The sequence below is a fragment of the Oncorhynchus tshawytscha genome, linkage group LG13 (genome assembly GCF_018296145.1).
Source record: "Oncorhynchus tshawytscha isolate Ot180627B linkage group LG13, Otsh_v2.0, whole genome shotgun sequence".
In the NCBI taxonomy this organism is placed as follows: domain Eukaryota; kingdom Metazoa; phylum Chordata; class Actinopteri; order Salmoniformes; family Salmonidae; genus Oncorhynchus; species Oncorhynchus tshawytscha.
In genome coordinates, this window is record NC_056441.1 from 60846073 (window position 1) to 60918161 (window position 72089).

Consider the following 72089-nt stretch of genomic DNA (forward strand, 5'->3'; position numbering starts at 1 on the left):
GCGATAATTATCTCTGCTTCTCTCGTGTTTCTTGGCGAGTAGACCACGTGCATTTTGTTGTTTGCCGCGTGTTCCGGTTAAAACATCGTCAAAAACGCCGAAAAGGGTTTGAACATAATAGGTTATAAGTAGAACCTTTCTCTTGCCAAGGGAATCCTATGTGCTGCATTGTCAGGCACAAAGGAGGGTTTAGCTTTCATGAGAGGCTAAAGCTAACCAGGGAAAATAGCCATTTTCCTTTCCTTGTGCCACGTTGAAATTTCTCCGCCTTGCGGAACAGAAGTCCCACCCTGAGTAGTTCCGTTTGATTTCAGCGTGTGAAATAATTGACCGCTGACGTGTGCCCTACTATATTCGTTCATGAAGAATTATTCAGGTAACACTCAAGTCATTACTTATGATATTCAAACGGATATCAATGTCTTATCCAATTGAACTAATAAATCTAAATCTGGCAATTTACATTCTGAATTAGATATTTTAAATAATATCCAAATTGATGAGTTTTCTAAATAAGACATTGTAAACTTTTTCCAAACTAACCTAGATGAAGCAACATCTCAGGTTAATTAAAGTTTAATTCCAAAATAGCCTATACAGGTCTGATTTATTATTAAATAGTTTAATCATTAAAATTAGTTTTTTTGCAAAACCATTCAGTAATCCAGTATTGACAGAAGTCCCGCCCCAGCGGGAATCCCATGTGGCTTCGTCCTTAGGGAGAAGTGTACCACAGTGTTGAATGTTCCCAACATTTGATCTACTGTTTACACTTATGATATCCAATCAATGGAGATTGTATGGATTATCGTCTCATTTAATAAGTTAAATTGTTGAACATAACTTAATATTCTTCCAATCAAATGAGACACTTTTAAACTTCTAATATTAACCTCTTTCAGCTAGGGGGCACTATTTTCATGTTTGGAAAAATAACGTTCCCTGTGTAAACGGCCTATTTCTCAGGCCCATATGCTAGAATATGCATATAATTGACAGATTAGGATAGAAAAGTTTCCAAAACTGTCAAAATATTGTCTGTGAGTATAACAGAACTGATATTGCAGGCGAAACCTGAGGAAAATCAAACCTGGAAGTGGCTTCTATTTTTGAAAGCTCCATGTTCCATAGCCTGCCTTCGCTCCATTTAAAGGGATATTAACCAGATTCCTTTTCCTATCCAAGTGTTTGTGTAAGTTTATCGATCGCATGACAAAACATTAAGTACACTTACTATCAGGTAGCTTGGTCACGGAAATCAGAAAAGCAATCAAATTAATCGTTTACCTTTGATCTTCGGCTCTTTTCACTCACGAGACTCCCAGTTACACAACAAATGTTCCTTTTGTTCCATAAAGATTATTTTTATATCCAAAATATCGTTTGTTTGGCGCATTATGTTCAGAAATCCATAGGAAAGAGCGGTCACGACAAAGCAGACAAATTCCAAATAATATCCATATTGTCTACAGAAACATGTCAAACGTTTTTTATAATCAATCCTCAGGTTGTTTTTAAAATATATAATCGATAATATATCAACCGCAAATGTCTTTCACAGTAGGAGAGGGAAAAGCAATACCTCTCCAAACTCTGTTGCGCGAGCAAATCTCATGTGACCACTTGACACGATGTTATCGTTCTGGCTCATTTTTCAAAATAAAAGCCTGAAACTATTGTCTGAAGACTGTTGCACCTTGAGGAAACGATAGGAAAAGGAATCTGGTTGATATCCCTTTAAATTGAACAATGGGAGGCTATGGAACATGGATTTTTCAAAATAGAAATTTTCTCAGGGTTTCGCCTGCAATATCAGTTCTGTTATACTCACAGACAATATTTTGACAGTTTTGGAAACTTTTCTATCCTAATCTGTCAATTATATGCATATTCTAGCATCTGGTCCTGAGAAATAGGCCGTTTACTTTGGGAACGTTATTTTTCCAAACATAAAAATAGTGCCCCCTAGCTTCAAGAGGTTAACTTGTCATGCGCTAATTGATTCGAGTGCGACAATATCACTCATCTCTCAAACATTGTTTGATGATCTAAAAAGGGGTTTGAAGCCAAATAAACGTTGGTTAAAAGTGGAACGATGCGAAACTACACTTTGAGTGACCCCTTGGACTACCTCACCTCTCACATTGAGAGTCATGCTGAAACTACACTTCAAGGACGTATCGCTCGTCCCCCCCTGTGTATGTTATCAGCCTCAACTGTACCCCTGCTACTGGGCCTAGACTTTGATGGATTGGAAAACCAACCAGGTATGGTCACAGGCTACAGTGCCTTCTCCAGTGACCACACTGTCTTCCCCTAACACTAGCTGCAACAGTCATTCACGAGGGGTATCTGTCAAAAGTACCCCTTTGGAAAAAGACCTTTAGAAACCTCTTGGGGCAGAATCCGATCCAAGGAGATATTACGATATCTCGACACATTCCATCAGCCAATCTGATTGACCATTCTTGTCATGATTTCGAGCCAGCTGTCTCTGTGAATGAGCAACTTCCTTCCTCCTTGCAGTCGTGCAATACGGTAGTTGAGATGAACTTCTCTTGCCCTTCGGACACTTCCGCAAACACTGTGGCCGTCTCAGCAAGAAAAACATTGATGCGCAGAGTATACTCTGCTTCCGATGATACACCTTCCGCTTTGTGGGGGACTTGTCAACCCTTACAATGACACTAATGGCGTCAGTCCAGCAACTGACCCGATGACTCCCACTGGTGAAACACTTTGCGATATCACAGACCGATATCCTTGTCTCAGTTTGCAGGTACTGAAGAGGGTGCCACACGCGGACGTGGTGGTGACTGACAGCCCTCGACAGCCAATGAGGGTGTTGAAGCACAAACACCAGGAGATTTGGTTGAAAGGTTACAGCCACTCTCATAATAACGCGGCCACTGACAACTCGTACATAGGGTCTGAACTTTTCGTTTGCTCCTCGGATACCAACACCACCCGCTGGTGGGGGGGGTCCCGAGACACAAAGGGGGGGAATAGTAGCCCAGACCCATGATGAGCCTTATCGAGGCCGGTGGGGGGGGGTCGAGACTACAGACAACACCGTACGAGGCCACCAGATCATAAATCAAATCTAGTTGTAAACTCCCCTTTAAGATCAGTGAGGAGCAGACAGGCCCCTAGACGGGGATTATCTTAGAACACATCTAAGATAGTACTGAGGTGTACCACACTGGTCGGAAAGGAAGTCCAGTGGACTTGTCCACCTCCAAAACAAATGGCAACAATAATTATTCCTTGCCATGTGTAGTAGTCACTACATGACAACTAGTAAAATGCTCTAATCATGTATTCCTGTAGGATAACATTTCAGAATAAATCGGTAGGACAACTGGACCCCTTGAGTACCAGTACCACAGTCAGTCCAGCAACACTCAGTAAGACTATTAGTAACCTCACAAGTTAAATTGCTATTGATAATAGCAACATAGGAGTCATTCAGAGTGCAGCACGGGGAAGGGAATCTCCATTGCACTCTTCCAATGGAAGACGCCACTAATAAATAGAACCCTCCGTTCAGGAGAAAAGTTATTAGAAGTCATGAACCACGATCACACCACGTACGACTGGTCTAATACTTAGATTACTTCCGTCATGAGGTTAGCACCTCCATGGATAACATAGCTATGAAGTATACTTCTTCATACCTACCGCCACTACAACAGTGGAAGACAGTGACTGGTAGTAAAACCACTACAGACTACCTCGACACCAATTCTGACTGACCTCCAGGCATTGACCTGAAAATTTCCTGACTACGTCAGACTTACACAACAGGGAGTCAACAGAAATAAAGGTATAATCGGACAAAACTGTTGCAATGTAAAATGGCGCCCTATTTCTTGATACCTTTCGGAGGCGGCGCAACTTTTGTTTTGAAGTGTAGGGGGAGGACTTAACCTCGCAGGGGGTCTGGGGGCCCTCCCTAAATTTTCTGGTGCATCTAATGCCAATTTCCTGCATTTCTACTAGTGCTGTACAACAACAACAAAAATCTTGGTCGACCAAGAGTAGTCTTTTCTTTCGACCAATCAATCTGTCTGTAACGGTTTTCTTCCGCTGAAGGAGAGGAGAACCAAAATGTAGCGTGGTTAGTGTTCAACATCTTTAATAAATATCATACACGAGAACACTACAAAATAGCAAAAGTGAAAACCGAAACAGTCCTATCTGGTGCAATGACACAAAGACAGAAGACAATCACCCACAAAATACCCAAAAGAACATGGCTGCCTAAATATGGTTCTCAATCAGAGACAACGATAAACACCTGCCTCTAATTGAGAAGCAATCTAGGCAACCATAGACTTACATAAACACCTAGACTAGAAAAATACCCCATAAACATACAAAATCCCTAGACCAGACAAAACACACAAATCCCCATGTCACACCTTGATCTAACCAAAATAATAAAGAAAACAAAGATAACTAAGGCCAAGGCGTGACACTGTCAATATTTTTTTTCCATATATAGAAACATCTAACATGCCTATTTGTCTTACTATTTCTACCAACATGCAAGACAGTTGTGATTTTCATAGGCACATATCGTGGAACACTAATTTAATTTATAACAGTCTTTGTATCTCAAAATCATTGTCTGTGGTTAATCTACGTTCTAAAATATTACTCTAAATGAAAATGATACTAATCTAAAAGTTATTCACACTGCCAACTATGTCAAAAAAGCCTACATAAAGCCAACACATAAAAACATTGCAGCCTGCAGAAGGAAAAATATCCTGATAAATATAAATACCCTATAAATCACATTGGCTACGCATGACCTGTCTGCAATGAACTCTAAACATTGTATCAACTATCAACTGGGTCAGGTATTTTATGACGTTTCCACTGGATCAGAGCATTACATTTTTCCCTTTCATGCTGAGTGGTTATCGAAAGGGAGAGAGATGGAAATATTTGTCATGAATGTCGTCTTGAAAATGACCGGACCAAGGTGCAGCGTGGTGAGCATACATTTTCTCTTTATTTCAAATGTCGCCAACAAAATAATAATTTTAATTAATTAATTACAATTTTGCAGATTAACACTGGAGTGATAAATGATCAGATGGTCATGTACAGGTAGAGATACTGGTGTGCAAAAGAGCAGAAAAGTAAATAAATATAAACAGTATGGGGATGAGGTAGGTAAATTTGGTGGGTTATTTACCGATAGACTATGTACAGCTGCAGTGATCGGTTAGCTGCTCAGATAGCAGATGTTTGAAGTTGGTGAGGGAGATAAAAGTCTCCAACTTCAGCGATTTTTGCAATTTGTTCCAGTCACAGGCAGCAGAGAACTGAAACGAAAGGCGGCCAAATGAGGTGTTGGCTTTAGGGAAGATCAGTGAGATACACCTGCTGGAGCGCGTGCTACGGGTGGGTGTTGCCATCATGACCAGTGAACTGAGATAAGGTGGAGCTTTACCTAGCATGGACTTGTAGATGACCTGGAGCCAGTGGGTCTGGCGACGAATATGTAGGGGCCAGCCGACTAGAGCATACAGGTCGCAGTGGTGGGTGGTATAAGGTGCTTTAGTAACAAAACGGATGGCACTGTGATAAACTGCATCCAGTTTGCTGAGTAGAGTATTGGAAGCTATTTTGTAGATGACATCGCCGAAGTCGAGGATCGGTAGGATAGTCAGCGTGAGTGAAGGAGGCTTTGTTGCGAAATAGAAAGCCGACTCTAGATTTGATTTTAGATTGGAGATGTTTGATATGAGTCTGGAAGGAGAGTTTAAAGTCTAGCCAGAGTCTAGCTAGGTACTTATAGATGTCCACATATTCTAGGTTCGGAACCATCCAGGGTGGTGATGCTAGTCGGGCGTGCGGGTGCAGGCAGCGAACGGTTGAAAAGCATGCATTTGGTTTTACTAGCGTTTAAGAAAAGTTGGAGGCCACGGAAGGAGGGTTGTATGGCATTGAAGCTCGTTTGGAGGTTAGATAGCACAGTGTCCAAGGAAGGGCCGGAAGTATACAGAATGGTGTCGTCTGCGTAGAGGTGGATCAGGGAATCGCCCGCAGCAAGAGCAACATCATTGATATAGTCCCCCATAGAGACTGCCAGAGGACCGGACAACATGCCCTCCGATTTGACACACTGAACTCTGTCTGCAAAGTAGTTGGTGAACCAGGCAAGGCAGACATTAGAAAAACCGAGGCTACTGAGTCTGCCGATAAGAATATGGTGATTGACAGAGTCGAAAGCCTTGGCCAGGTCGATGAAGACGGCTGCACAGTACTGTCTTTTATCGATGGCGGTTATGATATCGTTTAGTACCTTGAGCGTGGCTGAGATGCACCCGTGACCGGCTCAGAAACCAGATTGCACAGCGGAGAAGGTACGGTGGGATTCGAGATGGTCAGTGACCTGTTTGTTGACTTGGCTTTCGAAGACCTTAGATAGGCAGGGCAGGATGGATATAGGTCTGTAACAGTTTAGGTCCAGGGTGTCTCCCCCCTTGAAGAGGGGGATGACTGCGGCAGCTTTCCAATCCATGGGGATCTCAGATGATATGAAAGAGAGGTTGAACAGGCTGGTAATAGGGGTTGTGACAATGGCGGCGGATAGTTTCAGAAATAGTAAATGACCATTGTTATTAAATGTGGCACACATGTCTGTGTGAACTTAATCCTTCCCTTAGCTGACTTTACACAATTCCTTACAATCTAACAGTAAGAAAGTACAATGAAAAGTATAAAACATGAACCAATATTATACATTTGTTCAAAATCGGATTGATTGTAATGGGTAAACATGCATGTTTCATTAAAGACGGAATGTCACAGAAGATTTTATCAATGCGAGATCCACACAAAGGAATTCTGACAGCTGAACTTAGTGATATGAGTCCTGCAAATAAAGGATAACATCAAGACAATAAGAGTAACTTTCTAACAGTTAAAGATGTCACAATGGTATGATATAGTAGTGGTCTGCATATTGCCACATACCTGTCGTAAGACATCACTGTTAAAGTAGACATTTCACACAGGACAAATGTGTATATTACATAGGTTTGAGTGAAACATCCACCATAAGATATCACCTGAACATCTGACTGAAGGTCCAGTAAGAACTTGGGGTAGAAACCAGCAGTTCCATACAATCCATTGACACATAAACTACACAGAAAGATATACATGGGCTCATGGAGACCTTTCTCCTGAATGATTGTTATGATCAGAGTCAGATTCACAGTGATGATGAGAAGGTATGTGATAAGAGACAAGATAAAATAAACAGATGTGTTGTTAAATGTCTCTTGTAAGCCAAAGAGATAAAAGAACTTGACTTGGGTTGAGTTCTCCATAGCTTTTGTTACTTTTCTTCCTCTGGTCAATGCAGCAATTCTTAGTCCTTACAAGCATTGAGTGTGTATGGAGGTGAATGAATTCAAGAGTGAATAATTTGATTCTGTGTAGGCTCAGAAACTTGTGTCCATGTGTCTTCTTGCTTGACAGAGGGATACTGCTTCAATAACTTGTCCTGGTAGCCTCTAAATATATCATAGTGTATGATCACATGGGATTGTAGTTTCAGTGTCAACATGTAACCACTCCATAGAGATGGATCTACATTGAGTTTATGACAAGCAACTAATTGGATTATATTTACTCCATTTATGTATTAACCCAGCAAACAGAGGCTGTCCTAAGGACATTAGGTCCATTTCAGGCAGTGTTTACCAAACTCTGTCCTGGGGACCCCAAGGGGTGCACAAGCATTTTTTTGCCCAGCACTACATAGCTGATTCAAAACATCAAAGATTGATGATTAGTTGATTATTTGAATCAGCTGTGTAGTGCTAAGGAAAAGAACAAAACATTCACCCCTTGGGGTCACCAGGTCAACGTTCGGGAAATGCTGCTTTAAGGGTTTCAGCGAGACATTATCCCACTGATGTTCTGAGGACATTGAAGGAACATTAAAACATGACATTAACCTCGGGACCATAAGAGGGTGTTCAGTACAGATACCGGTTTGGTTGCAGTATAACGTTATGATAAGATATACTGAACAAAAATGTAAACGTAACATGCATCAATTTAAAATATTTGTTCTAGTTACAGTTCATATAAGGAAATCAATCAATTGAAATAAATGAATTATGCTCTAATCTATGGATTTCACAGAACTGGGAATACAGATATGCATCTGTTGGTCACAGATACAGTACCTTTAAAAAGGTAGGGGTGTGGATCAGAAAACCAGTCAGTATTTGGTGTGACTTCTATTTGCCTCATCCAGGGTCGACATATCTCCTTTGCACAGAGTTGATCAGGCTGTTGATTGTGGAATATTTTCCCACTCTTCTTCAATGGCTGTGCAAAGTTGCTGGAGATTAGCTGGAAGTTGGTACAGACTGTCGCACCGATCAATCCAGATCATCCCAAACAAGCCTGATGAGTATGCAGACCATGGGAGAACTTGGACATTTTCAGCTTCCAGTAACGGTGTCCAGGTCCTTGCAACATGAGGCTGTGCATTATTATGCTCAAACCTGAGGTGATGGCGGCAGATGAATGGCACGACAATTGACCTCAGGGTCTCGTTACAGCATCTCTGTGCATTCAATTTACCATCAATAAAATGCAATTGTGTTCATTGTCCATAGCTTATGACTGCCCATACCATAACCCCCCCACCACCACCGCGTTGACAACGTTAACATCCGCAAACCACTCTTCCACACGATGCCATACACGTGGTCTGCAGATGTGAGGTCGGTTGGACATACGCTACCGTTCAAAGAAAAGGCCATATCTCAGACAGGCCAATGAAAAGAAAAGATTAAGATGGGCAAAAGAACACAGACACTGGACAGAGGAACTCTGCCTAGAAGGCCAGCATCCCGGAGTCGCCTCTTCACTGTTGACGTTGAGACTGTTGTTTGGTGGGTACTATTTAATGAAGCTGCCAGCTGAGGACTTGTGAGACATCTGTTTCTCAAATTAGACACTCTAATGTACTTGTCCTCTTGCTCAGTTCTGCACCGTGGCCTCCCACTCCTCTTTCTATTCTAGTTAGAGACAGTATGCACTGTTCTGTGAAGGGAGTATTACACAGCGTTGTACGAGATCTTCAGTTTCTTGGCAATTTCTCGCATGGAATAGCCTTAATTTCTCAGAACAAGAATAGACTGACGAGTGTCAGAAGAAAGTTCTTTGTTTCTGGCCATTTGAGCCTGTAATCGAACCGACAAATGCTGATGCTCCAGATTCTCAACTAGTCTAAAGAAGGCCAGTTTTATTGCCTCTCTAATCAGAACAACAGTTTTCAAAAAGAAGACGCATGTTTTTTTGTTTGCATTTGTCACGATCCTCTTCCTGTAAATGACTGGACCAAAGCGCAGCGTGGTACGTGTTTATGATATTTTATTAAACACTTGAACAAAAATAACAAAGAGGAAAACGAACAGTTCTGTAAGGAAACTAAACCATACAGAAAACAACTACCCACAAAAACCAAAAGAGACAACAACAGACAGCTGTCCCTGATTGAGAATCATACCCGGCCAAAGCAAAGAAATACAAAAACATAGAAAAAAAGAACATAGAATACCCACCCAAATCACACCCTGACCAAACCAAAATAGAGAAATAAAAAGCTCTAAGGTCAGGGCATGACAGTACCCCCCCCCCCCAAAAAGGTGCGGACACTGGCCGCAAAACCTGAACTTATAGGGGAGGGCCTGGGTGGGCATTTCTCCGTGGTGGCGGCTCTGGTGAGGGACTTAGACGACACTCCACCTCTGGCTTGGCCCACTTAGGTGGCGCCTCTAGAGCAGGGACCCTCGCCGCTGACCCCGGACTGGGGACCCTCGTAGAGAGCCCCGGACTGGAGGACGTCGCTGGAAGCTCCGGACCGAAGGGCGCCTCTGAAAGCTCCGGACCGAAGGGCGCCTCTGGACGCTCCGGACCAAAGGGCGCCTCTGGACGCTCCGGACCGAAGGGCGCCTCTGGACGACGCTCCGGACCGAAGGGCGCCTCTGGACGCTCCGGACCAAAGGGCGCCTCTGGACGCTCCGGACTGAAGGGCGCCTCTGGAGGGAGGAGACACAGAGACAGCCTGGTACGTGGGGCTGCCATAGAGTCCACCAGCTGGGGAGACCTACAGGAGGCCTGGTGCGTGGAGGAGGCACCGGATGAACCGGGCTGTGAACCGGGCTGTGGGGGAGCACTGGAGCTCTGGTGCACAGCCTTGGCACCACTCCTCCAGGCTGAATGCCCACTTTAGCCCGGCCCCTCCAGAGTGCAGGCACAGGTCGAACCGGGCTGTGGGGGAGCACTGGAGATCTGGTGCTTAACACTCGCACCTCTCCCGTAGGCTCAATGCCCACATTCGCCCGGCACGGGCAGAGCGCAGGCATAGGGCGAACTGAACCCTCCCAGCTCCCCAGAGACACAGTATGCAGAGCCGGCGCAGGATACTCTGGACCGAAACGGCGCACCGGAGACCAAACGCGCTGAGCTGGCACAATCCGCCCTGGCTGGATGCCCACTCTCGCATGGCACTTGCGGGGGGCTGGCATATAGCGCTCTGGAGACAACGTGCACTTCACCGCATAACACGGTGCCTGACTAGCACCACGTTGCTTCCGGTAAGCACGGGGAGTTGGCTAACAACTACCCACAAAAACCACGTGGGCAAAAGCTACCTAAATATGGTTCCCAATCAGAAACAACGATAGACAGCTGTCCCTGATTGAGAACCATACCCGGCCAAAACAAAGAAATAAAAAAACTGAAAAAATCACACCCTGACCAAACCAAAATAGAGACATAAAAAGCTCTAAGGCCAGGGAGTGACAGTATTATCTTTTAACAGATCTAATGTGTTATATTCTCCTACATTAATTTCACATTTCCAAAAAGTTCAAAGTGTTTTCTTTCAAATGGTATCTATAATATTCATATCCTTGCTTCTGGTACTGAGCTATAGACAGTTAGATTTGGATCATTTTAGGTCGAAAATTGAAAAAAGGTTCCGATCCTTAAACACTTTCTGTTTGGTCTCTTTACAACACTTTAAAAAATGTATAGAATTCTTACATATGAGTATATGTTAGGAAATATAGTACAAGCCAAAGAAATCACAGTTAAAACAAGACCCCATGTTATATTTTCGTGTAATATTTGAACAGGCAAGCTTGACTACCGATTTGTTGTCACAATACACTCTGTCTATAACATTACCACAAAATTGCAGTTGCAAACTCAGGGAGATATGGATGACGTCCATGCGAAGTTAGTTACCAGTTACAGCTTCCCCCCGATTACTGTATTAACCCCTCGTTCCATGTGTCTGTCTCTCCTCACGCCGGTGGTGGCTGGCCCGCTCCAAGAGTCTGAGGTGTGAGAGGTTCCTCCACCCCCTCTGGACATCGAGAGGGATCCGGCGTACTCTGTTCGCTCCATACTGGATTCGAGGTGTCGGGTGAGGGGCCTTCAGTACCTCATGGACTGGTACGGTCCGGAGGAGAGATGCTGGGTCCCGGTGGTACTGGACCCTTCTATGCTGCGGGAGTTCCACCGTCTTCGTCCGGATCGCCCTGCACCTCGCCCTCCGGGTCGTCCCCGAGGCCGGTGTTGGAGCGCTGCTGGAGCCGCGTGTCAAGGGGAGGGGGGGGTGTGTACTGTCACGACTTCCGAAGTCGGTCCCTCTCCTTGTTCGGGCGGCGTTCGGCAGTCGATGTCACCGGTCTCCTAACCTAGGTTTGCTTGTTTTGTTTATTCATGTTCATGTTACCGTGGTTGTGCTTTGTGCTGCCTCGCCTGTGCCTTTGGGCCAGGGTGTATATTAAAGTTCTCCTGTTATCACCCATCTCTGCTCTCCTGTGCCTGACTTCCCGGCAACCAGTCACTCACCCCGTTACACCCCACGAGTGTCAGTGGACTCGTCTGAAGTCGGTACAATCGATGTGCCAACTTCTGTTTTAGCGTCACCGGAACTGGGTTTAAAAAATGAATGGAAGCGGTTTTGTGCCTACCCCCAAAAAGGGGTTAAATATGTTATAAAAAAGTTTTTTTCTGAGCTTTCTTATATCTCCTAGATATAGGACAGACACTTCAAAATCTTATTCCTTATGACATATTTTTAGACTCTCTTTTTTCCATTTATGAATGTGTTTCTATGGGATTTGGGTACTAAAGGCCAAATTCAATATTTTATCAAATCATTCTTTTATATGTTTTTTTGATACCTAAAGGGGTAATAACATTCAAAATCAAATAGCTAAATGATCCATGGTATGACCATCTTAAAGCAACTCCATATGTCAGCTCATGAATTCAAGAAGTTTTGAACCACCAAGACAATTCATAAGTTAAACGCCTGGCCAAACTGAGCAATCGTGGGATGGTCACGCTGACAGAGCTCCAGAGTTCCACTGTGGAGTTGGGAGAAACTTACAGAAGGACAACCATCTCTGCAGCACTCCACCAATCAGGCCTTTATGGTAGAGTGGCCAGTCGGAAGCCACTCCTCAGTACAAGGCACATGACAGCCTGCTTCGAGTTTGCCAAAACGCACCTAAAGGACACAGACCAAGAGAAACAAGATTCTCTGGTCTGATGAAACCAGGATTTAATTATTTGACCTGAATGCTAAGCGCATGTTTGGAGAAAACCTGGCACCATCCCTATGGTGAAGCGTGGTGGTGGCAACATCCTGCTGTAGGGATGTTTTTCACTGGCAGGGACTGGGAGAATAGTTAGGATCGAGGGAAAGATGAACGGAGCAAAGTACAGAGAGATCCATAATAAAAACCTGCTCCAGAGTGCTCAGGACCTCAGACTGGGGCAAAGGTTCACCTTCCAACAGGACAATGACCCTAAGCACACAGCCAAGACAACGCAGGAGTCGCTTTGGGACAAGTCTCTGAATGTCCTTGAGTGACACAGCCAGAGCCCCGACTTTAACCCGATTGAACATCTCTGGAGGGACCTGAAAATAGCAGTGGCATCATAAGAAGATTCGAGGCTGTAATCGCTGCTTCAACAAAGTGCTTCAACAATGTACTGAGTAAAGGGTCTGAATACCTATGTAAATGTGATATCTGTTTTTTTTATATACAGTATATGCAAAAAATCTAAGAACCTGTTTTTGCTTTGTCATTATGGGGTATTGTGTGTAGATTGATGAGGGAAAAAACAATTTAATTTTAGAATAAGGCTGTATTGTAACAACATTTGAAAAAAAGTCAAGGGGGCTGAATAATTACAGAAAGCACTGTATGTCCTGAATAGAAAAGCATAATGTTTGGGGCCAATTCAACACACTGACTACTATGGTGTCAAATCAGATTCAAAGTACAACGGGTGTGAGATGGTGTGCACAAGCAAGATGAAACATCATTGTGTGAGCAAACACTTGAGTTGAGAGAGGATGAAGCCAGTCCAGTGCTCACAAATTAAACTTGAGAGCTTGTGAGTGTGACTTTAATGCTTCGATCACACCGACAGGCACTGCAACTGCCTCTGCAATGCAATGCTGCAAGGCAAATGCAGCATTGCATTGAAAATTAATTTAATTCTGGTGTACCAAAATGCAATGACGCAGTTGGTGTGATCAAAGCCTAAGCGAGCACAACAGAATAACCGTATTCAGTAAAAATAAATTGAGAGCAGAGAATTTTGTGGGCTGGAAGAAATACTTACTACATGTCAGGACTCAGAAATTATGCACTCTCACAAATATGCTGCGTCTCACAAAATGATATCTTTTCTCCCACAAATTTTCCACCTTACTATAATTTTATAACGGGGAAATTCTAGTCAATGAACATAACCTATAGCAGTTTACTGAAACGCAATTGGTCAGGTTATTTGGACCAATCACGGCTTGACTGCTCTCAAACTGGATTTTTGACCAGAGAGAAGAAAGGGGAACGTGAAAGGTGAACGATGGAGGAGAGGTAAGTTCAATAGTTTTTCAATAGAGCAACTAGCTGACCAACTAGCTAGCTCATCAACTATGATTTCAATATTATCTTCTGTTATTAAAGCAGGTTATTGATGAGGAAAGCTAGGTTAATGTCAGCTAGCTAGGATGCTAACGTTAGCTAGCTAGCTTGCTAACATTTAACCATAAGGGTTTAACCAAAGCCAGGGTGGTTTCGTTTTCAATACTGTCTTTGGTTAAACTAAGAGCCAAGGAGCGGTTTAGTAGAGGAGGAGGACTTGGAAGACTAGTATGACTGCGTGGCAGAAGAGGGGGGAGAGGCAGGATGAGAACAGACAGGGAAGTCCATCACTGGGGAAGAGGTCAGTGATTAAGAAGAGGGGACCAAGAGAGGTCAGGCTCCGAACCAAATAATTACCAATATTGTAAACCGCTAAGCACATACTTTGAGATACAATCTGATTGAAATAACGATTTTGATAACTTTTACTGTGTCAGTTTTTGTGCAGTTAAAATAAACGAGTACTATCTTAAACCTTTTCTCTATCTCCATCCATTTTACCATGCAAGTCCACTGTCACGAATACGTGGTGGTGAAGTTGTTCTCTGATCAGCAGTCAGAGACATGATATACAGGAGTACATTCTGTTCCAAGTAAATTACCTTGGCTCTCCTCTTTGCAAAGCACTTCTTGCAGGTAACCATGACATCACCCCGTAACTAAATCCTTAGTTGTACTGAGAGTTCCTCTAATTTCTTTGACGCTATATAAAGGCATCGTGCAAAGGACATTTGTCACGAAGAGAAGATGATGACCAGCTGCTTTCTATTGGTTGGAAAGATAGTTCGAAACTGAATGAATTTGATAGTCATTGCTAAACAATATGAGTAGTGAAGCTAAAGGATGAAATTAAAACCTATTATAGGATAGCTCTCCACAAGGTGGGTTGGGCATGAAATGACAGCATTCTGTTCAATACTGAGCCATGCTGACTGACAAGTGGCGTGGATTGGTACAGGGCAATTCCCCCTGATAACAGAGTGATGCTGAGACTCATATTTTTACTTTAAAATATACTGAACAAAAATATAAATGTAACATGTAATGAGTTGGTCCCATGTTTCATGAGCTGAAATAAAATATCCTAGAAATATTCCATACAAATTTTGTGGCCAAATTTGTTTACATCCCTGTTAGTGAGCATTTCTCACTTGCCAACATAATCCATCCACCTGACAGGTGTGGCATATCAAGGAACTGATCATTATGCAGGTGCACCTTGTGCTGGGAACAATAAAAGACCACTCTAAAATGTGCAGTGTTATCACAAGTTATTAACCAACACAACAACATTTGGGATTTGTGTAAACACATGCATTACTAACAGAATGTATTTGTTTACAGTATTAAGACTATATTTCAAGTGGGAATAATATACTGTATATTGAAAGAGTAGCTTTCCATGTTGTTGTTCTTCTTTAGAAAGTTCTTAACTGCATAAAGAGTCACAGATTTGTTCTATCAATTTCACCCTATAAACTTTATAGTGCACTACTTTGGCTCTGGTCAAAAGTAGTGAACTATACTGGGAATAGGGTGCCGTTTGGGATGCCTTCAAGTGTTTTCCTGCTCCAATTACTCTATTCTTGTAATATTTGTAAATCACAGAAGATGCCAATAGGCAGGGGCACAACTTTCACTGGGGATGGTGGGGCTGTTTATTTTTTTATTTTACCTTTATTTTACTAAAAAGGTAAGTCAGTTAAGAACAAATTCTTATTTTCAATGATGGCTTAGGAACAGTGGGTTAACTGCCTGTTCAGGGGCAGAACGACAGATTTGCACCTTGTCAGCTCGGGGATTTGAACTTACAACCTTCTGGTTACTAGTCCAATGCTGTAACCACTAGGCTACCCTGCCACCCGGCAGGAATATTGTAAGACAAAAGGGGATTGAAATCTTGAAATATTGAAATCATTCAATTTCTTTTTGTCAAATAGTCACAAATATGTATATTTTCTTAATGGTACATGTGACACTGATATGCGCCTGTCTCATTGAGGAGGCCGCAGGGATGCCACGCAGGGATGCCAAGAATATGGGGGATTGTGGCTCAGACGCACAAGGCACGTCTCTCTCCAGAATGCGCTCTCTCCCGCCATTTCCTGGCTGTTTATTGTTTCATAACTTCATTGTGTGCATTGGTTGGCTTTGTCTATCAATTCCCCATCACAAATATCACCAGTAGTTGCCTACATTTACTGTTAATTATCATAATTGCTAATCCGCAATGTTTATATGGTTACAGTAATTTCTGTTAATGCTTTGAATATATTATTATTACAGTTATCTACTATTCTCAATGTCAGAGTGGACATGTGTTTTGCAGAACTCACAACCTATGATAAACTTGTGAGAACCAAGTTTTGGTTGATTTCATTGTCAATTTTTTTCATTGTTTTTTGTTTGAAACTCTCCTGTCAATGTTGAGTAAGGACGCGCACCAGTGTCTTTGTTGTCATTAATGTGTTTGACTGTTATTTTATCAAATCAATTAACTACGTTTAATTATTATGCTATTAAAATAACCATATAACAATTAATTAAGTAGTAATTTGGGGCACCATGGAAAAAAAATATTTAATGAGTTTTCCGAATTAACTCTTAAAGACCTCTTACATCAGTCACAGTCAATTAATTAATTCTTATTTACCTTCAGTGTCATTCTGAACGTCATTGACTTCAAATCTGCACGAACCCCAGCATGAACCCCGGCAGGTAGCCTAGTGGTTAGAGCGTTGGGCCAGTAACCGAAAGGTTGCTAGTTAGAATCCCAGAGCTAACAAGGTAAAAATTGGTCGTTCTGCCCCTGAACAAAGCAGTTAAACCACTGTTCCTAGGCCATCATTGTAAACACAAATGTGTTCTTAACTTCTTTGGGACTGGGGGGCAGTATAGAGTAGCTTGGATCAATAAGGTGCCCAGAGTAAACTGCCTGATACTCAGGCCCAGTTGCTAATATGTGCATACTAATAGTATATTTGGATAGGAAACACTCTGAAGTTTCAAAAACTGTTTGAATGATGTCTGTGAGTACAACATAACTCATATGGCAGACAATAACCTGAGAGAAAATCGAACCGGAAAGTGGGAAATCTGAGGTTTGTAGTTTTTCAACTCATTGCCTATCGAATACACAGTGTCTATGGGGTCATATTGTACTTCCTAAGGCTTCCACTAGATGTCAACAGTCTTTAGAACCTTGTTTGAGGATTCTACTGTGAAGTGGGGCCGAATGAGAGGGGATTGAGTCAGGGCTCTGGCATAGTGCCATGAGCTGACCACGCGCGTTCACGTGAGACTTAGCTTGCGTTCCATTGCAATTCTACAGACAAAGGAATTCTCCGGTTGGAACATTATTGAAGATTTATGATAAAAAACATCCTAAAGATTGATTCTATACTTCGTTTAACATGATCAAAAAGGAGGTATTTGGACATAAATGATGGACTTTATCGAACAAAGCAAACATTTATTGTGGAACTGGGATTCCTGGGAGTGCATTCTGATGAAGATCATCAAAGGTAAGTGAATATTTATAATGCTATTTCTGACTTCTGTGGACTGCACAACATGGTGGATATCTGTTTGGCTGTTTTGTTGTCTGAGTGCTGTACTCAGACTATAGCATGGTGTGCTTTTTCGGTAAAGCTTTTTTGAAATCTGACACAGCAGTTGCAATAAGGAGAAGTTTATCTAAAGTTCCATGCATAACACAAGTATATTTTAGCAATGTCTATTATGAATATTTCTGTAAATTAATGTGGCTCTCTGCAAAATCACTGGATGTTTTGGAACTACTTAACATAACACGCCAATGTAAACTCTGATTTTTGGAAATAAATATGAACTTTATCCAACAATTGTGTAACATGAAGTCCTATGAGTGTCATCTGATGAAGATCATCAAAGGTTAGTAGTTAATTTTATCTATATTTCTGCTTTTTGTGACTCCTCTCTTTGACTGGAAAAATGGCTGTGTTTTTCTGTGACTAGGTGCTTACCTAACACAATCATTTGGTGTGCTTTCGCCCTAAAGCCTTTTTGAAATCAGACACTGTGGCTGGATTAACGAGAAGTTAATCTTTAAAATGGTGTAAAATACTTGTACAGTATGCTTGAGGAATTCTGTGGTTTTGAATTTGGCGCCCTGCACTTTTCAATGCTACTTTCTAGTCATTAGAAAAGCCACATTAAACGAACCAGTCCACACTTCAAGAGTAGTCATGATAGAGTGGTATTGTAACAGCTTGCAACATACCTGTCATATGCCAGCTGGTGAATTCACAGAAAGCATAGGAGTAGATGACACATATCTGGGTCATACAGCCAATGTATGTTATAAAATCTCATTTTATTTGTCACATACACATGGTTAGCAGATGTTAATGCGAGTGTAGCGAAATGCTTGTGCTTCTAGTTCCGACAATGCAGTAATAACCAACGAGTAATCTAACCTAACAATTTCACAACAACTACGTTATACACACAACTGTAAAGGGATGAAGAATATGTACGTAAAGATATGAATTAGTGTTGGTACAGAACAGCAGAGGCAAGATGTAGTAGATGGAATCTAGTACAAATATAAACATATGAGATGACTAATGTAGGGTATGTAAACATGTAAAAGTGGCATTGTTTAAAGTGGCTAGTGATACATGTATTACATAAAGATTGCAAGATGCAGTAGATGGTATAGAGTACAATATATACACATGAGATGAGTAATGTAGGGTATGTAAACATTATATTAAGTGGCATTGTTTAAAGTGGCTAGTGATACATTTTTTACATACATTTTTGCATTTTTAAAGTGGCTGGAGTTGAGTCAGTATGTTGGTAACAGCCACTCAATGTTAGTGGTGGCTGTTTAACAGTCTGATGGCCTTGAGATAGAAGCTGTTTTTCAGTCTCTCCGTCCCTGCTTTGATGCACCTGTACTGTCTTCGCCTTCTGGATGATAGCGGGATGAACAGGCAGTGGCTCGGGTGGTTGTTGTCCTTGATGATCTTTATGGCCTTCCTGTGACATCGGGTGGTGTAGGTGTCCTGGAGGGCAGGTAGTTTGCCCCCAGGGATGCGTTGTTCAGACCTCACTACCCTCTGGAGAACCTTACGGTTGTGGGCGTAGCAGTTGCCGTACCAGGCGGTGATACAGCCCGACAGGATGCTCTCCATTGTGCACCTGTAAAAGTTTGAGAGTGTTTTTGGTAACAAGCCAAATTTCTTCAGCCTCCTGAGATTGAAGAGGAGCTGCTGCGCCTTCTTCACCACGCTGTCTGTGTGGGTGAACCAATTCAGTTTGTCTGTGATGTGTACGCCGAGGAACTTAAAACTTACTACCCTCTCCACTACTGTCCCGTCAATGTAGATAGGCGGGTGCTCCCTCTACTGTTTCCTGAAGTCCATAATCATCTCCTTTGTTTTGTTGACATTGAGTGTGAGTTTATTTTCCTGACACCACACTCCAAGGGCCCTCACCTCCTCCCTGTAAGCCGTCTCGTCGTTGTTGGTAATCAAGCGTACCACTGTCGTGTCGTCTGCAAATTTGATGATTGAGTTGGAGGCGTGCATGGCCATGCAGCCTTGAGTGAAGAGGGAGTACAGGAGAGGGCTCAGAATGCACCCTTGTGGGGCCCCAGTGTTGATGATCAGCGAGGTGGAGATGTTGTTACCTACCCTCACCACCTGGGGGCAGCCCGTCAGGAAGTCCAGTACCCAGTTGCACAGGGCGGGGTTGAGACCCAGGGTCTCGAGCTTGATGATGAGTTTGGAGGATACTATGGTGTTAAATGCTGAGCTGTAGTCGATGAACAGCATTCTCTCATAGGTATTCCTCTTGTCCAGATGGGTTAGGGCAGTGTGCAGTGTGCAGTGTGGTTGCGATTGCGTCATCTGTGGACCTTGTTGGGGCAGGGTCATCTGTGGACCCTGTTGGGGCAGTAATCAAATTGTATTGTCCTACAATGAATGCAGCCTCAGGATATGTGGTTTCCAGTTTACATAGAGTCAAATAAAGTTTGTTCAGGGCCATGGCTGTGATTATAATAGAAAATAATTATCTTGGTAGATAATGCGGTAGACATTTGATTGTGAGGAATATTAAGTCAGGTGAACAGAAGGACCTGAGTTCCTGTATGTTGTTATGATCACACCACGTCTTCTTACCAGAAAATTGCTTGTTTCTGTCAGCGCGATGAGTGAAGAAACCAGCTGGCTGTACCGACTCCGATTGCGTGTCTCGAGTGAGCCATGTTTCCGTGAAGCGAAGAACGTTACAGTCTCTTATGTCTCTCTGGAATGCTACCCTTGCTCGGATTTCATCAACCTTGTTGTCAAGAGACTGGACATTGGCGAGTAGTATGCTAGGGAGTGGTGCGTGATGTGCCCGTCTCTGGAGCCTGACCAGAAGACCGCTTCGTTTGCCCCTTTTACAGCGTCGTTGTTTTGTTTCGCTGGCTGGGATCCGATCCATTGTCCTGGGTGGGCAAAAAAACAGAGGATCCTCTTCGGGAAAGTCGTATTCCTGGTCATAATGATGGTGAGTTGATGTAATGTATGTAATAAAACCTAAGATTACCTGCGGTACCAATGTAAGAAATAACACGTAAAAAAACAAAATACTGCATAGTTTCCTAGGAACGCAAAGCGAGGCGGTGCCGGAAGATGGCTATTTGACTCTCACATGAGTCAAATAAAGGGTCATAAAGTATCTTCAGGTAGAAAGCTGAATCACCATAGATACCAATAATACACAGTTTACAGAGGAATAAATACATAGGTTCGTGCAGCATTTTCTACAGAAAAAAGGTAATGATCAGTAATAACCAACGAGTAATCTAACCTAACAATTTCACAACAACTACGTTATACACACAAGTGTAAAGGGATGAAGAATATGTACGTAAAGATATGAATTAGTGTTGGTACAGAACAGCATAGGCAAGATGTAGTAGATGGAATCTAGTACAAATATAAACATATGAGATGACTAATGTAGGGTATGTAAACATGTAAAAGTGGCATTGTTTAAAGTGGCTAGTGATACATGTATTACATAAAGATGGCAAGATGCAGTAGATGGTATAGAGTACAATATAAGAAATATAATGAACAGTTTTAGAATGACAGAAATGGTGAAGAGGTATAGGATAAGAGTCAATCCGATGTAGATATGTCACGTTCAGTCCATTGTGCACAAACACAATCTCCTAGGAGGACTTTAACACCATTTTCTTTGGCACCTTGCTACAGAATTTGGTAGAACTTGTTGAGAGCATGGCCATTTTCCTAATTGGACATTTGGACCACATGGGATAATTTTTCTTTGTCTTTAAAGGCTTTCAACAAAATGCTCAGATCACAGCCAATTTTAGCTCATATCTGAGCAATGTTTTTTTTACCACTGCTCAGCTCAAGCAGTCTTAAAGGGCTAGACTTTGGTAGTAGCTAGTTTTTGCATGAATGAATTCTTAAATAAAATGTTATGAAAAATATTTCAATTGCCAAATGTACTGTAAAATATTACCCAGAGTATATAAAAACGGGTCTTTGTACAAAGTACTATCTATCCCCCAGCAGACTGTTCACAGGCCTCATGGCAGATGACTTCTTGATTGGCACAACACATCCAGCCAGGGACATCATCCTCCCCAAAATGTTGAGGGGGCACTGATGAGCAAAATGTATATCTTTGAATGTACCCACAAGTGTCACGGAACTCGTCTGAAGTCGAAAACTCTGATGTGCCAACTTATTTCTGTACCGCCCGAACCGTTTGAGCTATCTACAAATACATTTAATACCCCACTATGGAAAGGGGAGACTCTCATGAACTCGATGGTGTTCTCTGTTTTGCTCAGTGTCACAGGACTCATCTGAAGGTAACCCATACAGACAAATTGAAGTACGGAGGTAGTTTTGTGCCAACAAAAATAAGGGGTTAAAATATGTGTCCAAAAAAACATAAATATTAGTTTAGCTTTCTTATATCACCTAGATATATACCTGACACTTCAAAACTTTATTCGTTATTCGTTATTTTGGGATTGTCTTTTTTGACATTTACGAATGTGTTATTAATTGCGTTTCGATAGGCTGCAGTAATAAAAGCCAAATTCAATAATTTGTCAATATTTATTTTTCATATACCTGAAGATCACCTGAAGTACACAGGCCTGACTAATATTAGGCTTAGGGATGACTGAAACACAATACCCTTATGCCTGCAACTTGACAGATGGCCACTTGTTTTAGTTTTGCTGGAAATTGCAATCATTACAAAGACAACTCATTTGGGATTTCAGTGTTTTGAAATGCACTCTATTTATATGGGAAGTTCTTCAAGGGAAGGTAAAACATTATATGTAATATTGTGTGTTTGAGATATAACAGTGCATACCACATAGAAACGCAGAGACATTGGGATGTTAAGTAACGACTTGGAGGCCTGTTCATTATCCTCATGCCTTAGGGTATGTAGAAGCTGGTCAATTGAGCAGGAAAACATGTGTACTGTATTTGTTTGGCCGTCAGTCTTCAGAAAACAGGTCATTAGTCCATTGTGTCTCTCAATTCCCTTGAAAAGCTTACAGCAACACCTACCTGTGAGATCAGAGAGAATGAAACAACAACAAAGCTAGGCCTTGGTTACTGTCTCTTGTCTCTTGTTAGGCCAATTGAAGGGTTAGTCCCAGGGAGGTTTACAGTGGCATTAGTCTTAATGGCCTCCCTTCAGACTGGTCTGATGTGAATGATGCAACAATATTGAACAGGGCCTAACAAGAAGTTGGCTGCACCGGAAAGATACTACAAACACATATTGTTGATCATACTATGTTGACCTGTGACCTGAGAGTGAAAATTATGATAGTCAAGAATATGTCAAATGGTGTTAGCTTCTCAAGCTTGATCTATCTGCTAGGAGAATAAAAATAGAGACAATTTCAACCAATGTGTTAAACTTTGGCTTGAACTGTGTGTCATCAAAAAGCTCTGTCACAAATACGCAATAGGGAAATTGGCATGTTCAGATATCTTGTACGTTAACATATACACCTCAACTATAAAGATTATTAGAATCTATTCTTACACAATAATCATTGCAGTTTGCCTAAATGTAACCAAATCTGGACAAACTGAAGCGATGACAACATGCTTCCCACATGTAGTAACTTTAAAAAATGTTATACTTGCTTGTTAATTTGAGCTGTTCCACAGCAGATTTGATATTGAGTCATATATCACACCAAATTGGGGTGAAACTATCTGTATTTCTTTATTATTTCACCTGCTGTAAATTCAATCAACTATGAAGATAGAACACAAAAGATTGTCATTGTAATACAGAACAAGATATTTGTATATTGTGGACGATACATTTTTTTATTTTACTAATTTTACAGTGGGAGAAAAACAATTGATTAAATATAGTATATATTCTGTTATTACATGTAAAACGTGTATTTTGATACATTTGTAGTTGATATGAAGTTCTACACTTAATCTTGAGAAAAATAAAGTGCTTCAACTAAAAGCTAGGAAAAGGTTCAGCAATCATTCTGTGAAGTGTTCTCAAGATTAACCATTGATGGATCAATTCCGTTTAACCTATACTGTATTATTTATATTACACAGTAGCTGTTTTTCACATGGTCAAATAAAATCACAGAATTGTTAACCTTGTCAATCACCTCCCCAGACATGTCAGTAATCTCCATTGACCAATAATTTGCCTAAGCACTTACCTAACCCCACACGGTAGGCTGAGAGTCACACCATGACAATTTAATTCTTTGTCATTGGAGTGAATACACTGCTGTATACTGGGTTTCGTCTTCCTTTAAAAGGTTAGGGATGTGACAGTACTTTAGTGTGGAATAGTCCACTGACACAGAACACACATTAGACCTATGTCTACACAACGGCAGTCTAGAGAAAGAAACCAGGTGATCTAGACTTACATCCTCTTTTAGACTTAAATCCTGTTTTCATTTTTTTATTATTCTATATGTACTATTAAGAAAATGGAGAACTCAATATAATTCACATCATTTATACTGGATATCGTGACATATAGTGTCTTAAACCTTTGTTTTCCGCATTCCGCATTTATGGTGTCTTAAAGTACTTGTTTTTCATTATATTAACGGTCCATCGTTTTTGCGAACACAGTGCTTATTGTGGTAATATGTATGGAGAGAAACCTTCATGAATCCATGTATCTGTTTCTGTGCAGTTTGTTTGTAAATGACTTGTATGGTACCACTGGTTTGTTTCCTGCTCTCATGACTAATTTGGTTTCAGATGACCATACAGTTTCCACTATATGCTGTTACCTACAGATATTTTGCATGTACACATATGAAACTATTGAATTCAGCAATTTAGCAACGATGTCCTATGACAGGTACCTTGCTACATGTTATCCACTACAGTATAACAACATAATGACACTCAACATGGTGTGTATTTTAATTTGTGTAAGATTGTTGTACTCTTTTGCTAAAAGCATCAAAACTCTGTCTTTAACCATTTGTTTGCGATTGTGTGTTAACGTCATAGACAAAAGTGTATTGTGACAACTACCTGGTCGTAAAACTTGCCTGTTCAGACACAACCGTTAATAACATCTATGGACTCTGTGGTATTGTTATGAGTGTCCCTGTAGCTTTAATTACTATTGTGTTCTCTTATATTAAGATTCTGACTATTTGTTTGAACTCTTCCATAGAGACCAGACAGAGTTTTCAGCACCTGTTCTCCTCATCTGGCCTCGCTGCTCAACTTCTCTTTCAGATGTTTCTGAACTCTGCTCCAGAGTAGAATTGATAGGAAAAATGAAAAATGAAAAATGTTCCAACTGTACACACTATTTTATTGGTGTATTATCTCATGTGCCAGCCACTTTTAAATCCTATTGTGTATGGAGTTAGGATGGCTAAAATCAGACAGGCTTGTAATAACATACTACCTGTAGGTCTGTACCCTAAAACATAAGCTAAACATTAATGTGACCTTTCCTGTCCTGATGGTTCGATTTTTGTTATGTTTACTTATAGGTGCAATAATGAATGGGGGTGAGGATGGTGAAATTCAGACTTGTAAAACATTTGCTGATTTGTATAATATTGTCATTGACCTTTTATTCACTTTCTGATCTCCATTGATTATCTGTCTCTCAAATAATTTACTTTAAAATGTCTACAAATGTCTACAATGTCTTCCTTGTCTACAAATCCCTGAATGGAATCGGACCCGCCTACCTGTAAGACCTACTCTTCCCCTATGAACCTCCATGTACCCTACATTTATGCCACGCCAAGCTGCTCCATGCCAGCAGGACCTGTATAAACACAATGGAGGGCCAATTATTTTGCTTCCTGACAATCTCAGGGATGCTCAGACTGTTGGGGCCTTTAAAGCAGGCCTTAAGACTCATCTCTATAAGCCTTTATCTTTCCTTCTAGACTTTGTTGCTTTCATGATTTGGTTATATATGTTTTTTACTCGTTTTTTTAGCTCATTTATTATTTTCTGCACTTTGAGATCACAATTTCACAATGAAAAGCACTTTATAAATGATTATTATTATTATTATTTTTGAAAGTTCATTAGTTTGAAATCCTTACTTAAATTGACAGTTTAGCCAGAGGGTGCTGTATCTATGTATGTAACAAATCTAGAAATGCTAAACTGTCTGGATCGATACACTGGATGTAAATGTGTAAAAGGTACCCTTACCTGGCACCCTTACATACTCTACATCGCTAATGGAAAATAAGCCCTGTAGGGTACATATAAGCCTGGGGATTGTTTGACATTTTTAGAGAGAAATCTAAGGAAATACAGATCACAAACTATATTCATCCTGAGATCTGGATGCATGTCATGTTTTCTGAGGGACAACTGTTCTATGTAACATGATATCTGTGTGCCAGCTATCTGACAGATGACCAGTTTTGGTATTCCTCAGAAATGTTGAGTCATACCAGAAAGGCAACTACCTGGAACACAAGAAGAACCTGTTGCCTAATTTGGAGCTCTTATTCTGTCCTAACAAACTCCAGATAATAATTTGAAAATAACAAATATAGTGCATATACTGTATTTAGTTTTATTGAGAAATCAGAGGACCAGATATACATTTACATTTTAATCATTTCGCAGACACTTGTATCCAGAGCGACTTACAGTTAGTGTATTCATCTTAAAATAGCTAGATGGGACAACCACATACCAATCTTGTTTTTCCAGGGTCACTGTGAGATATGTTTGACTGACAAAATAAAATAATACAGTAAGGTTAATGATGATGTATTGTATGTATAACACACATTGGTCATGTACTCCATCCACCCTGTAAAAAGATGAAGAAAGTTGTGTAGTTCTATCAATGAAAATGATGTGCAAAACACCAGTATCTATTTTTTAGTCCATATATCTTAACATTGGGAAAGCAGAAACCAATAACAAGAGTATAATAAACATGTTTATTGAGTCATTAGGTACCAGGTCATTAGTCCACTCTATCACCTCGTTCCCTGGGAACCAATTAATGCAGTTAGTAACCTGTAGAGACCTGAGGGGCTCAAGGAGAAGCACGGCCGGACTTGAATGTATACCAAATGGTACCCTATTCCCTATATTGATCAGAGCCCTCTGGTCGAAGGTGGTGCACTATATAGGGAATAGAGTACCATTTCGGACGCACTCCTTCTGTCATCGCCTCTGGGAGTGTAGGACCTGAAAGCGTACAGTAGGCCTAGGATAGCCTAGAGTGACAATAAGGTGACAATCGCTTTTTTAAATTTAACCTTTATTTAACTAGGAAAGTCAGTTGAGAAGAAATTCCTATTTACAATGACAGCCTACTTGTAACCCCCCCCAGCTTTACATGTAATCAATTTACTACTTTTCCTTTGCATGTAAGAAGTAATGTTGTAAGGAACTCAGTCGGGCTTTCAACTTGCTCTTGAAAGTTATAATAGTCGAATGCAAGGTGCAATGTCGATATTGGGTAGTGCAGTTTACCTGTTGTCATGTCAGTCATTGCAGACAGACTGCTGTTTATACTGTAACTTGTCAGAAATGTCCAGATCGACTGGCTCATGTCAGCAAAAAAAATGTTTAGCCCATTGATTTTGTTGTAATGTTTGAGTCACCAGATATCACATGAACACACATAAGTCATGTTCCCCAATGATGAAGGGGGCCCAAGTTAAAATGTTGGGATACCACCACTCTACTGTATAACAATATTATGAAACCTAAAACAATTAGTGGCTTAATTCTGCAGTCCTGGTTCTATTATTTTTTCATCAACGCCATCCCTATCTCCCTGAGTTTGTAACTGTAATTTTGTGGTAATGTTATAGACTGAGTGTATTGTGACAACTACTCGGTAGTCAAGCTTGCAAGTTCAAATATTACACGAAAATATCATATGGGGTCTTGTTGTAACTGTGCTTTCTTTGGCTTGTACTATATTTCCTAACATATACTCATATGTAAGAATTGTATAAATATGTTTGTCTTCAAAAGAGACTAAACAGAAAGTGTTTAACACTTGTATACCACATATTGCCGCTTTGCTGAAGGCGGATGATGTTGCAAAAAATACAGTTGAAGTCGGAAGTTTACATACACCTTAGCCAAATACATTTAAACTCAGTTTTTCACAATTCCTGACATTTAATCCAAATTAAAATTCCCTGTCTTATGTCAGTTAGGATCACCACTTGATTTTAAGAATGTGAAATGTCAGAATAATAGTAGAGAGAATTATTTATTTAAGCTTTTATTCCTTTCATCACATTCCCAGTGGGTCGGAAGTTTACATACACTCAATTAGTATTTGGTAGCATTGCCTTTTGTCACGCCCTGGTCTAAGTATTTTGTGTTTTTCTTCATGTATTGGGTCAGGCCAGGGTGTGGCATGGGGTTTTTGTATTGTAATGTGTTTTGTCTTGGGGTTTTGGTGTGTATGTATTGGGATTGTAGCTAGTGGGGTTATCTAGCAAAGTCTATGGCTGTCTGGAGTGGTTCTCAATCAGAGGCAGGTGTTTATCGTTGTCTCTGATTGGGAACCATATTTAGGCAGCCATATTCTTTGAGTTTGTCGTGGGTGATTGTCCTTAGTGTCATTGTTCCTATCTCTTTATTTATTTACACAAGTATAGGCTGTTTCGGTTTTCGTTACGTTCTTTGTTTTGTAGTGTTTTGTGTTTATTCGTGTTTCACGTTGTTCATTAAACATGGATCGCAAACTACACGCTGCATTTTGGTCCGACTATCCTTCACACCTAGAAAACCGTAACACCTTTAAATTGTTTAACTTGGGTCAAACATTTTGGGTAGCCTTCCACAAGCTTCCAACAATAAGTTGGGTGAATTTTGTCCCATTCCTCCTGACAGAGCTGGTGTAGATGAGTCAGGTTTGTAGGCCTCCTTGCTCACACACACTTTTTCAGTTCTGACCACAAATTTTCTATAGGATTGAGGTCAGGGCTTTGTGATGGCCACTCCAATACCTTGACTTTGTTGTCCTTAAGTCATTTTGCCACAACTTTGGAAGTATACTTGGGGCCATTGTCTATTTGGAAGACCCATTTGCAGCCAAGCTTTAACTTCCTGACTGATGTCTTGAGATGTTGCTTCAAAAAATCCACAAAATTGTCCTACTGTCCTACTACTTGAAGTGCACCAGTCCCTCCTGCAGCAAAGCACCCCCACAACATGATGCTGCCACCCCCATGCTTCATGGTTGGGATGGTGTTCTTCGGCTTGCAAGCCTCCCCGTTTTTCCTCCAAACATAATGATGGTCATTATGGCCAAAGAGTTCTATTTTTGTTTCAACAGACCAGAGGACATTTCTCCAAAAAGTACGATCTTTGTCCTCATGTGTAGTTGCAAACCGTAGTCTGGCTTTTTATGGCGGGTTTGGAGCACTGGCTTCTTCCTTGCTGAGCGGCCTTTCAGGTTATGTCGATTTTGGACTGTGGATAGATACTGTAATATTCATATGTTTAAACATACTGAATTGTAATTGGATGCATTTTACCACCGTATGATACTGTGTTATGATTGGTTAAGACCACTCAGAGGGTTAGGTCATGGTCAGTTGATCATGGTTGGAGATACGTGAACATGCCAGATCAAGCTAGTTTTAACAGTGACAGCACCAGTAGAGACAGACAATGTACTGGAAGAGTTTGCTGATGTTTTTACAGGAATAGGATTATTCCCAGGAGAATGTACCATTCACCTTGACCCAGACGCAACCCCTGTGGTCTACCCACAGAGAAAGACTCCCCTTGCTCTCCATGCCCGTCTGAAGAAAGAGTTGGAGAGCATGGAGCACTCTGACATAGTCCCCAAGGTTACAGAACCGACTGATTGGGTAAACGCGTTAGTGGTGGTGGAGAAACCACGCACAGGCAAGCTCAGAGTATGTCTCGACTCAAGAGACTTGAACAAGTCTATTAAACGCCCCCACTACCCTTTACTGACGCTAGATGGCATCCCACACAAGCTAGCGGGAGCACACTACTACAGTGCCATGGACGCTAGATCAGGCTACAGGGCTATCAAGCTCACAGAAGAGTCATCTAAGCTCACAACATTCAACACACCGTTTGGACGGTACAGCTTCCATTGCCTGCCTTTTGGGATTATCTCAGCCCAAGACGAGTTTCAGCGAAAGATCGACGAAGTGTACAAAGGCCTCGATTGAGTTGTGGCAATTGTGGACGACATCCTTGTCTATGGTCGAACCAAAGAGGAGCACGACTGAAACCTCCAGATGATGCGAAGGTCCCGCGAGAGAGGAGTCCGGCTCAACCCCGAGAAGAGCACAGTCGACGCTACAGAGGTCAGCTACTTCGGACATCTTCTCACAGCGGAATGTGCAAACAAATAGAGGACATTGTTGGTAAATGCGCCATCTGTCTTGAACGACGCCCCTCAAACACCAAAGAGCCAATGTTACCTCATTGTATCCCAGACCAAACCTGGCAGGTCGTGGCAACCGATCTCTTCACCTGGAACAACGAGGACTACATCGTAACAGTGGACTACTACAGCAGATACTTCGAACTCGACAAGCTTCACAGTGTCACACCCTGACCATAGTTTGCTTTGTATGTTTCTATGTTTTGTTTGGTCAGGGTGTGATCTGAGTGGGCATTCTATGTTGGTTGTCTAGTTTGTCTGTTTCCTGTCTTAGTGTTTTCTGCACCAGTTAGGACTGTTTCGGTTTATTGTTTTGTATTATGTTTCTTATTAAAAAACACGAACTATAACCACGCTGTGTTTTGGTCTGCCTCTCCTTCCCAGGAAGAAAGCCGTTACAGAACCACCCACCACAACAGGACCAAGCGGCGTGGTGACAGGCAGCGGCAGCGGGAGCAGTGCAAGGAGGACTGGACATGGGAGGACGTTTTGGACGGCAAGGTTTGCTACACATGGGAGGAGATCCTGGCGGGAAAGGATCGCCTCCCATGGGAACAGGTGGAGGCAGCTAGGAGAGCAGAGGCAGCCGGAGAGAAGAACCGGCGAGACGAGGGAACACGACTGGCAAGGAAGCCCGAGAGTCAGCCCCAAAAATTTCTTGGGGGGGCACACAGGAAGTGTGGCTAAGCCAGGTAGGAGACCTGCGCCAACATCCTGTGCTTACCGGAGGGTGAGAGAGACCGGGCAGGCACCGTGTTATGCTGTGGAGCGCACGGTGTCTCCAGTTCAGGTGCATAGCCTGGTGCGGTACATACCAGCTCCGCGTATCGGCCGGGCTAGAGTGGGCATCGAGCCAGGTGCCATGAAGCCAGCTCTACGCATCTGTTCTCCTTGGGCCGGCATACATGGCACCAGCCTTACGCATGGTGTCCCCGGTTCGCCTGCATAGCCCAGTGCGGGCTATTCCACCTCGCCGTACTGGCAGGGCGACCGGGAGTATTCAACCAGGTAAGGTTGGGCAGGCTCGGTGCTTAAGAGCTCCAGTGCGCCTGCATGGTCCGGTCTATCCAGTACCACCTCCACGCACCAGCCCTCCGGTAGCAGCGCCCCGCACCAGGCTTCCTGTGCGTGTCTTCGGCCCAGTACCACCAGCGCCGGCACCACGCACCAGGCCTACAGTGCGCCTCGCCTGTCCAGCGCTGCTAGAGCCTTCCTCCTCTCCAGCGCCTACAGGTGTTCCCGTCTGTCCAGAGCTGCTAGAGTCTCCCGTCTGTCATGAGCTGCCAGAGTCTCCCGTCTGTCATGAGCTGCCAGAGTCTCCCGTCTGTCATGAGCTGCCAGAGTCTCCCGTCTGTCATGAGCCGCCAGAGTCTCCCGTCTGTCATGAGCCGCCAGAGTCTCCCGTCTGTCATGAGCCGCCAGAGTCTCCCGTCTGTCATGAGCCGCCAGAGTCTCCCGTCTGTCATGAGCCGCCAGAGTCTCCCGTCTGTCATGAGCCGCCAGAGTCTCCAGTCAGCATGGAGCCGCCAGAGTCTCCAGTCAGCATGGAGCCGCCAGAGTCTCCAGTCAGCATGGAGCCGCCAGAGTCTCCAGTCAGCATGGAGCCGCCAGAGTCGCCAGTCAGCATGGAGCCGCCAGAGTCGCCAGTCAGCATGGAGCCGCCAGAGTCGCCAGTCAGCATGGAGCCGCCAGAGTCGCCAGTCAGCATGGAGCCGCCAGAGTCGCCAGTCAGCATGGAGCCGCCAGAGTCGCCAGTCAGCATGGAGCCGCCAGAGTCGCCAGTCAGCATGGAGCCGCCAGAGTCGCCAGTCAGCCAGGATCTTCCGGAGCCGCCAGTCAGCCAGGGCGGTACTGTCCCACCCTGACCATAGTTTGCTTTGTATGTTTCTATGTTTTGTTTGGTCAGGGTGTGATCTGAGTGGGCATTCTATGTTGGATGTCTAGTTTGTCTGTTTCCTGTCTTAGTGTTTTCTGCACCAGTTAGGACTGTTTCGTTTTATGGTTTTGTATTGTGTTCATGTTTAGTTTTCTTATTAAAAAACATGAACAATAACCACGCTGCGTTTTGGTCCGCCTCTCCTTCCCAGGAAGAAAGCCGTTACACACAGTACCACATCTGCAGCTGTGATACACAAGCTGAAAGCAGCCTTTGCCAGGCATGGCATTGTAGAAATTGTAATACCTGACAAGGGGCCCTGTTACAAATTAAATGAGTTTGAATCCTTCATAAAAGCGTGGGAGTTCACACATGTCACCACAAGCCCACATTATGCTCAAAGTAATGGCCTTGCTGAAAAATCTGTGCAGATTGCTAAATCACTCATGGACAAAGCAAAAGCAGACAGAGACCCCTACCTCAGTCTCCTTGAATACAGCAATACTCCAGTTGACAACTTCAAATCACCAGCCCAGCTGTTGATGAGCCGCAGACTTCGCTCAATCCTTCCCAGCACCAACCAGCAGTTGTAACCGGAGGTCGTCAGCTACAAGGAAATGCATGAAAAACGTGCACAGAGACAACAACAACAAAAGCGATACTACGACAGGTCTGCTAGACCACTGCCACCACTGAGTGACGGAGAGTCAGAATCCAGGAGCATGGCTGACACTGAACGTTCATATCACGTCCGCTCCGCAGAAGGAGTGGTGCACCGCCGCAATCGTCGTCACCTACTGAACACAAAAGAACAACACACTGAGGAGATGAACTGTTCCCCTGAAAGAGAACGTGATGGACTAAACACATACACAGCACAACATACTTACCTGCAACACCACAAGAACTGTTGACTGACACAGAAGCATGCTCAGCATCATATCGCACAAGGTCAGGAAGAGAGGTCAAGCCCAGAGCTGTCCTAGACCTCTGAAATGTCAAAGGATGTAGGCGGATTGCTGCCCTAAAAGAGTTCCAGACTGTAAACTTGTTATTGAAAGTTCACTTGAAATGCTTTTGTATTGTATTTGTTTGAAATGTTAAGATGTCATTTCTACAGTGAAAGCTGAGTTGCTGAGAATCCCTTGTTCGAAAAGTAACAATATGTTGGATCATTGTTTCAGAGTCTGTTGATTCAGTTGAATGCAATATAAATGGTTACTTACCTTGAGTTCAAACTACAGAGCATGTACTCAAAAGAAACACTTAGAATATGTAAAACATATTTATTTTGTTTTAAAAGAAGGGGGATGTAATATGTGTGTAAACATACTGAATTGTAATTGGATGCATTTTACCTCCGTATCATACTGTCCTATGATTGGTTAAGACCACCCAGAGGGTTAGGTCATGGTCAGTTGATCATGGTTGGAGATACGTGAACATGCCAGTTGTAGCTAGCTAATAAATACCTACGTTAAGAAATATCCTGTAGTACTGCATTTTATTATTTTGTACAAAGCTTGCAAAACAAGACAGATATTTTTGTACCTGTTTCCTCAAGCATCTTCACAAGGTCCTTTGCTGTTGTTCTGGGATTGATTTTCACTTTTCGCACCAAAGTACGTTCATCTCTACGAGACAGAATGCGTCTTCTTCCTGAGCGGTAAGACGGCTGTATGGTTCCATGGTGTTTATACTTGCGTACTTATTGTTTGTACAATTGTGGTTTAAGGCTGTGCCACCAGAGAGCAGAGCAGCTGGCCGCGACCGGGAGGTCCATGGGGCGACGCACAATTGGCCCAGAGTCGTCCGGTTTAGGGAGGGTTTGGCCGATAGGGATGTCCTTGTCTCATCGCGCACTAGCGACTCCTGGGTGTACGGTGTTTCCTCCGACACATTGGTGCGGCTGTCTCCCGGGTTGGATGCGTGCTGTGTTAAGAAGCAGTGCGGCTTGGTTGGGTTGTGTTTCGGAGGATGCATGGCTCTCGACCTTCGTCTCTCCCGCGCCCGTACGAGAGTTGTAGCGATGAGACAAGACAGTAACTACTAACAATTGGATACCATGAAATTGGGGAGAAAAAAGGGGGTAAAAATTTTTTTTTAATAAAAATACAAATAGTACCAGCAAAACACTAGTCTCAAAGTAAACAGTGAAGAGGCGACTCTGGGATGCTGGCCTTCTAGGTAGAGTTGCAAAGAAAAAAACATGATCCATTCACAGCTCTTTGTCCTTTGGCAATGTGAAGGACACACCCCACACACAAAGTGCTTTTACCATATAATGTTTTAAATGTATATATTTGGCATACTGTTCATGATTATATTGTGCATGTTCATTTATACAGTAATTATTATTTAAACATGTCCTCACCTGGGATTTGAACCTCTTCATTCATGGCATTACAACATTCCTGCTATGCCACCTTGTCTATGTCAATGACTGATTTTGCTTGTATTCCTTACTTGCAGCTCTGTTAAAAATACACTCATAAAAAAATATTAGACCTGTATTGATTCAGAAGTATGATTAAACCCGAATAATATGCCCCACCAACATTAGACAACTATACTGAAAACCCAAACTCAAATAGTTGAAATAAGAAAATGAAATCAATGATGTGGGACTTTCCACAGACTTTGTGGCACAGCAGAAAGATCAGTGTACCCCAAATTCAGGGATTGGGAATTCAAATCCCAGGTGGGGTCATAATGAAAAGTCAGTACGAAGTAATCATGTCAAATGTAGTCATAGTGTCACTGATTAAATATTTGTACATTATTTTAGCTGAACAGCGTACCACTTACCTTTAAACCCCAATACCATTTAATTATTTTACTTATAATGTTTTGGTACACTTGGGACCATCTACTGGCAAAAACCTCCACGGGATCACATTTCACAACATCCCAAGAACGTCCTAAAAGCGTCCCCGGGACAAATTGGGAACTAGACAAATCGTACAGGAGTCCAGGACAAATCGTCCTGACCACTTTAGACGACAATTTTGTGACATTCCAGAGATGTCCTGGCGATATATTTTTGTTTGCAGGGACGTTCCCTTGGGACCATCACGTAACGTCCTAATGACTATTAAAATGAAAGTCCTGAGGATGTCCTAAGAAAGTCCTGATATGGTCCTCAGTGACGTCCTAGTAACTTAGCAAGAACTAGAAAAAGGTCCCCCAGAGAAAGTTCCCTTCATGCAACATACTGAAGACTAGTAAAATTAAGTCTAGAGAATGTCCTAAAAAGTACCTGACATGGTCCAGATATGGTCCTCGGTGACGTCCTAGTAACTAACAGGGAACTAAAGGTAACCCAGAAAACATCCATTGGGACCTTCCCGTAACATCCTAATGACTAGTAAAATAAAATTATTAAGAATGTCCTAAAATGGTCTTGACATGGTTCTCGGTGACATCCTAGTAACTTACAGGGAACTAGACAAAGGTTCCCCAGAGAAAGTTCCCTTGGGACAATCTCGTGATGTCCTGAAGATTAGTAAAATGAAGTCCTGACAACGTCCTAAAAAGTACCATCAAAGTCTCCTTTTGGTCAATGAATGTCTCATGGATAACGTCCAACAAAAATAGGATCCTTTTCATAATGTTGACTAATGGACATCAAAATAAACTGAACAAACATATAAACGCAACATGTAAATTGTTGGAAATTAAAGGTCCCAATAATTTTCCATATGCACAAAAAAGTACATTTTTCTCAAATTTGTTCAACAAATTTGTTTACATCCCTGTTAGTTAGCATTTTGTCATTTACCTGTCTAATCCATCCACCTGACAGGTGTGGCATATCAAGAAGATAGCATAATAATAATTATACATGTGCATCTTGTGCTGGGGACAATAAAAGGCCACCATAAAATGTAAAGTTTTGTCACACAACAAAATGCCATAGACCGCTCAAGTTTTGTGGGAGGTGGTAATTTGCATGCTTACTGCAGGAATGTCCACCAGTACTGTTGCCAGAGAATTGAATGTTAATTTCTGTACCATAAGCAGCCTCCAACATTGTTTTAGAAAATGTGGATGATGGTCCATCCGACCTCACATCTGCAGACCACTTGTATGGCGTCGTGTGGGCGAGCGGTTTGCTGATGTCAATGTTGTGAACATAGTTGTGGTGTTTTGGTATGTGCAGGCATAAGCTATGAACAACAAACACAATTACATTTTATTAATGGAAATTTGAATGCCCAGAGATGCTGTGATGAGATCCTGAAGCTCATTATCGTGCCATTCATCCGCTGCCATCACATCATGTTTTAGCATGATAATGCATGGCCCCATGTTGCAAGGATCTGGACACAATTTCTGGAAACTGAAAATGTCCCAGTTCTTCCATGGTCTGCATACTCACCAGTCATGTCACCCATTGAGCATGTTTGGGATCATCTGGATAGACTTGTATGACAGAGTGTTCCAGTTCCTGCCAATATCCAGCAACTTTGCACAGCCGTTGAAGAGGAGTGGGACAACATTCCACATTCCACAATGAACAGCCTGATCAACTCTATGTGAAGGAGATGTGTCACGCTGGATGAGGCAAATGGTGGTCACACCAGATACTGACTTGTTTTCTGATCCACACCCCTACCTTTTTTAAAGGTACTGTATATGTGACCAACAGATGCATATCTGTATTCTCAGTCATGTGAAATCCACATATTTTGGCCTAATGAATTGATTTCAAATGACTGATTTACATTTTTGTTCAGTATGCCTTATCATAACGTTATACTGCAACCAAACCGGTATCTGTACTGAACACCCTCTTATGGTCCCGAGGTTAATGTCATGTTTTAATGTTCCTACAATGTTCTCATAATATCAGTGGGATAACATATCACTGAAACCCTTAATAAAGCAGCAATTCCCAAACTTTGACTTGGGGAACCAAACGGGTTTTGGGTTTTGTCCTAGCAAACCACAGCTGATTCAGCTTTGATTATTTGAATCAGCTATGTTTGTTTTGTAATTTTTTATTTCATCTTTATTAAAATAGGCAAGTCCAGTGCTAGGTCAAAAACATTCACGTGCACCCCTTGTGCTCCCCAGGATAGGAGTTTGGAAAACGCTGCCTTAAAGGGACCGAATAGAGTAAATAGAATCCAATCAGTTGCTTGTCATAAACTCAATATAGATCTCTATGGAGGGGTTACATGTTGACACTGAAACTACAATCCCATGTGAGCATATGATATATTTAGAGGCTAGTAGGGCAGGTTATTGGAGCAGTAATCCCTCTGTCAAGCAAGAAGACATTTCATGGACACAAGTTTCTTTATTTTTTTCACTCCTCAGAAATCTGATAATGTACAGATATTATAAGGAACTTTTTCATTTTTATAATGATAAGAGTTGAGGGAGAATTTGAATTTGTTTTGTTAAAACTATTGTGTTTAGTCTGAGCCGACACAGAATCAAATTATTCACACTTGCATTCATTCACATCCATACACGCTCAAGCCCTGCAAGAACTAAGACTTTTTGCATTGACCAGAGGAAGAAAATTAACAAAAGCTATGGAGAACTCAACCCAAGTCAAGTTATTTTATCTCTTTGGCTTACAAGAGACATTTAACAACAAATCGGTCTATTTTATCTTGTCTCTTATCACATACCTTCTCATCATCACTGTGAATCTGACTCTGATCATAACAATCATTCAGGAGAAAGGTCTCCATGAGCCCATGTATATCTTTCTGTGTAGTTTATGTGTCAATGGATTGTATGGAACTGCTGGTTTCTACCCCAAGTTGTTACTGGACCTTCAGTCAGATGTTCAGGTGATATCTTATGGTGGATGTTTCACTCAAGCCTATGTAATATACACATCTGTCCTGTGTGAAATTTCTACTCTAACAGTGATGTCTTACGACAGGTATGTGGCAATATGCAGACCACTACTATATCATACCATTGTGACATCTTTAACTGTTAGAAAGTTACTCTTATTTTCTTGGTGTTATCCTTTATTTGCAGGACTCATATCCCTAATTTCAGCTGTCAGAATTCCTTTGTGTGGGTCTCGCATTGATAAAATCTTCTGTGACATTCCGTCTATGTTGAAACATGCATGTTTACCCATTACAATCAATCCGATTTTGAACAAGTGTATAATAGTGGTTAATTTTTTACAGATACTTTTCATTGTATTTTCTTACTGTCAGATTGTAAGGAATTGTGTAAAGTCAGCTAAGGGAAGGATTAAGTTCACACAGACATGTGTGCCACATTTAATAACAATGGTTATTTTCGTCACAGTGACCCTGTTTGACACATTGCAAGGGTGGAATAGTAATGTAAATATTACACTAAATATGCGTAATGCAATGGCTGTACAATTCCTTGTTATACCACCTGTATTTAACCCTCTCATATATGGACTTAACCTCCATCAGATTCGAAGTGCAGTTTTTAGAAAGTGTAATGCACATAAAACCATTGATGTGAGACATTAGTTACATTATCTGATGCTAATTTCCTGCATTTCTACTAATGCTGTACCCGTCTAACAAACATTTTGGTCGACCAAGCATAGTCTTTTCTTTCGACCAATTGATTTGTCAACATTTTTAAACATGTATTTTCCCATGTATAGACATATCCTATGTAGCTATGTATCTTACCATTTCTACCAATCTGCATGTCAGTTGTGATTTTCATTTGCACATTTTCGTGGAACATTTTTATTTAATTTATAATAGTCTTTGTATTTCAAAAACTTTTTCTGTGGTTAATCGACATTCTACAAGTGTGATTTAAATGAAAATGACACAGATCTAAAAGTAACTTTTATTGCCACTGCCAACTATGTAAAAATAGTCTACATCAAGCCAACACATAAAAACATTGCAGCCAGCAGGTAGAAAATATAATGATAAAAATAAATATCCAATAAATCACATTGGCTACGCATGGCCTGTCTGCAACGAACTCTAAACATTGTATCAACTGGGTCAGGTCTTTTCTTACATTTCCACTGGATCAGAGCATTACATTTTTCCATTTCATGCCAAGTGATTACCTAAAGGGATAGAGGTGGAAATATTGTTCAAATAGTTTGAAGTACTATTGTCATTCTTAACTGATTCTATAAACAGACTTTGTTTACTTGCTGTTTGAGGTGAATAAAAATTACTTTGGGAAGCTAAACAGCTCATTAGTGGTGGTGAGTTAAGACAATCAGAGATAATATCAGACATCCCCAAATGGGCACATTTATAGACCTACATTTGCCCGAAAGCCAGGTAGATTGGTCCTACTTCTGTGTAATCAGGTGCACGTCCTCAACCAAAATTTACAGAAGTGTTTCAAACAAAAAACAATGAATAAATTGACAAAACTCGTAAATGGAATGAAATAAGCAAATCTGGGTTCTCACAAGTTTATCATAGGTTGTGAGTTCTGCAAAACACATGTCCACTCCGACATTGAGAACGGTAAATTACTGTAATAATAATATATTCAATGAAATTATCATAACCAAATAAACATTGCAGAGTAGACATTATGGTAATTACGGGGAAATATGAACTACTACTGGTGAAATTTGTAATGGGGAATTGATAGACATAACTTCATTGTGTACATTGCTTGCTAAGAAACAATGAATATCCACAAAATGGCAGGATAGAGCGCAATTCACAGTCTTGGACCCCCTGCGGCCTCCTCTATGGATAAGTCCACTGAGACAGGCGCAAATCAGAATATATATATATATGTGACTGCTTGACTAAAAAATGTTTTATGTTTTCATTACCCAGACCCTATCAAAGTTGTACAGTATATCCTTAATCTAGTAGTAAATCAAATCTAGTGATACATAATTTGACATTTCTGCCATCCATTGTGACATTGTGGGAGGATAACCAACCTTCCAATGAAGGTTAGCTGCTATAAATGCTATGGTTACACAGTTTCTTCTTAAAAAGCCTCCAGTATCAACATTTAAGCAAACAAAGATAGGGAAAGTGAGAATCTGTAGACATGCTGAGACAAAAGAAGTCTTTGCCATAATTCAGCCAGCCTTCACACATATTCAAATATGTCCCCTTTTGTGTTGTACACCTCCAGCAGAATAGTTACATTTCTGAGTGCTTGATAGTCAGTTTCACTGGCATATAATATGTTTTATGGATGGTCTTACACTGCAGTGATTTATGTCTGAGATTATATGAACATGACTGTGCATTCATCCATCATCATCAATAGTGTCTCTGTCACGATCGTCGTAAGAAGCGGACCAAAGCGCAGCGTGGTGTGAATGCATCATTTAATAGATGACAAAAAACACGAAGTAAACTGTACAAAAACAATAAACAAATAACGACCGTGAAGCTATCATAAGAACTGTGCTGACACAAGCAACTAACATAGACAATCACCCACAAACAAACAGTGAAACCCAGGCTACCTAAGTATGATTCTCAATCAGAGACAACTAATGACACCTGCCTCTGATTGAGAACCATACTAGGCCGAAACATAGAAATCCCCAAAATCATAGAAAAACAAACAGACTGCCCACCCCAACTCACACCCTGACCATACTAATTAATGACAAAACAAAGGAAATAAAGGTCAGAACGTGACAGTCTCCCAGGTCTTCCTTTTGTTTGACATGTATTGTGTCATCAGGAAAAGCCTCTATCAAACCTTGATATAATTTGGAAATCAACTTTAGAGGTCTGTCAGACTGCCTTAAAGTAGTTTCAGTCTTTGAATCTTCTGGCTTGTCCAGTGTTTGCTGCACTGAGAGAATAAAGTGTTGCATCTGAAAAAGTTCCCCTCAGCAGTCACAGACTGGTCTTCCCTGACTGCCTGGCCCTACTGAGACACCTGTCATGATCTGATCCTGCTCAGATAAAGTATGACAAAGAACTACCTTGGTGTACATTTATATATTATATTACCAATAATAGAATCAATGGTTCAATAATTGAAAGGATAATTATTCCCAGATCTCAGACTGTAGCCAACCCATTCACTAATTGTTATAATATACTACAAAGGCCCTAAAAATTGTCAGACTCCAGCCACCCTAGTCAGAGTCTGTTCTCTCTGCTACTGCATGGAAAACGGTACCGGATCGCCAAGTCTAGGTCCAAGAGGCCTCTAAACAGCTTCTACCCCCCCTCCCCCCACTCTTTTACACTGCTGCTACTGTAGGAGAACATTCATGACTATGGGTGATTTTCCAGTATCTAGACTGTTCTCCCAGAAGTAGTAAGCAGATCTATTAATGGATAGACATGTGCAAGCAGAATAAAGGCGGAGCTAAGGTGAATGAACAGAGCTGGGTCAACATGGAGTTAATCACTAGACATGTAAAAACAGAACATACTGTATGCAGAAAATCTATGCCTGTGCTGTTATAGGCATGAGAGAAGTCATTACCTGGTCCTGTGACTAGCATTGAGACATGCAATTGCATTATGAATGTATGCCTGTGCTGTTGTAGGCCTGAGGGAAGTCATTGCCTGGTCGTGTGACTGGCATTAGGGCATGTAGTTGTATTGTATATGTATGTCTGCGCCATTACAGGCATGGGGAGAGCCATTGTGTAGTCCTATGAGTATCATTGGACAGACAATAGCATTATGTGTGTGTCTTATTTGTTGTATCATTGCTATGGATACGCCACCAATAGAATCTGTAAACAAGCAAGAATTGAGGCAGAAAGATAATGGTGGCGAGAGGCCACTGGGGTGTTAATCATCTACATAGAGGGGAGTGACCATGTGTGTTATCTGAAGGTGGAAACCTATAAGGCCTGAGGTCTGTGGTAAGAGAATTTAGTCGTTCCATGGAATTGCTCGGCTTTGTTACTTTCTGTAATAAAGTCTATTTGAATTGACAAGCTCCGGTATTTGAGAAATATTTTATTCAATATTTCCACGACTATACTCTCTGTTGTTATCATCTATGCATAGTCACTTTAATAACTCTACCTACATGTACATACTACCTCAACTAACTGGTGCCCCAACACATTGACTCTGTATCTGTACCCCCCTGCTCTTTAACTTCTTACGGCTGAAATCTATATTCTATATTACAACAGCCAGTGAAAGTGCAGGGCGCCAAATTCAAACAACAGAAATCTCATAATTAAAATTCCTTAAACATACAAGTATTTGACACCATTTTAAAGATGAACTTGTTGTTAATACCACCACAGTGTCTGATTTCAAAAAGGCTTTACGACGAAAGCACACCAAACGATTATGTTTGGTCAGCACCTAGTCACAGAAAAACACAGCCATTTTTATAGCCAAAGAGAGGAGTCACAAAAAGCAGAAATATAGATAAAATTAATCACTAACCTTTGATGATCTTCATCAGATGACACTCATAGGACTTTATGTTACACAATACATGTATGTTTTGTTCGATAAAGTTCATATTTTTATCCAAAAATCTCAGTTTACATTGGCACGTTATGTTCAGTAATGTTTTGCTTCCAAAACATCTGGTGTTTTTGCAGAGAGCCACATCAATTTACAGAAATACTCATTATAAATGTTGATGAAAATACAAGTGCTAGACATGGAAATATAGATAAACCTTAATGCAACCGCTGTCAGATTTTAAAAAAGCTTTACAGAAAAAGCAATAATCTGAGTACGGCGCTCAGACAAACAAACACATATATCCGCCATGTTGTGTAGTCAACAGAAGTCAGAAATAGCATTATAAATATTCACTTACCTTTGATGATCTTCATCAGAATGCACTCCCTGGAATCCCAGTTCCACAATAAATGTTTGCCTTGTTTGATAATGCCCATCATTTATGTCAAATACCTCCTTTTGTTCACGCGTTTAGCCCAGTAATCCAAATTCATGACGCGCGATTACTAGGTGCAGACAAAAAGTCAAAACGTTCCGTAAAAACATGTCAAACGATGTATAGAATCAATCTTAAGGATGTTTTTAACATAAATCTTCAATAATGTTCCAACCGGAGAATTCCTTTGTCTTCAGAAATGCAATGGAACTCAAGCTAACTCTCACGTGAACGCGCATGGCCAGCTCGTGGCTCTCTGCCAGACCTGTGACTCATTCCCCTCTCATTCTCCCCCACTTCACAGTAGAAGCATCAAACAAGGTTCTAAAGACTGTTGACAACTAGTGGAAGCCTTAGGAATTGCAATTTGACCCCATAGACACTATGCATTCGATAGGGAATGAGTTGAAAAACATCAGATTTCCCACTTCCTGGTTGGATTTTTTCTCAGGTTTTTGCTTGCCATTTGAGTTCTGTTATACTCACAGACATCATTCAAACAGTTTAAGAAACTTCAGAGTGTTTTCTATCCAAATCTACTAATTATATGTAGCAGGCAGCTTAATTTGGGCACACTTTTCATCCACAATACCCAATACTGCCCCCTACCCCAAAGAAGTTAATTCAAATCAAATCAAATCAAATCAAATTTTATTTGTCACATACACATGGTTAGCAGATGTTAATGCGAGTGTAGCGAAATGCTTGTGCTTCTAGTTCCGACAATGCAGTAATAACGAACAAGTAATCTAACTAACAATTCCAAAAAACTACTGTCTTATACACAGTATAAGGGGATAAAGAATATGTACATAAGGATATATGAATGAGTGATGGTACAGAGCAGCATAGGCAAGATACAGTAGATGATATTGAGTACAGTATATACATATGAGATGAGTATGTAAACCAAGTGGCATAGTTAAAGTGGCTAGTGATACATGTATTACATAAGGATGCAGTCGATGATATAGAGTACAGTATCTACGTATGCATATGAGATGAATAATGTAGGGTAAGTAACATCATATAAGGTAGCATTGTTTAAAGTGGCTAGTGATATATTTACATCATTTCCCATCAATTCCCATTATTAAAGTGGCTGGAGTAGAGTCAGTGTCATTGACAGTGTGTTGGCAGTAGCCACTCAACGTTAGTGGTGGCTGTTTAACAGTCTGATGGCCTTGAGATAGAAGCTGTTTTTCAGTCTCTCTGTCCCAGCTTTGATGCACCTGTACTGACCTCGCCTTCTGGATGGCAGCGGGGTGAACAGGCAGTGGCTCGGGTGGTTGATGTCCTTGATGATCTTTATGGCCTTCCTGTAGCATCGGGTGGTGTAGGTGTCCTGGAGGGCAGGTAGTTTGCCCCCGGTGATGCGTTGTGCAGACCTCACTACCCTCTGGAGAGCCTTACGGTTGAGGGCGGTGCAGTTGCCATACCAGGCGGTGATACAGCCCGCCAGGATGCTCTCGATTGTGCATCTGTAGAAGTTTGTGAGTGCTTTTGGTGACAAGCCGAATTTCTTCAGCCTCCTGAGGTTGAAGAGGCGCTGCTGCGCCTTCCTCACGATGCTGTCTGTGTGAGTGGACCAATTCAGTTTGTCTGTGATGTGTATGCCGAGGAACTTAAAACTTGCTACCCTCTCCACTACTGTTCCATCGATGTGGATGGGGGGTGTTCCCTCTGCTGTTTCCTGAAGTCCACAATCATCTCCTTAGTTTTGTTGACGTTGAGTGTGAGGTTATTTTCCTGACACCACACTCCGAGGGCCCTCACCTCCTCCCTGTAGGCCGTCTCGTCGTTGTTGGTAATCAAGCCTACCACTGTTGTGTCGTCCGCAAACTTGATGATTGAGTTGGAGGCGTGCGTGGCCACGCAGTCGTGGGTGAACAGGGAGTACAGGAGAGGGCTCAGAACGCACCCTTGTGGGGCCCCAGTGTTGAGGATCAGCGGGGAGGAGATGTTGTTGCCTACCCTCACCACCTGGGGGCGGCCCGTCAGGAAGTCCAGTACCCAGTTGCACAGGGCGGGGTCGAGACCCAGGGTCTCGAGCTTGATGACGAGCTTGGAGGGTACTATGGTGTTGAATGCCGAGCTGTAGTCGATGAACAGCATTCTCACATAGGTATTCCTCTTGTCCAGATGGGTTAGGGCAGTGTGCAGTGTGGTTGAGATTGCATCGTCTGTGGACCTATTTGGGCGGTAAGCAAATTGGAGTGGGTCTAGGGTGTCAGGTAGGGTGGAGGTGATATGGTCCTTGACTAGTCTCTCAAAGCACTTCATGATGACGGATGTGAGTGCTACGGGGCGGTAGTCGTTTAGCTCAGTTACCTTAGCTTTCTTGGGAACAGGAACAATGGTGGCCCTCTTGAAGCATGTGGGAACAGCAGACTGGTATAGGGATTGATTGAATATGTCCGTAAACACACCGGCCAACTGGTCTGCGCATGCTCTGAGGGCGCGGCTGGGGATGCCGTCTGGGCCTGCAGCCTTGCGAGGGTTAACACGTTTAAATGTCTTACTCACTTCGGCTGCAGTGAAGGAGAGACCGCATGTTATCGTTGCAGGCCGTGTCAGTGGCACTGTATTGTCCTCAAAGCGGGCAAAAAAGTTATTTAGTCTGCCTGGGAGCAAGACATCCTGGTCCGTGACTGGGCTGGGTTTCTTCCTGTAGTCCGTGATTGACTGTAGACCCTGCCACATGCCTCTTGTGTCTGAGCCGTTGAATTGAGATTCTACTTTGTCTCTGTACTGGCGCTTAGCTTGTTTGATAGCCTTGCGGAGGGAATAGCTGCACTGTTTGTATTCAGTCATGTTACCATTCTTAGACAATAGAACCATACCTGCAATTGTATTGTGAAAAGACAGGACAGGAACACGTCAGTCTCCGCTTAATGGGGAGATAGACCACAGGTCTTAGGAACCTACACAAAGAAAGACTTTACTTCAGACAGGAATATCCCCTAGCCAGACAGAATTGGCTATAAATTATTGTTCAGTTTGGTCTCCTAAACAAAGCTCTTATCTCGTCCTTGGTACAACATGGTACCAAGACATTACCCCCACCCAATGATATATATCAAATTGTCATTTTAGATACTCCCATCCTAAATACAACCAATTCTGGACAAGCTCACGGAGAGGAAAGTGAGCCTCTAGGTCAAGATAGAATGGTTCCAGACACTGCCATCCTCCTCTCCCCGATGGGAAAAGTAGGGAGTGACTGGCACACAGACACAGTGGAGCCAAGAGATAATTGGTTCACCATCAATCATCCCTTCACATGGTTTAAAATATATGTTTACACATGATGACACCTTGACCTCTCCCCTCTCTGTGGCCCAAGTAACTTAGTCCTGACAGAGAACAGATAACTGCAAATGGCCACCACTATAGTACAACAAAATACATTCTTATGAGAAATAACTCATAAGCATATCATGAAAATAAAACATCTTCTGACAGTTGTGGCTGCTTTGCGTGATGTTTTGTTGCCTCTCCCTCCTTGCCCTTTCTGCTGTTGTCTGTGCACAGTAATGTTTGTACCATGTTTTGTGCTGCTACAATTATGTGTGGTCATGTGTTTCTGCCTGCTATGTTGTCTTAGGTCACTATGTTTTGTTCTCTTGTCGTGATGTGTGTGTTGTCCTATTTACATTTTTAATCCCAGCCCCAATCCCAGCAGGTGGCCTTTTGATAGACCATAATTGTAAATAATAATTTGTGTACCTTGTAAATGTGGCATTTCTTTCCTCAATGCATTTGAGCCAATCAGTTGTGTTGTGACCAGGTGGCTACTTTGAAGAATCTAAATAAATATATTTTGATTTAACACTTTTGTTCACTACATGATTCCATAATTGTTATTTCATAGTTGTGATGTCTTCACTATTCTACATTGTAGAAAATAGTAAAAATAAAGAAACCCTTTGAGTAGGTGTGTCAACTTTTGATTAGTACTATATCAGTGACCCTGGAAAAATGATCAAAATATAGTATTTGTTATTATCAAGGAATGATCTGGACATTTTTAGGACAGAATACGATATCTAAATAAGGCAACAGGTTTTTCTTGTATCCCTGGTAGTTGGTCTTCTGATACATCTCAAAATTACCAAAGCTAGTCATCTGTCAGATAGTTGGCCTTCAGGAAAACATGACATGAATCTGCATTTCAGACAGAATATACTTTGTCAGAATATACCTTGTACACTCTTCCTGGATTACTGAGCCCTTCCAGCCTTGACCTGTCGTTTGCCTTCCCCCGTGGTTGTAATAAACTCTTGTTTCTACACTAAGTCCTAAATGTGATAGTATCTTCTGGCAAAACTGTCAATTAAGTAAGGAATTCAAAATAATGAACTTCTGGGTTTTTTCTTTGCATGGTCATTTATTACATTTGTAAAGTGATTATTACACACATTTGTAAAGTGATTATTATACAATCTCAAAGTGCATAAAATTTGTGTATATATATCCAAATCATGAAACAACAAAGTCTAGGAGGAAAGGGAGGTTAAGAGATTAGTCTTAAGGCCTGCTTTAAACGGCTGCAAACTGAATGTTCCTGTGTATTAATCTTCACTCAAGAGTTTCAGAGTGTTTTACCATTATCTGGTCTTGTAGTTTTAACCATTTATAACGTATTCAGCTGGAACCACTTCACACACTGGCAGCAACCCGGCTTGTTTTGGTCTAAGATGCGAATTCTTCAGCGAATCCTTTTAAACACTTGGGGCAAAAGTGTCACTATGTTTGACATAATGTCTGTAATCACGTGGGCATGGTTACTGACTGGATGAACATTACATGAAAAACAACTTTACATGAAGGCCAAGATACCATTTAATCTTCTCACAGAGTTTTAATCCTATTAATTCCACAACATTTGGATGTAAATCTGACAACTCCGAAATATATACATCCAGAGATGGTTATGTTGTCATACCGTCCTTAATGAGATCCCAAAACAACTGATCTGACATTGTTATTTAAGTACACACAGACCCTTACAACTGCTTGGATTATAGTAATATTGTTTCATTATTCAACCTTTTGATGTTATCGTACTGCAACGTCTCTCTGTGGTAACAAAGGGATTTAACTTCCATTTCTGAAAGAGTGGGAGAACGAGTTTTCCTGTAGGTATTTCTGACCATCATAAAACTATGGTGGGAGAGAGTGAGAGAGGGGGGGAACTTAGCGCCTATGATCCTTACCCAAAAGGGCAAGTCATGACACCTGAATACGCATATAGAAGTACGACTAGTCTATCTGGCCGTGTGTAAATGTAGGCCTATAAACGTACCCATTTGGGGATGTCTGATAGTATTTCTGATTGTCTTAACTCACCACCACTAATGAACTGTGGAGCTTCTCAAAGTAATTTTTCTTCACCAAACAGCAAGGAAACAATCTGTTTTTAGATTAAATTGAGAATGACAATAGTTCCTCAAAGTATTTGAACAATATTTCCATCTCTTTCGATAAACACTCGGCATGAGAGGTAAAAATGTAATGCTCTGATCCAGTGGAAACGTCATAAAATACCTGACCCAGTTGATAGTTGATACAATGAGAGTTTGAGAGTTTGTTGAAGACAGGTCATGCGTAGCCAATTTGATTTATAAGGTATTTATATTTATATATATGGGGCTGTGCATTATTATGCTAAAACATATTTATATATTTTCTGCATGCAGGGTGCAATGTTTTGTGTTGGCTTTATGTAGGCTTTTTTTACATAGTTGGCAGTGGCAATAAAAGTTACTTTTAGATTTAAATAATTTATATTTAGATTCATATTTTAGAATGTAGATTAACCACAGACAATGATTTTGATATACAAAGACTATTATAAATTAAATTAAAGTGTTCCACGATATGTGCCTCGGAAAATCACAACCGTCTCGCAGGCTGGTAGACATGTTAAGATAAATAGGCACGCTAGATGTGTCTATATATGGAAAAATACATGTTTTAAAATCTTGACAGATTGATCGAAAGAAAAGACCTTGGTCGACCAAGATTTTTGTTGTGTACAGCACTAGTAGAAATGCAGGAAATTAACATTAGATGCCTCAGAATATTTAGGGAGGGCCCCCCCTACATTTCTAAAACCAAAGTTGCCCCCCCTACATTTCTAAAACCAAAGTTGCGCCGCCTGCGAAAGGTATCAAGAAATAAGGCGCCATTTAACATAGCAACAGTTTTGTCAGATTTTACCTTGATTTTGGTTGACTTTGGATATGAGGAAGTCTCCCTGTTGTGTAGGATCATGTAACTAACGTTTCATATCAATGATTATGTGTGCATTACACTTTCTAAAAACTGCCCTTCGAATCTGCTGGAGGTTAACTCCATATATGAGAGGGTTTAAGACAGGTGGTATAACAAGGAATTGTACGGCCATTGCATTACGCATATTTAGTGTACTATTTACGTTATTCCACCCTTGCAAATTGTCAAACAGGGTCACCGTGATGAAAATAAATATTGTTATTAAATGTGGCACACATGTCTGTGGGAACTTAATCCTTCCCTTAGCTGACTTTACACAAGTCCTTACAATCTGACAGTAAGAAAATACAATGAAAAGTATCGGTAAAACATGAACCACTATTACAAATTTGTTCAAATTCTGATTGAAGGTTATGGGTAAACATGCATGTTTCAGTATAGACGGAATGTCACAGAAGATCTTATCAATGCGAGATCCACACAAAGGAATTCCGAAGGTTAAACTAAGTGCTATGAGTGTTATAAATAAAGGATAACACCAAGAAAATAAGAGTAACTTTCTAACAGTTAAAGATGTCACAATGGTATGATATAATAGTGGTCTGCATATTGCCACATACCTGTCGTAAGACATCACTGTTAAAGTAGAAATTTCACACATGACAGATGTGTATATTACATAGGCTTGAGTGAAACATCCACCATAAGATATCACCTGAACATCTGACTGAAGGTCCAGTAACAACTTGGGGTAGAAACCAGCAGTTCCATACAATCCATTGACACATAAACTACACAGAAAGATATACATGGGCTCATGGAGACCTTTCTCCTGAATGATTGTTATGATCAGAGTCAGATTCACAGTGATGATGAGAAGGTATGTGATAAGAGACAAGGTAAAATAGACCGATTTGTTGATAAATGTCTCTTGTAAGCCAAAGAGATAAAATAACTTGACTTGGGTTGAGTTCTCCATAGCTTTTGTTAATTTTCTTCCTCTGGTCAATGCAGCAATTCTTAGTCCTTACAAGGCTTCAGCATGTATGGAGGTGAATGAATTCAAGTGTGAATCATTTTATTCTGTTTAGGCTCAGAAACGTGTGTCCATGAAATGTCTTCTTGCTTGCGAGAGATACTGCTTCAATAACTTGTCCTGGTAGCCTCTGAATATATTGTAGTGTATGATCACATGGGATTGTAGTTTCAGTGTCAACATGTAACCACTCCATAGAGATGGATCTATATTGAGTTTATGACAAGCAACTAATTGGATTATATTTATTCTATTTATGTATTAACCCAGCAAACAGCGGATGTCCTAAGGACATTAGGTCCATTTAAGGCAGCGTTTACAAAACTCTGTCCTGGGGTGTACAAGCATTTTTTTGCCCAGCACTACATAGGTAATTCAAATAATAAAAGCTTGATGATTAGTTGATTATTTAAATCAGCTGTGTAGTGCTAGGGCAAAAAACTAAACATGCACCCCTTGTGGTCCACAGGTCAACGTTTGGGAAATGCTGCTTTAAGGGTTTCAGCGAGACGTTATCCCACGGATGTTCTGAGGACATTGTAAGAACATTAAAACATGACATTAACCTCTGGACCATAAGAGAGTGTTCAGTACAGATACTGGTTTGGTAGCAGTATATACAAGATATACTGAACAAATATGTAAACGTTACATGCATCAGTTTAAAATATTTTACCTAGTTACAATTCATATAAGGAAATCAGTCAATTGAAATAAATGAATTAGGCCCTAATCTATGGATTTCAAATGACTGGGAATACAGATATGCATCTGTTGGTTACAGATACAGTACCTTAAAAAAGGTAGGGGTGTGGATCAGAAAACCAGTCAGTATTTGGTGTGACTTCTATTTGCCTCATCCAGGGCCGACACATCTCCTTCGCATAGAGTTGATCAGGCTGTTGATTGTGGAATGTGGAATATTTTCCCACTCTTATTCAATGGCTGTGCAAAGTTGCTGGATATTGGCTGGAAGTAGAACATGCCGTCGTACCCGTCAATCCAGATTATCCCAAACATGTCTGGTGAGTATGCAGACCAAGGGAGAACTTGGACATTTTCAGCTTCCAGAAACGGTGTCCAGATCATGTAAGATGGGGCTGTGCATTATTATGCTAAAACTTGAGGTGATGGCGGCAGATTAATGGCACGACAATGGACCTCAGGATCTCGTTACAGTATCTCTGTGCATTGAAATTGCCATCAATAAAATAAAATTATGTTCGTTGTCCATAGTTTATGCCTGCCCATACCATAACCCCACCACCACCGTGTTCACAATATTGACATCAACAAACCACTCTTCCACACGATGCCATACACGTGGTCTGCAGATGTGAGGTCGCTTGGACCTACGCTACCGTTCAAAAGTTTGGGGTCACTTAGAAATGTCTTTGTTTTTTAAAGAAAAGCACACTCCGGGCAGAGTTGCAAAGAGAAGCCATATCTCAGATTGGCCAATAAAAAGAAAAGATCAAGATGGGCAAAAGAACACAGACACTGAACAGAGGAACTCTGACTAGAAGGCCAGCATCCCGGACTTGCCTCTTCACTGTTGACGTTGAGACTGGTGTTTGGTGGGTACTATTTAATGAAGCTGCCAGTTGAGGACTTGTGAGGCGTCTGTTTCTCAAATTAGACACTCTAATGTCCTTGTCCTCTTGCTCAGTTCTGCACCGGGGCATCCCCCTCCTCTTTCTATTGTGGTTAGAGACAGTTTGCGCTGTTCTGTGAAGGGAGTAGTACACAGCGTTGTATGGGATCTTCAGTTTCTTGGCAATTTCTCGCATGGAATAGTTGTCATTTCTCAGAACAAGAATAGACTGATGAGTTTTAGAAGAATGTTCTTTGTTTCTGGCCATTTTGAGCCTGCAATCGAACCCACAAATGCTGATGCTCCAGATACTCAACTAGTCTAAAGAAAGCCAGTTTTATTGCTGCTTTAATCAGGACAATAGTTTTCAGCTGTGCTAACATAATTGCAAAAGGGTTTTCTAACGATTAATAAGTCTTTTAAAATGATAAACGGATTAGCTAACATAACATGCCATTGGAACACAGGAGTGATGGTTGCTGATAATGGGCCTCTGTACGCCTATGTAGATATTCCATAAAATAAATCTGCCTTTTCCAACTACAATAGTCATTTACAACATTAACAATGTCTACACTGTATTTGTGATACATTTTAAGTTATTTTAATGTACAAAAAAATGTGCTTTTCTTTCAATAACAAGGACATTTCTAAGTGACCCCAAACTTTTTCATAATAGGGTTGAAAAGTGGTAGACATTAGAAAGTAAATTAATAAAAAGCTAATGTGGAAGATGTGCAGTATCATATCTGTATTGTATACTCACAAATATACAGCCAAAAAAGAAGTTCAGCAAAGAGGCTATATGTGGTGTGCAAGTGTTAAAACCTCCTAACCTCTATGAGATTGGTGTCCCTAAAACGGGACGGTTCTTGATCAATATGCGATAATGTGACTAGAAAACGTTGTATACAACAGACATCTTTCCAGGACATAGACATGTCTTATATGTGCAGATAGCTTAAATTATTGTTAATCTAACTGCTGTGTCCAATTTACAGCAGCTATTACAGAAATAAATACCATGCTATGACATTTCTGGGAGTGTGTAAACTTACATTTTGTATTACCATAGCATTTTTGTATGTTCTCTATAGTTATGTACTTGAAAATGTATAAATTGACCAATTTGGCACATTTGGGCAACTCCTGGCAGACTTGATGGAAAATATTGCGTAGGGAGGTAATTCTTCACTGGATCAGTCTAAAACTTTGCACACACACTGCTGCCATCTTTTGGACAAAATCTAAATTACACGTATGCTCCTATCTTAATGTATGGCCTTTCTCTTGCATTTCAAAAATTATGGGGGGAAAAGAAAACGTATGTTAAAGGGTCCGATCCTTAAACGCTTTCTGTTTAGTCTCTTTTCAAGATTTTGAAAATATTTCTAGAATTCTTACATATGAGTATATGTTAGGAAATATAGTACAAGCCAAAGAAATCAGTTACAACAAGACCCCATATTATATTTTTGTGTAATATTTTAACAGGAAAGCTTGACTACCGAGTTGTTGTCACAATACACTGTCTATAACATTACCACAAAATTGCAGTTGCAAACTCAGTGAGATAGGGATGGCGTTGATGAAAAAAATAATAGGATGCACCGGACTGGGGACATGCACTTCAGGGAGAGTGCGAGGAGGAGACACATGACGCACCGGACTGGAGAGCCGCCATGGAGCGGGACTGGACGCTGTGCCTGGACTGGGCACCAATGCAAAAGAAGACTCTGGCCTTGGAGCTGGACTGGACGCCGTGCTTAGACTGGGCATCGGCGCAGGAGAAGTCTCCGGCCATGGAGCTGGAAGTTCCGGACCGTTGACCGTCGCAGGACATTCCGGACCGTTGACCGTTTCAGGAGGTTCCCGACTGTGGACCATCGTTGGAGGTTCCAGACTGTGGACCGTCGTTGGAGGTTCCGGTCTGTGGACCGTCGTTGGCGGTTCCGGACCATGAAACGTCGCTGGAAGCTCTGGACTGTGAACTATCGCCGGAAGCTCTGGACTGTGAACCGTCGCAGGAAGCTCTGGACTGTGAACAATCGGCAGAAGCTCTGGACTGGGAACCGTCGCCGGAAGCTCTGGACTGGGGACCATCGCCGGAAGCTCTGGACTGGGGACCATCGCCGGAAGCTCTGGACTGGGGACCGTCGCCTGAAACTCTGGACTGGGGAGGCGCACTGGAGGCCTGATGCGTGGGGCCGGTACAGGTGGCGCCAGACTGGTGACACACACTTCAGGGCGAGTGCGGGGAGCAGGGACAGGACATACCTGACTGGGAACACGCATTTCAGGGAGAGTGCGAGGAGCAGGCACAGGACGTACCTGACTGGGAAGGCGCACTTGAGGGAGAGTGCGAGGAGTAGGCACAGGACGCACCGGACTGGGAAGGCGCACTGGAGGGAGAGTGTGAGGAGCAGGCACAGGATGCACCGGACTGGGGACATGCACTTCAGGGAGAGTGCGAGGAGGAGACACATGACGCACCGGACTGGAGAGGCGCACTTGAGGCCAGAAGCGTGGAACCGGCACAGGTTGCACCAGACTTCTAACTGGATCCTCTGGTCAGATGGTCAGATGTTGAACAGAACACACTTGCACAACATCTCCACTCATCTCACTCTCTCCCAACTTCGCCATTGCCTCCCTGACAGTCTCTGGCTCATCCCTCTGCTCAGCCACCAGCTCCATGTGCCCCCCCCCAAAAAATCATGGGGCTGTCCTTGGGCTTTCTGTAGCCGCGAACCCTTTCTTCGTCGCAGTCCTCCATAATCTCCTTCCATCTGTCGCCAAGGAAGGGTTTCGCATCTCTCCATCACTTCTTCCCATGTCCAGAAATCCTTCCCTCTTTGGGCACGCTGCTTGGTCCTGGTTTGATGGGATATTCTGTCACATTATTTTTTAGCATACTTGGTCCAACGTGCAGTGTGATCTGGGTTCCACATCTTCATTTAGCGAAACACACAAAAGCAAGAACGAAACAAACAACGAACCGTAACTAAGAGGTGTAACATACAATATCCCATAAAACACAGGTGGACAAAATGCTACTTAAATATGATCCCCAATTAGAGACAACGATAGCCAGCTGCCTCTAATTGGGAATCACACCAAACACCAACATAGAAAAACTCAACTAGAACACATAGAATATACACATAGAAAATAATAACTAGTAAACCCCCCAGTCACGCCCTGACCTACTATACCATAGAAAAACTAAGGCTCTCTATGGTCAGGATGTGACAATTTTGCAGTATTGCGGGCAAGGGAAGTACAACATTCGTTGACAGACACCTAAACTAGTTTCAGCTATTTTATTTCAGTGCCAGGGTAGGTTTTTTTTTTGCAACATTATTTGTTTTGTAACAAGAGTATCACATTTGTCAGTTGTCTGAATTGAGCATCTTGTTAAAGTTAGTTATTTTGTAGTTATTCACCTGTATTCAGTTACCCCTGGGGAATTTAGCTTTGAATGGATAGATCCTCCAATAAAGACTTTATGCTTCATGTAAAATGCTCACCTGCCATGCATGGCTATCAAGTTCACTAAGTTTGAAAGTGTAAGTTTGTCTTGAGGGGGCAGTGCGGCTTTAAGAAAATATGTTTATTGTGAATGTCAAATAACATGTAGTTAACAGCCAAAGATACGTGTGTATTGGAGGCGTGCTCTGATGTGGGTGTGTCTTGTGTATAACTTGAAACTAGTCTAACCAGCTCTGCTATGGTGTCTAAAACGGTCAGAGTGAGGTGTTCTGTAATTTGTGTCAACCTGACGTAATGTAGCAGGCGTAAAAAAAACATCTGAGAGCATTTTTCTTTCTTTCTGGTCCTGACAAGAGAAAAAAACAGTTGGGAAATCTTCCATCGAGACCAGACAGGAAGCTTTCAGCACCTGTTCTCCTCATCTGGCTGCTCAACTTCTCTTTCGTCTGTTTCTTAACTGCTCCAAAGTAGACTTGATAGGCCTATGAACAATGTTCCAACGGTACACACTATTTAATCGGTGGATTTCTGAACATAACTCGCCAACCAAATGGAGGTATTTTGGATATAAAAATAATCTTTATGGAACAAAAGGAACATTTATGGTGTAACTGGGAGTCTCGTGAGTGCAAACATCCGAAGATCATCAAAGGTAAGCGATTTAATGTATTGCTTTTCTGACTTTTGTGACCAATCTACTTGGCTGCTAGCCAATATTTTAGTAATATTTTGTCTACTGAGGAGATGTCCTTACATAAACGCTTGGTATGCTTTCGCCGAAAAGCTTTATTGAAATATGACATGCCAGGTGGATTAACACCTTAACAGGCTATATTGCACTTGGGATTTCATGAAAATTATATATTTTTAGTCATTTAATTTGAATTTGGCGCTCTGCAATTCAGCGGTGGCAATTCAGCGGTGGTTGACGAAAATGATCCCGCTAAAGGGATGGGAGCATCAAGAATTAAGGCAATGACCTGAGCCCTAGGACCATGCCCCAGGACTACCTGACATGATGACTCCTTGCTGTCCCCAGTCCACCTGGCCATGCTGCTGCTCCAGTTTCAACTTCCACCTGACTGTGCTGCTGCTCCAGTTTCAACTGTTCTGCCTTATTATTATTCGACCATGCTGGTCATTTATGAACATTTGAACATCTTGGCCATGTTCTGTTATAATCTCCACCCGGCACAGCCAGAAGAGGACTGGCCACCCCACATAGCCTGGTTCCTCTCTAGGTTTCTTCCTAGGTTTTGGCCTTTCTAGGGAGTTTTTCCTAGCCACCGTGCTTCTACACCTGCATTGCTTGCTGTTTGGGGTTTTAGGCTGGGTTTCTGTACAGCACTTTGAGATATCAGCTGATGTACGAAGGGCTATATAAATAACTTTGATTTGATTTGATTTGAATGAGAATGACAAAACGGGCTCCAACCCAAGATGGAGCTTGTGGTCCAGTCAATAACAGGATTGTGTTTCTGAAGCCAAAATCCCAAAACCACAGGAACATAGGGGGAAATCGATGAGGAGGAACTGTATGGTCTCACTGTGGTTTCCTGATACCCGTATATGAACGGGCACTGTGCTATGGGTGACTCTTCTAACAGGGTGGCCGTCCAGTGCCCTTGCATCCATGGGGACAGAGAGAAGTTGAGTGGGAATACATAATTCAGAAACCATGGTAGCGCCCATAAAACTTTCATTAGTCCCAGAGTCAATGAGAACCTGGAGAGACTTAGCCTGGTCTCCCCACAGCAGAATCACAAAAAAAGGTGGGCAGGCGATGGAAATTAGGGGACTCCCAGTTTGGCTCACCAGAGTAAGGTTTCTTAAGAGGGCAAGTGGCTATATATTGTCCCGCTCCTCCACAGTACAGACAACAGTTAGAATTCAGCCTACGTGAGCGTTCCCCAACCGATAATCTAGCTCTTCCCAGTTACATGGGCTCAGGAGTATCCAACTCACCCATCGCCGATGATTCCCTGGGAACCTCGGGTGTTTTCGGCTCTCCGCTATCTTCGATCGGTCCGACGGGAACAAAGAGGGCTGGTGTTCGAAAATGAGGGAACTCTGGGAAAGGAATCCCCGGCAGGTACCAGGATCGCATACATAACGCTCCAGAGGAGGTAAGCAGGGTTTTGGGGGATCCCGGGTAGGTTGAACAAATCCACTAGTATTAGAAAGGTTATTGGGTGGTTGGGAGGTCTCAAATGTGTCATGCTGCCTATGAGCTAATTCACAGATTTGCTCCGATATAGCCTTGAACCTGTGGTCGTGGCATTCCGTAAGGGAACAAAGCCCTTCCAAGAGGTCCCAAAGTTGCTCCTCATGCCTCCCAATGGTGGCTCCCTGCAGGGAGACAACGTGATGAAGCTGGTCCAAGTCTGCTGGGTCTGTCATGGCCAGTTTGTACTTTAAGGGCAGACACAGTAGGCAGACGGTTGAGCCCCCAATATTTATTATAACAAAAGGAGTAGGCAAAAGGCAGGTCGGGCACAGTTGTGAGTTCATAAACCAGGTCAGAGTCCAAACAGTACCAGGCAATGGGCAGGCTCGAGGTCAGGATGGGCAGGAGTTCAGTAATCAGGTCAGAGTCCAAACAGTACCAGGCGATAGGCAGGCTCGGGGACAGAACAGGTGGAGGTTAGGCAGGCGGGTTTGGCGTCAGGACAGGCAAGGGTCAAAACTAGGAGGGCTAGGAAAAAACAGACTGGGAAAAAGGACCAAGGAAAAAACGCTGGTCGACTTGGCAAAACAAGACAAACTGGCACAGAGAGACAGCAAACACAGGCATATATACACCAGGTATAGTAAGCAACACCTGGAGGGTGGTGGAAACAGCACAAGGATAGGTGAAACTGATCAGGGCGTTACAATCTAAGTAAGTAACAAATCTAGAAATGCAAAACTGTCTGGATCGATACACTGGATGTAAATGTGTAAAAGGTAAGCCCACCTTATAGCCCACCTGGCACCATTCTGTCCATCCCTAATGGAAAATAGGCCCTGTATGGTATATACAGTATATGCTTGGCGATTGTTTCACATTTTGAGAGAGACATCTAGGGAAATAATGTAGCATGAAAACAAACTACACTGCTCAAAAAAATAAAGGGAACACTTAAACAACACAATGTAACTCCAAGTCAATCACACTTCTGTGAAATCAAACTGTCCACTTAGGAAGCAACACTGATTGACAATACATTTCACATGCTGTTGTGCAAATGGAATAGACAGGTGGAAATTATAGGCAATTAGCAAGACACCCCAAATAAAGGAGTGGTTCTGCAGGTGGTGACCACAGACCACTTCTCAGTTCCTATGCTTCCTGGCTGATGTTTTGGTCACTTTTGAATGCTGGCGGTGCTTTCACTCTAGTGGTAGCATGAGATGGAGTCTACAACCCACACAAGTGGCTCATGTAGTGCAGCTCATCCAGGATAGCACATCAATGCGAGCTGTGGCAAGAAGGTTTGCTGTGTCTGTCAGCGTAGTGTCCAGAGCATGGAGGCGCTACCAGGAGACAGGCCAGTACATCAAGAGACGTGGAGGAGGCCGTAGGAGGGCAACAACCCAGCAGCAGGACCGCTACCTCCGCCTTTGTGCAAGGAGGAGCAGGAGGAGCACTGCCAAAGCCCTGCAAAATGACCTCCAGCAGGCCACAAATGTGCATGTGTCTGTTCAAACGGTCAGAAACAGACTCCATGAGGGTGGTATGAGGGCCCGACATCCACAGGTGGGGGTTGTGCTTACAGCCCAACACCGTGCAGGACGTTTGGCATTTGCCAGAGAACACCAAGATTGGCAAATTTGCCACTGGCGCACTGTGCTCTTCACAGATGAAAGCAGGTTCACACTGAGCACATGTGACAGAGTCTGGAGACGCCGTGGAGAACGTTCTGCTGTCTGCAACATCCTCCAGCATGACCGGTTTGGCGGTGGGTCAGTCATGGTGTGGGGTGGCATTTCTTTGGGGGGCCGCACAGCCTTCCATGTGCTCGCCAGAGGTAGCCTGACTGCCATTAGGTACCGAGATGAGATCCTCAGACCCCGTGTGAGACCATATGCTGGTGCGGTTGGCCCTGGGTTCCTCCTACTGCAAGACAATGCTAGACCTCATGTGGCTGGAGTGTGTCAGCAGTTCCTGCAAGAGGAAGGCATTGATGCTATGGACTGGCCCGCCCGTTCCCCAGACCTGAATCCAATTGAGCACATCTGGGACATCATGTCTCGCTCCATCCACCAACGCCACGTTGCACCACAGACTGTCCAGGAGTTGGCGGATGCTTTAGTCCAGGTCTGGGAGGAGATCCCTCAGGAGACCATCCGCCACCTCATCAGGAGCATGCCCAGGCATTGTAGGGAGGTCATACAGGCACGTGGAGGCAACACACACTACTGAGCCTAATTTTGACTTGTTTTAAGGACATTACATCAAAGTTGTATCAGCCTGTAGTGTGGTTTTCCACTTTAATTTTGAGTGTAACTCCAAATCCAGACCTCCGTGGGTTGATAAATTTGATTTCCATTGACAATTCTTGTGTGATTTTGTTGTCAGCACATTCAACTATGTAAAGAAAAAAGTATTTAATAAGAATATTTGATTAATTCAGATCTAGGATGTGTTATTTTCGTGTTCCCTTTATTTTTTTGAGCAGTGTATATTCTGTCTGAAATGTTCTGAGGACCAGTTGATCTACTGTATGTAACATGATATCTGTGTGCCAGATATCTGACTGATGACTAGTTTTGGTATTCCTCAGAAATGTCGAGTCATACCAGAAAGGCAACTACCTGGGACACAAGAGAAACCTGTTGTCAAATATGGAAATGTCAAATATCCTAACAAATTCCAGATAATTCCTTGATAATAACAAATATAGTGCATATACTGTATTAAGTTTTATTGCGAAATCAGAGGACCAGATATACATTTACATTTTAGTCATTTAGCAGACACTTGTATCCAGAGCGACTTACAGTTAGTGTAGTCATCTTAAAATAGCTAGATGGGACAACCACATACCAATCTTGTTTTTCCAGCGTCACTGTGAGATATGTTTGACTCTCCAAATAAAATAATACAGTAAGGTTAATGATGATGTATTGTATGTATAACACACATTGGTCATGTACTCCATCCACCCTGTAAAAAGATGAAGAAAGTTTTGTAGTTCTGTCAAAAGAAAATTGTGCGAAACACCAGTATATTTTTTATTCCATGCATACCTTACAATGTGGAAAAAATAAGCCAATAACAAGAGCATAAAAACATGTTTATTGAGTCAGTAGGTACCAGGTCATTAGTCCACTAAATCACCTCTTTCCCTGGGACCCAATTAATGCAGCCATTAACCTGTAGAGACCTGAGGGGCTGAAGGAGCGGCACAGCTGGTCTTGATTGCATACCAAATGGTACCCTATTCCCTATGTTGGCCAGAGCCCTCTGGTCAAAAGTGGTGCATTACATAGGGAATAGAGTGCCATTTGTGACACACATTCTGTCATTGAAAGTGTACTGAAGGCCTAGGATATTCAAGAGTGACAATAAGGGTCCTCACTTTTACCTCAGCAGGAATAGCTCTGGGCCTAAATTTTAAAGTATAGCTATGACTTAGGGTCCAGAGTTACTCTGTTTTCCCTGGTTAGGTTATATGGTCCGGGAAACCGCCCTTTGTCAGAGGCTTTGGATTAGTTTCACCGAACCATTTCTTTATTGTACATGGTGCACAATACATAGCACACAAACTCCTGCTAAAGAGTTAATGATAGATCTGATAGCTTTGTCAGCCCAGCACATTGGTGATGTCACATACTTCTTCTACAGTGTAAATTACCAGACTAGAGGGTCCCCACACATACAGTTGAAGTCGGAAGTTTACATACACCTTAGCCAAGTAAATTTATACTCCGTTTTTCACAATTACTGACATTTAATCCGACTTAAAATTCCCTGTTTTAGGTCAGTTAGGATCACCACTTGATTTTAAGAATGTGAAATGTCAGAATAATAAAGTAGGTCAGAAGTTTACATACAATCAATTAGTATTTGGTAGCATTACCTTTAAATTGTTTAACTTGGGTCAAACGTTTTGGGGTAGCCTTTCACAAGCTTCCCACAATAAGTTGGTTGAATTTTGTCCCATTCCTTCTGACGGAGATGGTGTAGCTGAGTCAGGTTTGTAGGCCTCCTTGCTTGCACGCGCTTTTTCAGTTCTGCCCACAAATTAAAAAATTTTCAGTTCTGCCCACACCCAACTTATTGTGGGATGCTTGTGAAACGTTTGACCCAAGTTTTAAAAATTAAGGCAATGCAACCAAATTCTAATTGAGTGTATGTCAACTTCTGACCCACTGGGAATGTGATGAAAGAAATACAAGCTGAAATAAAATTCTCTCTATGATTATTCTGACATTTCACATTCTTAAAATCAAGTGGTGATCCTAACTGACCTAAGACATGAGTTATTTTATAAGACATTTTAACTCGTATTACATGTCAGGAATTGTGAAACACTGAAACATGTATTTGGCTAAGGTGTATGTAAACTTCTGAATTCAGCTGTACTTTTTATTAATTTATTTTCTAGTAATGTCCACCACTTTTCAATCCTATTATGTACAAGTTTGGGGTCACTTAGAAATGTCCTTTAAAATAACATCAAATTGATCATAAATACAGTGTAGACATTGTTAATATTGTAAATGACTATAGTAGCTGGAAACGGTTGATTTTTTAAAATGTAATATCTACATATCCGTACAGAGGCCCATTATCACTCCTGTGTTCCAATGGCACGTTGTGTTAGCTAATCCAAGTTTATCATTTTAAAAGGCTAATTAATCATTAGAAAACCCTTTTGCAAATATATTAGCACAGCTGAAAACTGTTGTACTGATTAAAGAAGCAATAAAACTGGCCTTCTTTAGACTTGTTGAGTATCTGGAGCATCAGCATTTGTGGGTTCGATTACAGGCTCAAAATGACCAGAAACAAAGAACTTTCTTCTGAAACTCATCAGTCTATTTTTGCTCTGAGAAATGAGGGCTATTTCGTGCGATAAATTGCCAAGAAACTGAAGATCTCGTACAATGCTGTGTACTACTCCATTTACAGAACAGTGCAAACTGGCTCTTACCAGAATAGAAAGAGGAATGGAAGGCACCTGTGCACAACTGAGCAAGAGGACAAGTACATTAGAGTGTCTAGTTTGAGAAACAGACGCCTCACAACTGGCAGCTTCATTAAATAGTACCCACCAAACACCAGTCTCAACGTCAACAGTGAAGAGGCGACTCCGGGATGCTGGCCTTCTTGGCAGGGTTCCTCTGTCCAGTGTCTGTGTTCTTTTTCCCATCTTAATCTTTTCTTTTTATTGGCCAATCTGAGATATGGCTTCTCTTTGCAACTCTGCCTTGAAGGCCAGCATCCCAGAGTGTGCTTTTCTTTCAAAAACAAGGACATTTCTAAGTGACCCCAAATTTTTGAACGGTAACGTAGGTCCAACCAACCTCAAATCTGCAGACCACGTGTATGGCATCGTGTGGAAGAGTGGTTTGCTGATGTCAACGTTGTGAACATGGTGGTGGTGGGGTTATGGTATGGGCAGTCATAAGCTATGGACAATGAACACAATTGCATTTTATTGATGGCAATTTGAATGCACAGAGATGCTGTAACGAGATCCTGAGGTCCATTGTCGAGCCATTCATCACCTCATGTTTGAGCATAATAATGCACAGCCCCATCTTGCATGATCTGGACACCGTTTCTGGAAGCTGAAACTGTCCAAGTTCTCCCATGGTCTGCATACTCACCAGGCAAGTTTGGGATAATCTGGATTGACGGGTACGACGGCATGTTCTACTTCCAGCCAATATCCAGCAACATTGCACAGCCATTGAATAAGAGTGGGAAAATATTCCACATTCCACAATCAACAGCCTGATCAACTCTATGCGAAGGAGATGTGTCGCGCTGTATGAGGCAAATAGAAGTCACACCAAATACTGACTGGTTTTCTGATCAACACCCCTACCTTTTTAAAGGTACTGTATATGTGACCAAAAGATGCATATCTGTATTCCCAGTCATGTGAAATCCATAGATTAGGGCCTAATTCATTTATTTCAATTGACTGATTTCCTTATATGAACTGTAACTCGGTAAAGTCTTTTAAAAATGCATGTTACATTTACAATATACCTTATCATAACGTTATACTGCAACCAAACCGGTATCTGTACTGAACTCCCTCTTATGGTCCCGAGGTTAATGTCATGTTTTAATGTTCCTTCAATATTCTCAGAACATCAGTGGGATCACGTCTCGCTGAAACCCTTAAACAGCATTTCCCAAATGTTGACCTGGTGACCCCAAGGGTTGCATGTTTTGTTATTTTCCTTAGCACTACACAGCTGAATCAAATAATCAACTAATCATCAAACTTTGATTATTTGAATCAGCTATGTAGTGCTTGGGCAAAAAAATGCTTGTGCAGGACAGAGTTTGGTCAACGCTGCCTGAAATGGACCTAATGGGGACATTGCCAAATGTCTTTTGGACATCCTCTGTTTGCTGGGTTAATACATAAATAGAGTAAATATAATCCAATTAGTTGCTTGTCATAAACTCTATGTAGATCCATCTCTATGGAGTGGTTACATGTTGACACTGAAACTACAATCCCATGTGATCATACACTATGATATATTTAGAGGCTACCCGGACAAGTTATTGAAGCAGTATCACTCTCTCAAGCAAGAAGACACATGGACACAAGTTTCTGAGCCTAAACAGAATAAAATGATTCACACTTGAATTCATTCACCTCCATACATGCTGAAGCCTTGTAAAGACTACGAATTGCTGCATTGACCAGAGGAAGAAAATTAACAAAAGCTATGGAGAACTCAACCCAAGTCAAGTTCTTTTATCTCTTTGGCTTACAAGAGACATTTATCAACAAATCGGTCTATTTTACCTTGTCTCTTATCACATACCTTCTCATCATCACTGTGAATCTGACTCTGATCATAACAATCATTCAGCAGAAAGGTCTCCATGAGCCCATGTATATCTTTCTGTGTAGTTTATGTATCAATGGATTGTATGGAACTGCTGGTTTCTACCCCAAGTTCTTACTGGACCTTCAGTCAGATGTTCAGGTGATATCTTATGGTGGATGTTTCACTCAAGCCTATGTAATATACACATCTGTCATGTGTGAACTTTCTACTCTAACAGTGATGTCTTATGACAGGTATGTGGCAATATGTAGACCACTACTATACCATAACATTGTGACATCTTTAACTATTAGAAAGTTACTCTTATTGTCTTGGTGTTATCCTTTATTTATAGCACTCATAGCAGTTAGTTTAGCCGTCAGACTTCCTTTGTGTGGATCTCGCATTGATAAGATCTTCTGTGACATTCCGTCTATACTGAAACATGCATGTTTACCCATTACCATCAATCAGAATTTGAACAAATTTGTAATAGTGGTTCATGTTTTACAGTTACTTTACATTGTATTTTCTTACTGTCAGATTGTAAGGACTTGTGTAAAGTCAGCTAAGGGAAGGATTAAGTTCACACAGACATGTGTGCCACATTTAATAACAATGGTTATTTTCATCACAGTGACCCTGTTTGACACGTTGCAAGGGTGGAATAGTAGTGTAAATATTACGCTAAATATGCGTAATGCAATGGCTGTGCAATTCCTTGTTATACCACCTGTCTTTAACCCTCTCATATATGGACTTAACCTCCAGCAGATTCGAAGGGCCATTTTTAGAAAGTGTAATGCACATAAAATCATTGATATGAGACGTTAGTTACATGATCTTAAACAACAGGGAGTCTTCCTGATGTCAGAAGTCAACAAAAATAAAGGTCAAATCTGCCAAAACTGTTGCATGGTTAAATGGTGCTTCATTTCTAGATACCTATATCAAGGGGCACAACTTTGGTTTTAGAAGTGTGGTGACATAATCTGGCAGGGTTTTCTGGGGTTCTATTGCTACTTTCCTGCATTTCTATTGGTCGATCAAACGTAGTCTTTTCTTTCGACCAATCGATTTGTCCATTTTTAAACATGTATATTTCCATATATAGACACACCCTGTGTACCAATTTATATACCATTTCTACCAATTTGCGCATCAGTTATGATATTCATATGCACATTTTTGTGGTCAGAGTTTCATTTAATTTATAATAGTCTTTGTATCTCAAAATCATCGTTGGTGGTTGATCTACATTCTACAATCTCAATATAAATGAAAATGATCAAATGTAAAGGCAACTTTACAACTTTTAACAGACACATCTCAACATCAACTGTTCAGAGGAGACAGCTTGAATCAGGCCGTCATGGTCAAATTGCTGCAAAGAAACCATTACTAAAGGACACCAATAATAAATAGACTTGCTTGGGCAAAGAAACACGAACAATGGACATTAGACTGGTGGAAATATGTCCTTTGGTCTGATGAGTCCAAATTTTACATTTTTGGTTCCAACCAACGTCTTTTTGTGAGATGCAGAATTGGTGAACAGATGATCTCCGCATGTGTGGTTCCCATCATAAATCATGGAGGGGGTGCGGGGGTGCTTTGCTGGTGACACTGTTGTGATTTATTTAGAATTCAAGGCACACTTAACCAGCATGGCTATCACAGCATTCTGCAGCATTACGCCATCCCATCTGGTTTGCGCTTAGTGGGGCGGCAGGTAGCCTAGTGGTTAGAGTGTCGAATCCCTGAGCTGACAAGGTAAAAATCTGTCATTCTTCCCCTGAGCAAGGCAGTTAACCCACTGTAGCCTGGGCGCCGAAGACGTGTATGTCGATTAAGACAGCCCCCCACACCTCTTTGATTTAGAGGGGTTGAGTTAAAGACACATTTCAGTTGGACAACTGACTAGGTATCTCCCTTTTCCTATCATTTGTTTTTCTACAGGAGAATGACCCAACACACCTCCAGGCTGAGTAAGGGCTATTTGACGAAGAAGGAGGGTGATGAGTGCTGCATCAGATGACCTGGCCTCCACAATCACCCGAACTCAACCCAATTGAGATGGTTTGGGATGAGTTGGACCGCAGATTGAAGGAAAAGCAGCCAACATGTGCTCAGTATATGGGAACTCCTTTAAGACTGTTGGAAAAGCATTCGAGGGGTAGCTGGTTGAGAGTATGGCAAACATGTGTAAAACTGTCATCAAGGCAGTTGATGACAAGGGTGGCGACTTTGAAGAATCTAAAATATATTTTGATTTGTTCAACACTTTTTTGGTTACTACATGATTCCACAGTTGTTATTTCATAGTTTTGATGTCTTCACTATTATTTTTCAATGTAAAACATAGTAAGAATAAAGAAAAACCCTTGAATGAGTAGGTGTCCAAACTTTTGACTGGTACTGTAGATATTTTTTCATATTCACAAATCTTAATTCAACTCAAAGTTAGGGAGCAACCCTCAAAAATATTCAACTGAATTAGTTACATGATTAATCAAAACAAAGTAATTTCAAAGAACAACTTCTTATTTTCAATGACAGCCTACACCGGCCAAACCCAGACAACGCTGTGCCAATTCCACGCCACACTATGGGACTCCCAATCACAGCCGGTTGTTATACATCCTGGATTCGAACATGGGCGTCTGTAGTGACACCTCTAGCACTGAGATGCAGTGCCTTAGACCACTACGCCACTCGGGAGATTATGAGATGAGATATGAGATCGATTCCATTAAAATCAAATCAAATGTTATTTGTCACATGAGCCCGAATACAACAGCTGTAGACCTTACAGTGAAATGCCTACTTACAAGCCCTTAACCAACAATGTTGTTAAGAAAAATACCTTTAAAAAATAAATGTAACATATGTAGAGAGCAGCAGTAAAATAACAATAGCTAGGCTATATGCACGGGGTCCCGGTACAGAGTCAATGTCAGGGGGGCACCGGTTAGTCGAGGTAATTAAGGTAATATGTACATGTAGGTAGAGATATTAAAGTCACTATGCATGATATTAACAGAGAGTAGCAGCAGCATGAAAGGGGGGGGGGGCAATGCAAATTGTCTTGGTAGCCATTTGCTTAGATGTTCAGGAGTCTTATGGCTTTGGGGTAGAAGCTGTTTAAAAGCCTCTTGGACCTAGACTTGGCGCTCCGGTACCGCTTGTCGTGAGGTAGCAGAAAGGGAACAGTCTATGACTAGGGTGGCTGGAGTCTTTGACAATTTTTTAGGACCTTCCTCTGACACCGCTTGGTATAGATGTCCTGGATGGCAGGAAGCTTGGCCCCAGTGATGTACAGGGCCGTATGTACTACAGCTCCATGGCTCCTGCTGAGTTGGCCGCCACCGGCGCAGAGGAAGACACCGGCCTTGGAGCGGGACTTGGCGCCGTGCCTGGACTGGGCACCGGCAGAGAGGAAGGCTCCGGCCTTGGAGCGGGATTTGACGCCGTGCCTGGATTGGGCACCGGCACAGAGGAAGGCTCCTGCCACGGAGCTGAGTTGGCTGCCGTGCCTGGAATGGGCACCGGCGCAGAGGAAGGCTCCGGTCTTGGAGCGGGACTGGACACCGTGCCTGGACTGGGCATCGGCGCAGAGGAAGGCACTGGACGCCGTGCCTAGGCACCGGCGCAGAGGAAGGCTCCGGCCATGGAGCTGGACTGGACACTGTGCCTGGACTGGGCACTGGTGCAGAGGGAGGCTCTTGCCCTGGAGTGGGACTGGACACCGTGCCTGGACTTGGCACCGGCGCAGAGGAAGGCTCCGGCCATGGAGTTGGACTGGACACCGTGCCTGGACTGGGTACCTGCACAGAGGAAGGCTCTTGCCCTGGAGTGGGACTGGACACCGTGCCTGGACTGGGCACCGGCGCAAAGGAGGGCTCCAGCCTGTGGACCGTCGCCGGAGGTTCCGGACTGTGGACCGTCGCCGGGGGTTCCGGACTGTGGACCGTCGCCGGGGGTTCCGGACTGTGGACCGTCGCCGGAGGCTCCGGACTGGGGACCGTCGCCGGAGGCTCCGGACTGGGGACCGTCGCCGGACTGGGGAGGTGCACTGGATGGTGGGAGAGAGCGCATTCTGGAGAGAGATATGCCTTGTGCGTCTGAGCCACAATCCCCATGTTCAAAGTATTTGCATTTCCATGAGCATAGTTATCAGCTGTATGTACGATAGTGAAGTCCTTTTCACATTTTTATTTTTGTAACAAGCCATCATATCGGATTAGTCCACTAGGGACTTTTCATTTCCTTGTGTAGTAATCAATGTGTAAACTATCCTGTTTGTGAATATATATAATTCAGTGTGATTATTTAGCTAATAAATAATCAAACCAATTTGTATGTCGCTGATTCATCATTTCTTATATTCTTTTCTTGATTTAACTAGGCAAGTCGGTTATGACCAAATTCTAATTTATAATGACAGCCTAGGAACAGTGGGTTAACTGCCTTGTTCAGGGGCAGAACGACAGATGTTTAGCTTGTCGGCTCAAGGATTCGATCTAGCAACCGTTCGGTTACTGGCCCAACGCTCTAACCACTAGGCTACCTGCCAGGGTTCGTGCAGATGCTAGTGTTCGTGCAGATTTGAAGTCAACGACGTTCGGAATGAGACTGAAGGTAAATAAGAAGGAATTGACTGTAACTGATGTAAGAGATCTTTATATCTTTAAGAGTTCATTCAGAAAACGGTAACTCATTAAATAAACGTTTTCCGTGGTGCCCCAGATTACTACGTAATTGTTATATGGTGAATTTAATTGAGTAATAATTTAACGTAATTGATTGATTTTATAAAATAACAGTCAAACACAATGACAGCAAAGACAACACAGGTGCACGTCCTTACGCAACATTGACAGGAGAGTTTCAAACAAATAAATTGACAAAATTCGTCAATGGAATGAAATAAACCAAAACTTGGTTCTCACAAGTTTATCGTAGGTTGTGAGTTCTGCAAAACACATGTCCAATCTGACATTGAGAATAGTAGATAACTATAATAATAATATATTCAAAGCATTAACAGAAATTACCGTAACCATATAAATATTGCGGATTAATAATTATGATAATTAACAGTAAATGTAGGCAACTACTGGTGATATTTGTAATAGGGATATGATAGACATAGAAAACAATGCACACATTCTGGAGAGAGACCTGCCTTGTGCGTCTGAGCCACAATCCCCATATTCTTGGACCGTGGCATCCCTGCGGCCTCCTCATTGAGACAGGCGCGAATCAGTGTATCATGTACCATGAAAAAATATATATACAGTGGGGAGAACAAGTATTTGATACACTGCAGATTGTGTCCCTAGGACATCCTCTGTTTGCTGGGTTAATGCATAAATAAAGTAAATATTATCCAATTAGTTGCTTGTCATAAACTCAATATAGATCCATCTCTATGGAGTGGTTACATGTTGACACTGAAACTACAATCCCATGTGATCATACACTACAATATATTCAGAGGCTACCAGGACAAGTTATTGAAGCAGTATCTCTCGCAAGCAAGAAGACATTTTATGGACACAAGTTTCTGAGCCTACACAGAATCAAATGATTCACACTTGAATTCATTCACATCCATACACACTCAATCCTTGTAAGGACTAAGAATTTTTGCATTGACCAGAGGAAGAAAATTTGCAAAATCTATGAAGAACTCAACCCAAGTCAAGTTCTTTTATCTCTTTGGCTTACAAGAGACATTAAACAACAAATCGGTTTATTTTATATTGCCTCTTATCACATACCTTCTCATCATCACTGTGAATCTGCCTCTGATCATAACAATCATTCAGGAGAAAGGTCTCCATGAGCCCATGTATATCTTTCTGTGTAGTTTATGTGTCAATGGATTGTATGGAACTGCTGGTTTCTACCCCAAGTTCTTACTGGACCTTCAGTCAGATGTTCAGGTGATATCTTATGGTGGATGTTTCACTCAAGCCTATGTAATATACACATCTGTCATGTGTGAACTTTCTACTCTAACAGTGATGTCTTACGACAGGTATGTGGCAATATGCAGACCACTATTATATCATACCATTGTGACATCTTTAACTATTAGAAAGTTACTCTTATTGTCTTGGTGTTATCCTTTATTTATAGCACTCATAGCAGTTAGTTTAGCTGTCAGACTTCCTTTGTGTGGATCTCGCATTGATAAAATATTCTGTGACATTCCGTCTATACTGAAACATGCATGTTTACCCATTACCATCAATCAGAATTTGAACAAATTTGTAATAGTGGTACATGTTCTACAGATACTTTTCATTGTATTTTCATACTGTCAGATTGTAAGGACTTGTGTAAAGTCAGCTAAGGGAAGGATTAAGTTCACACAGACTTGTGTGCCACATTTAATAACAATATTTATTTTCATCACGGTGACCCTGTTTGACAATTTGCAAGGGTGGAATAATGTAAATAGTACACTAAATATGCGCAATGCAATGGCCGTACAATTCCTTGTTATACCACCTGTCTTTAACCCTGTCATATATGGACTTAACCTCCAGCAGATTCGAAGGGCAGTTTTTAGAAAGTGTAATGCACATAAAATCATTGATATGAAACGTTAGTTACATGATCCTACACAACAGGGAAACTGCTTTATATCAGAAGCAAGGATAACATGCACCTTGGTCAACCAAGAAGTAGTCTTTTCTTTCAACCAATCGATTTGTCTAAATTTTAAAACAGATTTTTCCATATATAGACACAACCAATGTGCCTATTTATCTTACCATTTCTACCAACCTGCGAGACAGTTAGGATTTTCATAGGCACATATTCGTGGAACAGTTTCATTTAATTATTAATAGTCTTTGTATCTCAAAATCATTGTCTGTGGTTAATCGACCTTCTACAATCATCGATATGAAACATTAATTACAGGATCTTACACAACAGGGAGACTTTCTCATATCAGATGTCAACAAAAATAACGGTAAAATCTGCCAAAACTGTTGTAATGTTAAATGGTGCCTTGTTTTTTGAAATTGCAAGCAGCGCAACTCTGGTTTTAGAAGAGTAGGGGGGTCTGGGGGTCCTCCTTACATTTTCTGGGGCATCTAATGCTAATTTCCTACAATTCTACAAGTGCTGTACACAAAATCAACAACAAAAACCTTGGTCTTTCGACAAATCAACTTGTCAAAATTTTAAATCAGATTTTTCCGTATATAGACACATCCAATGTGCCTATTTATCTTACCATTTCTACCAACCTGCAAGACAGTTAGGATTTTCATAGGCACATATTCGTGGAACAGTTTCATTTAATTATTAATAGTCTTTGTATCTCAAAATCATTGTCTGTGGTCAATCTACATTCTACAATAGTAATCTAAATGAAAATTATACACATCTAAAAGTAACTTTTATTGCCACTGCCAACTATTTAAATAGCCTACATAAAGCCAACACATAAAAACAATGCATCCTGCATGCAAAAAATATCCCGATACAATTAAATATCCTATAAATCACATTGGCTATGCATGGCCTGTCTGCAACCATCTCGAAACACTGTATCAACTATCAACTGGGTCAGTTATTTTATGACGTTTCCACTGGATCAGAGCATAACATTTTTCCCTTTCATGCAGAGTGGTTATCAAAAGGGAGAGAGCTGGAAATATTGTTCAAATACTATTGTCATTCTTAACGGATTCTAAAAACAGACTGTTTACTTGCTGTTTGAGGTGTAGAAAAATTACTGTGAGAAGCTCCACAGTTCATTAGTGGTGGTGAGTTTTAAGACAATCAGAAATACTATCAGACATATCAGACAAACTTGTTTCTCGCACATATAGCATAGGCTGTGAGTTCTGCAAAACACATATCCACTCTGACATTGAGAACAGTAAATTACCAAATAAGCATTGCAGATGGGAAATTAGGTGAATTAATGGTAAATGTAGGCAGCTACTGGTGATATTTCTAATGGGGAATTGATTTATACAGTGCCTTGCGAAAGTATTCGGCCCCCTTGAACTTTGCGACCTTTTGCCACAT

At 41.8% G+C, this 72089-nt stretch overlaps 4 protein-coding genes and 2 pseudogenes across 4 annotated transcripts; 4 read left to right on the forward strand and 2 right to left on the reverse strand.

Moving 5' to 3' along the window:
* Positions 1–6615: 6615 nt before the first annotated feature.
* Positions 6616–7355, reverse strand: LOC112266112 (annotated as a pseudogene).
* Positions 7356–24162: 16807 nt separating this feature from the next.
* On the forward strand, positions 24163–29745 carry LOC112266111 (annotated as a pseudogene).
* A 7640-nt stretch (positions 29746–37385) lies between these two features.
* LOC121838958 (olfactory receptor 1D2-like) lies at positions 37386–41432 on the forward strand. Its single transcript, XM_042294937.1, has 3 exons — positions 37386–37911; positions 38128–38271; positions 41410–41432. Exons 1-3 carry the CDS (start codon positions 37386–37388, stop codon positions 41430–41432), a joined length of 693 nt encoding a protein of 230 aa, XP_042150871.1.
* Positions 41433–48929: 7497 nt separating this feature from the next.
* On the reverse strand, positions 48930–49873 carry LOC112266109 (olfactory receptor 287-like). Its single transcript, XM_042294938.1, has 2 exons — positions 49475–49873; positions 48930–49225 (listed from the first exon to the last, which is right to left on the reverse strand). The coding sequence occupies exons 1-2, from the start codon at positions 49871–49873 to the stop codon at positions 48938–48940; spliced, it is 687 nt and encodes a 228-aa protein (XP_042150872.1). The 3' UTR covers positions 48930–48937.
* A 14050-nt stretch (positions 49874–63923) lies between these two features.
* Positions 63924–64862, forward strand: LOC112266108 (olfactory receptor 6N1-like). Its single transcript, XM_024443586.1, has one exon. It carries the CDS (start codon positions 63924–63926, stop codon positions 64860–64862), a length of 939 nt encoding a protein of 312 aa, XP_024299354.1.
* A 4853-nt stretch (positions 64863–69715) lies between these two features.
* On the forward strand, positions 69716–70651 carry LOC112266107 (olfactory receptor 6N1). Its single transcript, XM_024443585.1, has one exon. It carries the CDS (start codon positions 69716–69718, stop codon positions 70649–70651), a length of 936 nt encoding a protein of 311 aa, XP_024299353.1.
* Positions 70652–72089: the final 1438 nt, after the last annotated feature.

What these genes read in the sequence shown, in the direction of transcription:
- LOC121838958 (XM_042294937.1), top strand. Translation starts at nt 37,386, where the DNA reads ATGGAGAACTCAACCCAAGTCAAGTTATTTTATCTCTTTGGCTTACAA. An exon ending in TCGCATTGATAAAATCTTCT is followed by an intron (nt 37,912 to 38,127) that starts GTGACATTCCGT and finishes TTTTCGTCACAG; the next exon opens with TGACCCTGTTTGACACATTG. An exon ending in TAACCTCCATCAGATTCGAA is followed by an intron (nt 38,272 to 41,409) that starts GTGCAGTTTTTA and finishes GCGCCATTACAG; the next exon opens with GCATGGGGAGAGCCATTGTG.
- LOC112266109 (XM_042294938.1), bottom strand. Translation starts at nt 49,873, where the DNA reads ATGGAGAACTCAACCCAAGTCAAGTTATTTTATCTCTTTGGCTTACAA. An exon ending in CACTATTATATCATACCATT is followed by an intron (nt 49,226 to 49,474) that starts GTGACATCTTTA and finishes TCTTACTGTCAG; the next exon opens with ATTGTAAGGACTTGTGTAAA.
- LOC112266108 (XM_024443586.1), top strand. Translation starts at nt 63,924, where the DNA reads ATGGAGAACTCAACCCAAGTCAAGTTCTTTTATCTCTTTGGCTTACAA.
- LOC112266107 (XM_024443585.1), top strand. Translation starts at nt 69,716, where the DNA reads ATGAAGAACTCAACCCAAGTCAAGTTCTTTTATCTCTTTGGCTTACAA.